The sequence below is a fragment of the Drosophila albomicans genome, chromosome 2R (assembly GCF_009650485.2).
Source record: "Drosophila albomicans strain 15112-1751.03 chromosome 2R, ASM965048v2, whole genome shotgun sequence".
NCBI classification, from domain to species: Eukaryota; Metazoa; Arthropoda; class Insecta; order Diptera; family Drosophilidae; genus Drosophila; species Drosophila albomicans.
This window is the reverse complement of record NC_047631.2, coordinates 14,530-84,387: the sequence shown is the minus strand read 5'-3', so window position 1 is coordinate 84,387 and position 69,858 is coordinate 14,530. Positions and strand designations below refer to the sequence as shown.

Genomic DNA, 69,858 nt, shown 5'->3' with positions numbered 1-69,858 from the left:
ACATGATGACGTCCCATTTAGCCCAACAGTTGCAATTAAAACGGACGCGATCAGATGCTATGGTTTCTGGCCTTGGGGACACCGACGTTTCTGTTGAAGGATGCACAGTCAATGTTTGTATGCGTTCTTGCAACTCCGACTATTCGGGCAGTCTTCAAGCTGTTGTGACGTCAACAATTACTAACAGCCATCCGAATTTTGACATTGACATCGACGGTTGGGCGATTCCATCTAACATTCCGTTAGCTGATCCAGCCTTCAATCGTCCGCAGCGCGTGGACCTGCTGATTGGTGCAAGTCTATTCTACGGCTTGTTATGTGACGGACAGATTGACCTTGGAGATGGATTGCCTATCCTTCAAAAGACCCGCCTTGGTTGGATCGTTGCTGGTGGTGGAGACAGTAGACAGCAGACAGCATTGATGGCAGCGGAAAAGGTTTCTGATGATAGTGACGAACAGCAGCAATGCCAACGGATGGGAGTCGCCAATGGTGTACAGTGCATGTCCAAGCAGATGGACAAGTTGAGCTGTCAGGAGAAGTCACAGACAACGCTTGCCGAGACAAATGCCGTGCTGCAGCAGATGCAGCGCAGTTACGAAGAGCTGCAACAGCAGTTGCACGACAGGGATGTGGAATGGACGCAGCGTCAGCAGGAGTTGGAGCATCATTTGCGTCACAAGCAGGATCAGCTGAATGCCGCCGAGCAGCAAGTGCTGCAGCTGCAGACACGCATTCGCGATCAGGAAGCGCAGGAGCGGATAAAGGAGCTAGGCAAGGAACTGCAAGCGCTGCGCAACAGCACCGAGATGAAGGAGCGTGACAGCTTCGCAGTCCCAGCAACCACAGCAATAGCAATGGCAACCACAGCAACCGTCTCAACGATAGCAGCGGTGAGCTGTACCGTCTGACCAACGATATGGAGAGTTTGCGCTGTGTGCTGAAGCTGAAACAGGCCGAGATCCCGACGCTGTCCAAGCAGAACGCAGAGCTGCAGCGTGAGAACGACGAGCAACGCAGTTTGAGCAATCGTGTCACTCTGTTGCACCATCTGTATCGCTCTGTTAATCGCTTCGTTCTCAATTACGATGAGCTTCGCCCGTTGATTTGCCAAATAGCGGCAATACTTAATAATCGTTCATTGCTATCAGTTTCAGAGAATCCTGACGATTTTGATGCGCTAACTTCCGCTCATCTACTGCTTGGTGGTCCTTCAACCGTAATTCTTGAGCCCGACCTAACTATGCTGGACTACAATCGGTTGGATGGTTGGCAGCGTGTCACTCAGCTGCAGCAGGTCTTTTGGACTAGATGGCGGGAGGAGTATCTGACTCTTCTCCAGAAAAGATCCAAGTGGCGCACTCCTGATCGTCGTCTCCAAGTCAACGACTTGGTCTTGGTGAAGGACGAAAATTTGCCTCCTCTTCGGTGGCCGCTAGCCCGTGTCATGGCGCTCATCCCTGGCAAGGACGACGAGTGTCAAGTTGCCGAGTTAAAGACGACGTGTGGCAGCACCCGGAGAACCATAAACAAACTCTGTCCACTGCCCCTGAAAGATGATGTTGAAAGATAGGCTTTCAACGGCGGGAGTATGTCGGGAGCAGCAGACAGCGCATGTTAATGCAATGCTGTGACAGCGTCTGCCAGCAGCGCTGCATCTGCTGGCAGCGCTGTATGCTCTCTGTTAGCGATCGCTTGCTGTTCGATCGGCTAATTGCTTAATCTTGGTTTGACTCTTCAATTGTAAATTGCTTGTAATCGTGTCGGTGGCGAAGCTTGAAAGTGTTCAAGTCACAGCCAAATAATCCAAAGTGGTGGTTACATATACGAACATATGTACCATTTAATAAACATTTAATTTGAATTCGCGTGTTTTATTTATAAACAATAGACGTGCGAATAAAAGCTACTAAAAAAGCTTAGTGGCTCAACAGGTATGGTATGTATATAATATTATATCAAAGCTGTTATATATTCTAATCCCTTTTGAAGTTCCACCCAGTTCATCAATCATCACAGGCCTGTCGATATTGATGCAGTAAGAAAAAACAGCGTATAAAGAGTATCTGTAAGTACGGCATAGCCGCACCGAAATCATTTGTAAATCGTATATGACAGCTATTATTATGGTTATTATTCTTATTAGTATTATATTCATATCCATCCTATTAGGAAATACTAGGCAAAAGTAATAAAGTAGGCAAACAATGCATAAAATGAAATTGTGTACATGCATTAAAGTATTTTTGAAGTCTTTTGGTCTTAACATCGTTGAATAATCATGAAGTCGAAATAAATTATAAAGTAATGGGCACCTGATATTACTTGTTGTTGCTTAATTTGGGTAAAGGCCAGAAGCTTTTACAGGTTGGGAGGGATATTTATATATTGAATGCATATACTTTTTAACCGGTCTAACGGTTGATAGCCTATCCTGTCTGTTCCCGTCTTAACTCTGTCTACCTTCTTTTATCTGTGTGGCACGGTAGCTTACTAGGTGGCAAAAGACCCACCCCACTTTCCCTGAGCTTTAGTGGACAATGTAGGCAGAGTATGCTTCCAGTTTACTGCCCACTTAACGGGTCGTCTTACAATAAGATGGCAAACGTGTTCGTTACATAAATAAAATGGCGCCCAGACGTGGAGCCGGAGATCGTAATACAACAAAATGCCGTTCTAAACGGAGTCGCCATTTAATAAAATGGTGCCCGAACGTTGAGCTAGAGTTGTGTTAGAATAAAATATCCCAGGCGTGGGGCATGAAAGCTATTACGCAACCAATTAGCGATCCAGAATCTAGGTATCGCATACGCGCTTCCGATTACCTTTTTCATATTCCCATTTCCTTCCTCAACCGCCATCCAAATCTTTATTAGTTCAGTGTGTCAGCTGTTTGATTATTCGGAAGTGTAGGTATTCTGCTAATTTTCGAGGCGCCTAACCAATAGTCAATCAAGTTGGCCAATACAATACTAACCATAGTTAGTAGTCTCTAAAGCTTATTCGAACTTGTCATCTCATCACTCTGGAATGTTAGAATTAACATCAGGTTGATCTAAACCAAGTGATAGATTTCAGTTTCAGTAAGTTTTGTTTTTCTGTTTGAATGAGTGAGAAAATTGAGATCGCTCTTGTTGGATTATTTCGACAAGTTCCTCTTTTCCTTCATCAAATAATCAAAGAAGTTTATAGATTCAGTTCATTTGCTAAGAAGTTTTTCAGGATATATATATTTGTTATTGTGCAACAAGTAATAAAAGGATAAGTCCCAATTAAAAGATTTTTGAGAGAAAATAAATAATATTGTTGAATATTATCTTCCGAATTTAAAAATTATTGTTGAATATTATAATATTGTTGTTGTTATGTAATATTGTTGAATATTATTTTCTGAATAAAAATTATATAGAGAAAACAAATTTCACTATGGCAGTAATGCGTAGTACAGAGGATTTAGTTTCGTTAAGCAACGTGGCCCAAGAATCTATTGTCTGCACTATTTGCAACGACGTCAATTCTGAAACAGCTTATACCGAAACACGGTGTAAGCATAAATTTCATAGATCTTGTTTGTCAGAGTGGTTAAATGGTAACACCACTTGTCCAAATTGTAGGCAGCCATGTACTCTTACACATAGTTCCGAGAATTTGTCACGTATGGTAGGTGCCAATCCACGAACCACATTGGGTAGACCTCGAGGTGCGAGTAATAATCCCGCCGGAGCTATTCCAAGAAATCGTCCAGTAACTAGGTCGATCAATAGAAACACCCAAAATACACGCCAATCAGTTGGTTCTGCAACTAGGCGAGACTCGGGTAGATTCGTTCCTATTAGCAATGTGAGTAATGAGGATCACATTCAACAAATGATCTCAAGTTCTTTAGAAGCTCATAGAACAAGTATTGCTGCAGCAGTGTCTGAGCAAATTAACACGGCTTTACGTAACTTGAATCTTTCTTCCTTTCGAAGAGGATCTCGAGACGAGTCACAGCTCGAATGGGATAACGAGATTCCCGACAATGTGCCAAGAGCAAATGATTCTAATTCGAGAAACAGAGCCTCAGATGGACGTACGAACATGAGTGACTACTCCACTGATAGGCCTGACCGAATTTCCAATATTATTTCTAATTGGAAAATTAAGTTTTCTGGTTCAGCCAATGATCTCCCTACCGAAGATTTTATATATCGTATTAATTGTCTTACGACACAATATTTCAATGGCAACTTCGACGTATTGTATCAATTGCCAATTTACTCTTTTCCGGTTCTGCTCTTTCCTTTTATTGGCGAGTTCACAAGACAGCAGGTCATATGAATTGGTTTGAGCTATGTAATAAGTTAAGAGAACGTTATCAAGATCAAAGATCGGATCGAGATATTGCAGGCTATGAGACACCGAAAGCAATTAACCAATGAGACTTTTGATGACTTTCTGGATGCGATGGTGGCTATCGCAGATTCTCTCAAAAACCCGTTCTCGGAGTTTAATATCATAACAGAAGTCAGACATAATCTGAGATCTGATCTGAAGCATGAGTTACTACATATAGATACACCTAGTCTAGCTATATTGCGAAGAGAATGCCATAGACACGAAGATTTCTTTAGAAACACGCGTTCGAGACAGCGTGAGAATATTTATAGGAGAGTTGTCAATGCCATTTCTCATGATGGAGATTCTGATAATCAATCTGTATCAAAACCTGAATCGAATGAAGAAATCTGTGCATTAGGTTTAGGTAGGACCGGCTGCCCCTGTACGGGGCAAAGCATAGTCCAGTGGAGGTCCGTAGCTGTACCGGTAGCTTATCTACGTCTCAGAAATCGCGCAGAATGGATGCATTTTTGGCAAAAGCCAGCAGCATCCTAGGAGGTAGCCGTGAAACGTCCCGAAGATTGTTGTGGCACGGCGAATTAAGGTATTTCAGCCGGAGTCGGGATAACGCTGGGCATCTACAGAGAAGATGCTCAAGTGTTTCCTTAACACCGGGTTCGTTGCATTTCCTGCACTGATCACTGTTCGTGATGCCCAGCTTTACAGCATGGACAGCTGACATACAGTGACCAGTTAAAATGCCTAGCATTAGCCTTCAGTCTTTCCTTGAAAGCTGCATGACGAATTTGGTTAAGTTTTTGTTAGTAGAGGCACACATCAGCCTTGCAGTTTTGCACGAGTTGGCATTACGCCAGCTCGCTTCCGCCTGGAAGATGCTGCAATGCTCCGGGAGTTTATAGGATTGTTTGGAGACCGGGTCTGGGCAGTATACGGCCGCTCCGACACCATCATCCATCTTCGACCCGTCGGTGAAGAGGTTGAGGGCTTCGGGAATGCATAACCCTTCCCGCCAGCACTCCGGTTCCAAGAATATTGTTTTAATATGGTCAGTACTGGTAAGGGGGATAGTATAGTCCAAGTCTCTACTAGTCTCCCTACCAATGGCGCTGTGACCATAGCCTAGCAGACCCAGATTGCCAGTTGCGGCAATCCTGAGAGCCGATTTAGATGCTATGGACTGCGCGTATAAGTTTAAAGGTTCGACACCAGCTATTACCTTGAGAGCTTTAGTAGGCGTCGACCTGATTTTGCCTGTAATGCACAGAAGCGCTTGACGCTGTGTCCTTTCCATGATGGATAGGTACGTCCTTTTTTCCGTGGCCTGCCACCATACTAGAACACCGTAGGTGAGGATAGGGCGAACAACTGAGATGTATATCAACAGCATTAGATTAGGAGAGAGGCCCCAAGTGCAACTAAGCATCTTTTTCGCCATGTACAAGCCTCCGGTGGCCTTCTTCACCCTTTCTAACACATTGAGCTTCCATGACAGTTTGCTGTCCAGGACCACACCTAGGTATTTTACTGCTAGGCTCGGCTATAGCATAGTGCAGCCTATTTTTGGGGGGGGACCACGCAGGTACCTTATACCTCTTCGTGAAAAGGAAAAGGTCCGTTTTGTCCGCGTTAATGCTGAGCCCGGCTGATTCGGCCCTTGCTTTAACTTCCCGCAAAGTAAGTTCCATTATGGAACTAAGGGTGGTTGGGCATTTCCCAGTTATTAAAATGCTTATGTCGTCAGCATAGGCAATTAACTTGGGGGCCCGTCTAGTAAATTTTAGAAGTAGGCTATTTACGACCAAATTCCAAAGGAGAGGCGAGAGAACCCCACCCTGGGGAGTGCCACCTCGCACTACCTTTGTAATGGCCGCATCGCCCCACGTAGCCACCATCCCCCTGTCGCAAAGAAGGCGGTTGACCCACCTGTGGATCGCTGGTGCCGGGTTAACTGAGGTAAGGCCCTTCATAATAGCGTCAGTGGTGACGTTATTGAAGACGCCCGAAATGTCACGAAATGCACCCAAGGCTTATTCTCTATAGTGGTCTGCTTTTTCGATGGAGGCTACTGGAGCATGGAGAGCAGTCTCAACGGACTTTCCCTTTGTGTACGCATGCTGATTTGGGGACAACAGATGCATTGAGTTGCTTCTGATGTGCAAATCAAGTAGCTTTTTCAATGTTTTTAGCAGGAAAGAGGTTAGGCTGATAGGCCGGAAGTCATTTGGGACCACATGACTGCATTTGCCCGCCTTGGGCAGGAAAATGACTTTCGAGGCCCTCCCAAAGAGTGGGGATATGACCCCATGCGAGGCACGCCGAATAGATACCCGATAGCCACGGAACAATTGTGGGCTTGCTGGCTTGCAGCATTGCTGGCGAAAGTCCATCGAGACCGAGCGACCTGACCTTCGCAAAGGAGTCGATAGCCCAAATTATTTTGTTATCTGTAATTAGACCGGCAGGGGGTCTCATAACTGAGAGACTAGGAAAGAGCTGCCAGTCACTGTTCTCTATTCCAATACATCCTGGGAAATGAGTTGAGAGCAGTGCTTCAAGAGTTTCAGCACTGCTCTCCGTCCACGCTCCATCGCCCGACTTGAGCAGACTAGGACTGGAAGCCTGCTTGGACAGCAGCTTCCTCAGTCTGGAGGTGTCTTTGATATTATCCAGGTCCGAGCAAAAGGTTCTCCATGAAGACCTTTTGGATGATCGGATCATCTTCTTGTACGACTTCAGGAGAGACCTATACTCGTCCCAGACATATTCGTTATCCGCCTTCTTAGCAAGTTGAAACATGCTAGTAAGCTCTTCACGAAGCGAAGAGAGATCTGGGTTCCACCAGGGTGGCTTCGATCTTCTCGTCGGTCTAGAGAGCCTACATGATTGGCGAAATGCGGAAAGTAGTCCTGCTGAGAGGACATTGACATTTGTTTCTAGGTCCTGTACCGAGTTGATGTTAGCCGGCGGACCAAGAGACTTAGAAACAAGGCTAGAGAATTTCGCCCAGTTAGTTTTTCGGGGATTTCTGAACGGCTGAGCCGCAGGTACCCTGTGAAAAGGAATGGTAAATTGAATGTGCTTATGATCCGAGGAGGGTCTTTCCCTCCACTCTTCTACATTGGTACACTCAGTTGCAATCGTTAAATTCAGCACATTACAAGAGGTGGGACCTACATAGCTAGATACCTCACCTCTGTTGGCTAGTCTAAGCTTATAGATAAGGATAAAATCAAGAACTGACTCACCCCTGTCGTTAATGTCGGGACTTCCCCAGACGCTATGGTGGGCGTTGGCATCAGTTCCGATTATTAGATGTTTGTTGGAGGAGCAGACCATGTCCACCAGCCTCCGCAGCTCGTCAGGTGGAGCCGGCATGTCGTGGGCAATGTAGCAGGATGCCAGCAGCAAACATCCCTTACGGCTCTCCAGCACCACCACGGTAAGATCGTCATTGCTGTAAGCCGTTTTGGATTTATGGAGGTTGAGTTGCAGCACACTCATTAGAGGTTAGCAAACTCGCGGGGGGCCCGTCTGCATGGACAGTTCCTCCCCCACCTCCTCCGTCTTGTCAGTCAAGCTGAGGTGCTGGGTGGCGTCGGTCACGCTCTCAAGACCGAGATCTGCCTCAACCTCCCCTGACCTCAGCGTGTGTGTGTCCTGGTCGTTGGGATGACGTTTTTTGAGGCGAAGGTACACGCTCCCTAAGCCCCACGCCATCTTCCCATTGCGCTTGTATAGCAGATCCTCGGCCTCCTTGTTGATCTGAATGATCACTTGCTGCCCACCACTGGGTAAAGGTTCATCAACCTTCAGCACGGACCAATCACTCGTCGGTATGGCCGGGTTCTGCTTTTTAAGCAGCTGAAGCGCCCGCTCTCCCTATTGGGAAAAGGACTTTCGCCTTCGGCATAGACGGAATATTATTCCTGTCCACCACGTCCAGCTTGGCCCCCTCCCACAGTCCGTCCAGTTTGGGTACGCTCGGTTGCAGCCATTGCAATGTTGGGTCGTCCTTGCATGTCAGGATCTTGACACCATTCATCCAGCCAGTGCCTTCGAATGTAGGCAATAGACTGTCTGGGACATTCTCCATCCTGACAAACAGTGCGTCGACCAGCTTACTATGGGTCAACCGCCAACCGCTCTGCAGACATTTTCCCGTTAGGGTCCCCTCTGTCTATGAGAGCAACGGTGAGATGCCGCCTAGCAGTTTCAGCAACCGTTGCTCTCTGTCTCGTCTTGTTCGAGTCCGTGTTGGTGGAGCCAGGTGCTCGCAGCTTCTTCCTCACTGGGGCCCCTTGCTTGGGACTCTCAGCGGACCGTTGGCGCTTGCTTGCCATGAACTCCACCTTGTTGTTGGCAGGGCCGGTAGAACCGGTCTGCACTTTAGTGTCTTTTGGAAGGGGGCTAAGATGGTTTTCCCGCATCCACGTGTTGGCCCAGGCAAGCCTCTCCTGGTCCTAGACGAACAGGTTAGCTACGCCACTAAGCCTTGCGTGAATACGGGTCGCCGCCTTATTTTTGGCCTTCTCCTTCAGCCCCCCCCGTGCCCCGCTGCGCAACCTTGGAGGTGCTGGCGATAGGCAGGGGTGACTCAAGAGGAAGACGTTCCCCCTCCACCGTAGAAGTTGGCGCAGCGCTCTTTTGGTCCGTGTCGGTTTAGACCACAGCACCCGCGCGCACCAACCTCGAATTTTTGGTGGCAGTGTTGTTACAACTGATACGGCCTGCTCCCGCCGCCTCAGAGGTGTGACCGCTGGCGACACGCAGAGAGGATCTCTCCCCCCCCGTGCCCGCCGGTGGTAGCAGTTACGCGTTCCACCGACGTTTGGGCTGACATCCCAGCCCGGGTTGAATTGTTTAATGAGTCCATTCTGAGACCATTTTTAGCTAATTTTGTTCTTGGGAGCCCCCCATAGCGTTTTCAGTCTAACCGCCAGACACCTCGTACCATGGATTCTGCTACTTATCTTCAGACAGATGCCCGAAAGATAAGGAACAGAGTCCTCAGCTAGGATCTGCAGTTTCTGAAATATCGACGTTTAGTAGAGATCTGCTACCCGTTGACAATGAGGTAATACAGATCCTACCCAGCCAGCGTCGAGCAGAAATTTTTAATGCCAACGCATTGTTCGTCAAAAGAAGCCGTTCTTCTCAACGACTGAAAGCATTTTGAGAAAATAGTCGAAGATTAAAATGCTCTACTATTTCCACTATAGTGCACAAGAAAAATGATACTCGTCCGTTTACACAGATTTGCATTTTCGACAAATCTTATTTAGCTCTCCTCGATAGTGGCGCTAATAAAAGTGTGATTGGACATGCTCTTGCAGAACACATTATCTCTATGAAACACAAATTTAAGAAAATTAAAGGTTTTGTTCATACTGCCGATGGTTTAAAGCAAACTGTTGCTGGTACAGTTAGCATTCCCATCACTTTTAATTCTAAGATTAAGGATTTCGAATTTTTGCTCGTACCGTCCATTAAACAAGATGTGATTTGTGGTATGGATTTCTGGAAGGCCTTTGACATCTCTATTACGCCTTCGTTCACTATTAATAAGATCAAAGCAGAGTCGTCATTTGATTCATCTGGCCTTGATCTTTCTGTGTCGCAGAGAGCTAAATTGAATTCCGTAATCGGATATTTTCCTTCATCAGAACGTGACGGCCTAGGTTAAACCTCACTCATAGAGCATAATATTGATACAGGCAATATCAAACCCATTAAGCAAAGATTCTACTCTTTGTCGCCAGCTAAAGAGAAGTTGCTGTGCGAAGAAGTAGATCGAATGATTAAGATAGGCGTAATCGAAGAAGCTCCCACTTCGCCGTGGTCTTCTCCTGTCACGTTAGTCGTTAAACCAGGAAAGGTTCGATTATGTTTAGATGCTCGCAAATTCAACGCGGCGACAGTAAAAGATGCCTATCCCATGCCTATGTTGGATGGTCTCTTAAGTCGACTTCCTTCGGTGCAATGCATATCGAAGATCGACTTAAAAGACGCATTTTGGCAAATACGTTTGGATTCGGATTCTCGTCCGAAAACTGCTTTTACAATACCCAACCGACCTCTATATCAATTTAAACGTATGCCTTTTGGTCTTACCAATGCTCCTCAGACTATGCGCAGATTGATGGATCAAGTTATACCGTATCAGTTAAGATCGCATATATTTGTATATCTTGATGATCTGCTAGTCATGTCAGCAAGTTTTAATGAGCACTTGGAGCATTTGTCTACAGTTGCTACACAATTGCATAAAGCGGGACTGACGATAAATTTCGGAAAAAGTCAGTTTGGTTTACGCCAAGTAGATTATCTTGGATATATTGTAGGAGAAGGTACTCTCCAAATAAACCCTAACAAAATACAAGCCGTGGATGACTTCCCAGCTCCAAAAACGCGGAACAACTAAGAAGATTTTTAGGTATGACTGGATGGTATCAGCGATTCATTTCTCAATATTCTACAGTCATATTTAGGGAACTGAATTATTAAAAGGAAAATCGTATGAATGGAATGACGTAGCTCAAGTGGCCTTTGATGAAATCAAACGCAAGCTGTGTACTGCTCCATTTCTATTTCATCCGAATTATTCAAAGCCATTCGTTGTACAATGCGACGCTTCGTCTTATGGAGTAGGCGCTGTATTAGCTCAAGTGGATGAAACAGGAAGCGAGAGACCCATCGCTTATATGTCCAAAAGAGATAGCTATCAAGAAGCTGCTTTACCTGATTTTCAAGTAATCGACCAATTCATTTATCATCGTTGCGTATTTAATCAGGATGGTAGGAAGTTATTCGTTCCAGGCGAATTACGACAATCAGTGATCAGAGCTGCTCATGATCAGCCAACTTCTAGTCACTGTGGCATAGCTAAATGCTTAGAACGACTGAAAAGGATATTCTTTTGGCCCAAGATGGTTGTCGATGTTCGCAACTATATTAAAAATTGCGATATATGTAGAATCACTAAATATCCAACGTGCAACTTAAAACCGCCGATGGGAAATAAAGTATCGAGTGACAGACCTTTTCAGAGGTTATATGTACATCGATTTTATTGGTCCTTTTCCGCGCACTAAACAAGGCAACGTAGGAATTTTCATCATCCTTGACCATTTTTCTAAGTTTAACTTTATAAAACCAGTAAAGAAATTTACATCGCAAGTTATTATCAATTATTTAAGAGATGATATCTTTGCATGTTTTGGAGTACCGGAAGTTATAGTTAGCGACAATGGCACTCAATTTAAAAGCCATGAGTTTACTAACTTTTTTTCCAAATACGGAGTTCAGCATATAAAAACAGGTGCGTATGCTCTGCAATCAAATGCAGCCGAAAGAGTTAATCGCTCTATTAACGCAGCCTTAAGAGCTTATATACGGAGTGATCAGCGAGTGTGGGACATTTATTTGCCAAGTATCAATGCGGCTTTAAGAAATTCCATACACCAGTCGATTGGTATATCTCCATATTTTGTAGTATTCGGACAACATATGACCACACATGGTCAAGATTTTAAATTGCTTAGAAATCTTGACTTGCTTAGCGATGGAACGGAAGGTTTAAACAGAATTGATCAATTTCAGAAGATTCGTGCAGACATTGAAAAACATCTCACAATGGCTTATCAGAAAAATCAACAGATGTATAATTTGCGTTGTAGACCACGTTCTTTTGAAGTTGGACAACAACTGGTCAAACGGAATTTTGCATTAAGCAATGCAGCAAAAAATTTTAATGCCAAGTTAGCTCCTGTTGGAATGAACGCTCGCATTAAAAAGAAAATTGGCAATTCTTTGTACTTATTGGAAGATCTAACAGGGAAAGAAATAGGTACGTTCTCGTTCACCCTTTTTCAAATTCAATCTTCGTCGTAAAGACTCACATTGAACATGTGGTGTAGGGGTGAGTATTGTCCATTAATTTGCAATTTGAATTTAAATTGTATGGCGGTATCAATATTTGCGACGCGACTGTTGTGCAAGCTAACAGCTGCTCGCGATAACATCTGCATTCGATGATTGATGCACTCGCCAACAGATGTTAGAATATTATTAATTATCAATCGAATATTTGCGGTGAGTTGGCAGGATCACTTTTGCCATTCACATTAGTATCGTATTAAATAATATCGATATCGAACTTAGATTAATCAAACAATATCGATATCCACGCTTAATCTAGGCTAGACCATCTCTTTTTAATTCAAAAGCTACAGAGATAAAGTGTGCCGCAGCAAAACAATTAAAATAAATCTGACGACATCCGTCACAATATTAAATATAATTATTATTGGTGTTGTTCGGGAGTGCGTACTATTCAAAGTGCACTGTTCTGAAATTATTTGGCCTTCTCGTTGGTTTAACAAGGTACGTTGCGAGAAAACCAAACTTCATAATTTTCATACCTTTTCTTACCTTTTTCCTGGTGTAGGATATTGTGTTTGTAATCACGTGACGACGACCACTGTACAGCACACACCAACTGATCTGCAACTGCAGAGGTCCCGCGCCAAAAAGGCGTGGCAACAACTTTGCAAAGGGAGTTGCCAATAAACGCCTAGAGTTTGCACTTGAGTCACCAGTTTAGTGACGCCCAAGACAGAAGGAGGCTGTAGAAGCGACGCCATGCGTTGCTAAAGCGGTTCCAGAAGGAACGCAAGCTTCGGATAAACCTTTTGAGTGAGAACGGATGGGCATAGTAGAGCTGATCGTTGCCACTTCTCGTTATCACTGTGGAAGTGCGCCATGCGCTGCTGAGGCTGCGCGTTTCTGACGCAGACTCGTTGCTACGACTCGCTGCTATGTGTTGCCGAGCCTGCACCACTCGTCGGCATTGAGATCTTTGCCGCCACTCGTCGTCGCATCTCTTATTGGATGTTGTATTGTCAGTGCGATTATCACTGGAGGCCACTGCCGATTTTCGTTGCTGCTTCTGACGCCGCCGATAGTGCTATTGCACTCGCTGCCGCCTTTGTTGCTGTTGTTTCTTTTCTCGTATATAATTCCGCTTTATTCGCGAACACAAAGAATAGACCTAATTGTTGTTGGTACAACGAAATGAAGCGAAAAGGTAGAGAGTGATGACGAGCTGATGAGTTCTTGATTTCAACTGTCTTTATAATTTTATGCTAAGTTACATTAAGCCTAACTTAACTAGAGCGGCGAAGCGAGGCGAATTCGCTCAGAGAGCAACAAACGAATGCTTTATTGCGCTCTCGCTTCGCCCTAATTCTAACAACTTCATTTGGTACTTCATGCTCTTAACTAATATTACTCAAATGCGCCAACACCGGCCCCGATGAACGGCTGTGCCTTCATACGATTGGCAGAGGCGCCAATTTGTGAATTGGCCGTTTGTATAGCCCTCCTGCGCTAGTTTGCACGTCTGCGACGCGCACCGCCCCGTCCGCTTCTGGGTACACCGCCTCGACTCGACCCACCAACCACTGCATCGGCGGCTGTTTGTCCTCTGCGACGACGACGAGCTCTCCGATTCGCAGATTTGGCTGCAACCGGTCCCACTTGGCCCGTGCCTGCAGGCCCAGTACATACTCCCGGAACCATCGCTGCCAGAACGCTCGCTTGAGCGACGAGACAGCTCGCCATCGCCTTAAGCAACTCAGACCCTCCTGGTCCGGGGTCCGCGATGCTGCCGGTGCCACCAGTGGACCGCCCACCAGTAGATGCCCTGGGGTTAGCGCCTCGCCGTCGTTGGGGCCGTTGCTTACGGCTCCTAGCGGGCGGGAGTTGAGCACCGCCTCGACCGCCACGACCACTGTCTGCAGCTCCTCGGCCGTGAGCAGGGCGTTGCCCACCGTCCGTAGGAGTAGGTGCTTTGCAGACTTCACACCTGCCTCCCATAGTCCTCCGAAGTGAGGAGCCCTCGGCGGTATGAACGCAAATTCGTATCCGCTTCTTGATGCGAAGTCGCGAACTGCGTTCTCCTCGGCCTCGACTCGCCTCCTTAGCTCCTCCAGATGGCGACTTGCTCCGACGAAGTTCGTCGCATTGTCGCAATGGACTCGGCTCGGGCATCCTCTTCGACCAAGCCATTAGAAATGCATTAGTTGACAGATCGGATACAATTTCTAAGTGAACCGCTTTTGACGCAAAACAGACGAACAAAGCTATGTACGACTTGTACGGCGGCTTTCCTATAGGTAGGCTCAACTGGGCCACAAAAAATCTACGCCACATTTTGAAAATGGGCGGAGCGCTCGGAGTCGATCAGCAGGCAAATTTCCCATTATTTGCGTAAGCAGCCGAAGTTTGCATTTAAAGCAACGGTTGCATGATCGTACTGTCTGACGACAAAGCTCTTGAGCATTGACTAACCAAAGTCGTTCTCTGAGAATGCTCGCGAGCGCTCTTGGGCCAGCGTGACAGTTGGTCAAGTGAAGGTACCTCTTTATAGATGCGAGCAAATTGTGAGCGCTTCGACAAGAGGAGTGTAAACTTAGCATCATACGAAATAAGAGCATTTACCAGTCGTCCCCCGACTCGCAACAACGAGAACGAACACCAAGATCCTTCATAATCATGTATGAAAGGATTGAGTCGTTGTAGACTCGAGCTCACACGTGTACTCTTACGAAACCTTTCTATATCGTCTCTGAATTCGAAATCCTGCATTACTTCTACTATTTTACTGAATGCTTCTTTCAGTTCTGATGCCGTTGGAACCAGTTCAAATTGAACTGTTTTGTCTTTGCATCTTCGAATGAAGCGGAACACATAAGCGAACACTCTCAACAGACTTGTGTGCGACGAAAAACTTTCGATCCATCAAGAATGACGGACCACTAAACCTCATTGACGCGCACAGTTCAGTCACATCGCAGCCTCTCGATACAATGTCTGCGGGGTTCTGCTTAGTTGGAACATGACGCCATTCCACGCTCTCTGACCACTCTTGAATCTCGGCCACTCGATTCGACACGAATGTCGCGAGAGAGTGGAGGGATGTGACCGGATCCAATGAATAGTGACTTCCGAATCTGACCAAAGAACCGTTCGTTCAATTGGTGATCGGATCAGCCTTCGTATGCGGTGGCAGAGTTCTGCAAGAAGGTGAGTTGCACAAAACTCAAGTCTAGGAAGAGTCTTAGTCTTGAGGGGAGCTACTTTTGATTTTGAGGTTAGTAATGATACTTTACAACCTTCTGCAGTATGCGTACGAACGTAAATACACGCCCCATACGCTCTTATTGAGGCGTCGGCGAAGCCATGTATCTCTATCGGTGACGTAGGCTCTGTGAACAAATATCGTGGCACTTTTATGTTTTGCAATTGTGTCAAATTTGACTTCAATTGCTACCACGATATATCCAAACTCAATGGTATGGATTCGTCCCACTCCAACTTTTGAAGCCAGAGCTCTTGAAGCAGTATCTTTGCTTTTATAATTAAGGGACTCAATAGGCCAAGCGGATCGAATAACCGCGATGTCACCGAGAGAATGTTCCGTTTTGTCGCTTTAAGACCCATGAATGAATCGTCGATCCGGAATTGGAACACGTCAGTCTCGGAGATCGTTATCGGCTTTGGTGTACTGTCTGATGCGGAGAACCCAGGAGCATTCGAGAACCACTTCGCAAGTTCAAAACCTGCTTCTAGCAGTATCTGCGACACTTCAGACTTAATTGTCTTCAGGTCCTCGACGCATGCGGCACCAGTCAACATATCGTCAACGTAGAAGTCTTGCCTGATAACCTCAGCTGCCATGGGGTGCGAGGATTTCGCAATCTCGCTCAGCTGGATCAAACACCGTATGGCCAAGAATGGCGCTGGCGCAGTGCCATATGTTACAGTATTTAATCTGAATAATCTCAACAAGTCTGATGGATATTTTCTCCACACTATGAGCTGATAGTTTCGATCTGCCTCGTGCACCATAACTTGGCGGTACATCTTTTTGATGTCGGCCGTTAATGCATATTTATGCAATCGAAAACGAAGCAGAGTCGAAAACAGCTCTTCTTGAATGGTCGGCCCGACCATCAGAATGTCATTCAACGCCTTATGTGTCGAAGTGCGACACGAAGCATCAAATACGACCCTCAGCTTTGTCGAAGTGCTTTGGGGCCGTAATACACATTGGTGCGGAATAACATAGTGTGGTGTACTTGGAAGGATGTGACTCACTTCGGACATGTGGCCCATCTCTACATATTCTTCCATAAATTCCAAGTACATTCGCTTTAACTCGGGATCTCGAGTTAAGCGTTTTTCAAGCGACATAAACCGCCGTTTAGCAACTTCAAATGAGCACCCAAGCTGGTGCGAATCTGATTTGAACGGCAGTCTTACTTCGAAACGACCAGACGGCAATCTTCTCACATTATTTGTGAAATGATCTTCACAACTTTGTTGTTCAGCGGAAAGGACTTTGGAGGGAGAGCGCACATCTTCGACAGTCCAAAACTTCAGCAAGGTCTTGTCAATCGAGCTCAAGCTTTCTTCCTGATAGCTCAGAGTGACAGTCATCTTCTGGTGAGATTTTTCACCAGGAGTGTACCGCCCCGAAACAATCCACCCAAGGTTTGTCTTTTGGAGGATTGGACACTCTGGACCTTGCTTGATTTGGCCAACGGACAATAGGTCAAAGAATGTTTCAGCGCCGATAAGAAGATCAATTTTCTGCGGTTTGAAGAAATAGGGATCCGCTAGCTGAATATTGTCAGGTATCTTCCAGCCACTGACATTTACAGTGTGATCTGGCTGATAACCTGAGATCGATTTGAGGATCCATAAATCGATCGCGTATTCATTGCAGCCAACTCGCGACTTCACCACAGTGTGTATCTTTTTCTTAACTTGAGAATTGGATTCACCAATGCCAAGCAAGCTGATGCACGAGTCTTCTCTACGCAAATGCAGCCGCTGAGCTAGTTCCTCAGTCACAAAATTAATTTGTGACCCAGAGTCCAGCAAAGCTCGTGCTAAGACGAAATCGCCTGAATTCGTCGTTATTTTGATGACTGCTGTGGCCAGGATCACTTTATCCGACACGGTCGCATGCATCGCATGCGAAGTGGATGGACGATCAGGCTCAACAGCGGAGAGACTCGGGGGTGGTAACGCTCTACTATTTGTAGTCGCAGAATATATGTGCAGCAGCGTATGATGTGAACGGCTGCACACACGACACTTTTTTGCCTTACATTTGGCGAGAGTGTGACCCTTCCGAAGACAATTTATGCATAATGCAGTTGTTTTTGCGTAGTCGAATCTCTGTTTAACTGCCAAGGCAGCAAACATCGAGCAACTCACGATGGAATGATCTTCGGAATTGCAATATACGCATATTTGGGTCTTTTGATCAATCTTATTTTTGAGCGTCGTACACGAAAACGAGCTTTTATTAAGCTGTTTAGCGGAAACGGCTTGAATTTCGGACTTTGTCGAATTCTCAGCTGACAAGTGCTGATATCGACGATTAAGCACAGTTTCACACTCACTCCATAATGGAATTTTCGTGTAATCTAGCTGCTCATCCCACTTCTTCTTTGTCATTGCATCAACTTTGTGCATGACCAGGTGAATAAGGATTGCATTTGCAATCTTCTTATCATCACCTATCGACAACAAAGATCCGTATATCGCAGAGACAGTGTCAATCAAGTTTCGCAACGCTGAAGCGGAGGGCTGCGAAATCTTTGGAAAATTGAAAAGAGCAGTGATATTTTCATTAAATATCAGACAATCATTGTCATATTCTATTTTCAAACTCGCCATTGCTTTCTCATAGTTGTCTTCGGTGACTTGAAACGCTCACACCGTTCCAAGAGCCTCACCAGAGAGACAAGAAATGACATGATTGAATTTCTCAATGCGCGGAATTGAATGGTCATTGTCAACAAGAGTCTCAAACAAACTTATGAAATTTTTAAATTCGGAATACTTTCCGCTGAACTTTGGCAATGAGAGTTTAGGCAGACGGGTACGAGGAGCGGCAATCGGCTGAATCGATATATTGCCGGATGAAGTATCGGTCAACGATTTCACCATCGCCTTCAGCCTTGCCTTTGCAGTAATGCAAATCTCTTCTAACTCGCACCGGTATTCGTCATATTCGTCAAATGTCTCAATTCTGCTTTGATATTTGAGAGCATTTTCAATATGCGACGACACCATCTAAAGCCTGCACTCTAGCTCTGTCAAATCTCGAGAATTGTCATCGAGAATTTGATCATTAATTCTGCTAATGCTCTTCACGCAAATAGTAAGTTTTTTTTTAGAGCCTTCAAGAGTTTCTTTCGAATTCATTTTTTATTTAGGTTATTAAAAGAGACGAAAAAAAATAAAATATAAAAATAAAATACAAAATAAATCTTGTTGCTTCCAACAACAACAACAAAAAAGAAAATTTAAAAAAAAATTTATTATTTTTTTTTTTTTTTAATTATTTTTTTTTTTATATATATATTATTATTATTTTTGAATTGTCCTAGCAACCACTAAGCTATCTCGGACAATAATAGGGGAGTACACAATTCGAGGGAGCAAACGAGATATCGCACTGATATGCTCAACCACCGAATGTAGGGGAGCGAGTTCTGAGCGCTGCAAAGCGCGCGACAACGAAAAGTGCAAGCAACAACACAGACTGCAGAGCGCAATGCACTGTGCAGATGCTGGCTTGCTAACGTATGTATGTGTGTATGTGCGCTGTTTCTAAGCGCGCGAAACGAAAACGAAAATGCAAGCAACAACAACACGGAGCCGAAATGCACCGGTGCAGTGTTGGCTTGCTGGTATATATGTATGTATATATGTACGTATGTATGTGCGCTTAGCAACAGCACACAACTTACAGCGGCTACGAATCTGGTGACAAGGGGGCGACGAAAGCGAAAATTGCAACGAACTAAGAGAAGAAGTTCGATGCAATGGAAATAAAAATTTTCCCTAGTCACTTTCACGTAGAAAACAAAAACAAAGTTCTGCCTAAGCGGTTCACTTTTTAATTTAAAAATATAAAATTTAAAAGCAAATGCTCTACTATTACGTATGTGCCAAGAATTGAAATCGTCACTGGAATTTTGCAACTTGGCAACCAATTCAGTTTCAATTTTTCGCACAGTACCTGGAATTGGCGATCTTTAATGATCCCAGCCACTTTCCTCTGTGTGATTTCTGCAGTTGCAGGGTATCCTCCAGCGATGATGCAAAGAGTCCAGCGATGACACCAACACAAGTAGAATCACAGCACTGGCACAGTTAATAGTTTGTTTATATTTTTATTATATTTTATAACCGACCGGCGCGAATTTGTTTTGTTTTTGTTTTCTATTTTTCAATCAATCACTCGCGTTCAACAACAATTAGAGTCCACCCCGGGGGCGCCATGAAAAATCAAGAGTTTTTATGATTATAAATTCCGCTTTATTCGCGAACACAAAGAATAGACCTAATTGTTGTTGGTACAACGAAATGAAGCGAAAAGGTAGAGAGTGATGACGCGCTGATGAGTTCTTGATTTCAACTGTCTTTATAATTTTATGCTAAGTTACATTAAGCCTAACTTAACTAGAGCGGCGAAGCGAGGCGAATTCGTTCAGAGAACAACAAACGAAAGCTTTATTGCGCTCTCGCTTCGCCCTAATTCTAACAACTTCATTTGGTACTTCATGCTCTTAACTAATATTACTCAAATGCGCCAACACATTGCCTCATAAATTGTTCGACAATATAACGTAAATTCAATTAAAAATCGTATTGAAATGTAATTCATATTTAAATTTAAATTTGAGTTTTATAGTTAGTATTATATTTTAAGTTAGATATAATCGAATAGTAAGTCCTCATATGGGTATGGTATGTATATAATATTATATCAAAGTTGTTATATATTCTAATCCCTTTTTGAAGTTCCACCCAGCTCATCAATCATCACAGGCCTGTCGATATCGATGCAGTAAGAAACAAGTAAGAAAGTTACAGTCGAGTGTGCTCGACTGTGAGATACCCGCTACCCATTTTTAATAAAGGCAAAATATTGCGGTATCATTTTCAAAAGATACCGAAAATACTAAAAAAAAAACACTAAAAATACTAAATGGTATGTTTGGTATATCGATACAGTACACCATTCAAAATATACCATAAACGGCACAATGTTCCAGATTGTCGGCCAAAGCAACTCAGACCCCTAGTAAGTAGGCGTTTTTGCCCATACAAAAGTATTTCTTTAATAACTTCCACAATTTTTATCTGATCGCAACCAAATTTTGAAGAATCATAAATACTACAGTAATTGTTGTATATCGTAGCTCTAGCTTTAAAATTACACTTGTTATTCGATTTTTTTGATTTGCGGGGGCGGAAGTGGCGTGGTAAAAATTTGAAACAAACTTGATCTGCGTGCAAACAACAAATGCTGTTGAAAAAAAATTACAGCTCTATCTCTTATAGTCTCTGAGATCTAGGTGTTCATACGGACAGACGGACATGGCTATATCGTCTCGGCTGTTGACGCTGATCAAGAATATATATACTTTATGGGGTCGGAGATGCCTCCTTCTACCTGTTACATACATTTTCTGCCGGCACAAAGTTATAATACCCTTCTACCCTATGGGTAGCGGGTATAAAAACAGCGTATAAAGAGTATCTGTAAGTACGGCATAGCCGCACCGAAATCATTTGTAAATCGTATATGACAGCTATTATTATGGTTATTATTATTCTTATTAGTATTAAAGTATTTTTGAAGTCTTTTGGTCTTAACATCGATAAATAATCATGAAGTCGAAATAAATTATAAAGTAATGGGAACCTGATATTACTTTTTGTTGCTTAATTTGGGTAAAGGCATAGAGCCAGAAGCTTTTACAGGTTGGGAGGGTATAGAAGAAGAACATAACCATCTTGGTTCTTCATATTTATATATTTAATGCATATACTTCTTAACCGGTCTATCGGTTGATAGCCTATAATGTGTGTTCCCGTCTTAAGTCTGTCTACCTTCTTTTATCTGTGTGGCACGGTAGCTTACTAGACCCAAAAGACCCACTGTAGGCAGAGTATGCTTCCAGTTTGCTGCCCACTTAACGGGTCGTCTCATAATAAGATGGCACCCTAAACGTGTTCGTTACAAGTATTAATCTAAATAAAATGCAGTCATAATCTATCAAAACGCCGAAATAACTTATATAAACCCAAAATTTTGAACTTGATTTCGCCTAAAAATTCACCACTGTAATGAGTGATTAACGGCCAACAACAAAAGCTTCACGGCGCAACTGTGCTGGCCACATCAGCTGTCGGTACACCACAAACAGATGGTCTACATAAACGACGGTAGCCAGAGATAGTTGCAGACTCGCACTGCGAAACGGAGAACTGCTTCCAAGCAGGTTGGCTTCGTCTGCTGTCGAAGAACAACTTACGGCTGGTAGCCTCGCCGCAATCTCTAGCTACGGATTGCGTCGTTCCTTATTGTGACATCGAGTCTGAAGGCGATTAGCTGAATGTCAGCCTATGTTTGTTTAGTTCAAATGTGCATTTTTAAGTGAATGTTTATAAGTGTTGTAAGTGTATTATGATGTGGCGAGAAAATTGAAAACAACAACTTTTCTTGGGCCCGCATAGTACAAGTACCACTGGTTAATTGTACAAGATCACAATGGCAAACATTTAAGAATGCATATGAGGCACCATATATAGGCGAAATATCATTCAAAAATTGTATTTAATTATTAAATTTAATGTTTCTGTATTGCCTGCAAAGTAGATACACTCATACCTACATACCTTTGTATGTACATATGTATGTTTGTGTGGAATTGCACTAGCCGATCATAGCAGCCAGCTTTTACGCATGCGCAAAAGCTTTCTTGTTACTCTTTATCCACAGTGTTGATGCCAGATGACTGCAGGTGTGACCACTCAGGCCAGCTGACAGTGTGGTCGCGACCGTGGCATACGCACAGACACACTGTTCTTGGTTTTCCTCTGAAGATGGTCACCCTGCCCCTTTAGTGCTTTTCTGCTATTCCGCCTTCTATCATATGTTCAAATTTCTACGCACAAACCACATGTACTTTTTTTCAAGTGAAAATAAAATACCACAAAGTTCAAGTTTCTAATAATTAGAAAAAGTGAAAGTGTTATTATTTATTCCAACGACGCCCCCCTACACATTTTGGTCCTTCGAGCCGAATAGGATATCGCTCGACCCCAGCAAGCAATTGGTTGACAAGATAAGTAATACACTTTTTTTTCCCCATACATTTGTGCAAGTGTCGTGTTCGCGCCATATTTTTTTCCTTGTAAATTATTTATATGTGACACAGCATATATATAAGTACATAACCGTTCGACCGGCATTTTCTCAGCCATCTTTTCTACTTTGTGTATACTTGGCACAGTTTATATATATATATATCCTTATATGTATATGTATGTGTAAGTATCTATACAGTTTAAAAGAGTTCGCTAATATTTTCCGTTTTTGGCCGCGGTTGTGTGCACTTTGCTAATTCTTTATCTGTCGTATCGCGTTTGTCTGTTTTCTTTTAACACACTCCTGTGTAGGCAAGCTCTCTTCTATTGGTTATATTCAAATAACAAGAGAGTTGCTCCTCTCATAGCAAACGCGCGTAGATCCACTACACTCCATATATATATATATATATATATATATATATATATATATATATATATATATATATATATATATATATATATATATATACACATATACATACGATATATATACATCCACACACAACACACATACACACACGTATTTTTTCCATACACGACACTTACACACATATACACTCCGTAAATGTTCCGCAAATATTGAAACTATACAGTATTTACAAATCCATTGCTGCATATAATATATATATATATTATCCATTATTACACATATATATATACACATATATACACACATATATACACATATATTATCCATTTCCGTATACGTATATAAACAGCAGCAATCACACCGAGAAATAAAGATTCACGCTGCTGTTTGTGTTTTACTTAAACATTTTTGTTTTTTTCCAACAGCGATTTTGTTCCTCGTCTGTTTTCTTGTGTCGGCTTTGCTCACTATCCTGTGACAGCCGAAGTTCTTTTCCATTTGTGCTTGCTTTCGGCTGTCCGCTTTACCGTGAGTCTTTTGTTGAGAAAAGACTCTAAAGTGACTGCCGAAGCATAGTATGTCCAAGAGCCAAAAGAGCGAAAAGGACTCAAAACACTCGTTAAAGCTTCCGACCACATCTCGTCGCCTGTCGTCCGCTTCGCCCGCTCCTTCGGGGTCCAAATCCGCCACACACTGCCGCTCAACTCCGAGTAAAGGTCGATCGTCCGTCGCCGTCTGCTTCTGCAAAGACTCCGCTGTTGCGTACATCTTCGACTGCTCTACGTAGTCAGGCAACTACCCGTTCCGTCCAAGCTAAATTTAGCAAAACCCGTGCAATGGCTCTCAGCAACTTCGTCGCCGTCTCTGACAGACTGGTGCACTTCGAGAGTCGGGTCAGAGGGCCTGCAGCCGAAGATGACAATGTACACACGTACGAAATCCGTCGTGACCGGCTGCAAGTCCTCTGGGACAATGTCGAAGCCGCACATGCCACATGCGCTGATGCACTGCATCAAGACGGCGACAGTGAAGGCACACAGGCGATGGAGGCAAAATACGATCACTGCTATGCAGTGTACGAGCGGTGTCTCGCCCGTGTTAAGAGGCAAATTACCCAGGTTTCCGGGTCCAGCAGGAGTGAAGCATCCGTTCCTCCTGTATACTCCAGTGGCTGCCGGCTCCCTCCAGTCGACACCGAAGTGTTCCGTGGGGATTACTTGCGGTGGCCGACTTTCCGTGACCTTTTCACGGCCATCTATGTCAACAATCCAAGGTTGACTCCGGTCGAGAAACTTTTCCATCTGAATTCGAAGACCGCAGATGAGGCCAATGAAATAGTAGCCAAATTTCCGCTGACGAACGATGGTTTCGCGTCGGCTTGGGGTGCTCTCTGCGAACGTTTTGAGAACAAGCGCTTGTTAATAACAAGCCAGTTGAAGATCCTGTTTAACCTGTCCACGGTTACCCAAGAGTCGGGAGCAGCTATCAAGGAGCTGCAGAGCACGATTCAGCGTTGTTTGACCGCTCTAGAACATTCAGACATTTCCGTCTGTAGCCCGTTCGCAGATTGCATCCTCGTTTTCCTCTGCTCGTCCAAACTCCCCAAGCTCACACTCTCGTTGTGGGAGCAATCGTTGGTGGACAAAGCGAAAATTCCCGCATGGCAGGATATGAGCACGTTCCTCAATGAGCGCTACCGTACGCTCGAAGCGATTGAGGACGTGAAACAGACTGCCAACTCATAGATCGCGACTGCAGGACCATCCCGTCCGCAGAATTCGAAGCGAGTCAACTCCTTTGAGGCCCGAGTCACTCCGAAAGGCAAATCGTGTGATTTGTGCTCAAAGGAGAATCACCCTGTCCGGGTGTGTCCGCGTTTTTTGCAAATGTCGGTCAACGAGAGAATGACATACATCAAACAGAAAAGTCTCTGTTTAAACTGTTTCGCAAGAGGTCACCAACTCCGAGAGTGTACGAGTGCGCACAATTGCTTTACATGCAAAGGGCGGCACAACACTCTTCTCCATCGGGGTGACAGTGCCCACAATGGTGCCTCTTCATCGTCCAATATACAGTCCACTCCAAATCCAACGGCAACAAATGTGCAGAATTTCTTTGCCAATAATGCTCAGAATGTCCTTCTCGGCACGGCGGTCATCAATGTTTGCCACTTGGGCACTACATATATATACCGCACGTGCGCTAATTGATTCCGGGTCCGAAGCGACCTTCATTTCTGAGCGTTTGTTCCAACGCATTAAGTTGCCTTTCCAGTCCGTGCGAGCCCAGGTATCCGGGCTAAATCACGCAGTTGCGGCCCAATCGCAGAAGTTATGTCACTTCAGCATAGGTTCTCCGACGAAGCCGAGGCTCCATATCGAGACTTCGGCATTCGTAATCCCACAGTTGGCAGGCAAACTGCCCTCCTTCGATATGCCGCGAACTTTCCTAAAGGATCTACCAGCGATAGAACTGGCAGATCCACACTTCTACAAGAGCGCTCAGATCGTCGTCCTTCCGTCGGTCATCTTGAGCGGCTCCCGGCCAAACATTTGTGGCTCACTCCTTGGGCAGGAAACCGTGTTTGGCTGGATTCTTACCAGCCCCGTCTCCCAGAGTATGTCGACAACTGTTTCTGCGTTTTCGACAAGAGTCGCCCTCCAAGCAGACGAACAGCTCGACAGCCTACTTTCCAAATTTTGGAGGGTGGAGGATATTCCAGCGAAGCTGATAAAGGAGTCAGACTTCGTTTGCGAAGAAAAAACTTCGTTAAGACTACTTCTCGTAGCAAATGTGGCAGATATCGGGTGACTCTCTTCCATTCCGGAAGCCCGATGGCATTGAACTGGGTCATTCCAGATCTATAGCGCTGGCTCAATTCCTCAAGAACGAGAATCGGTTGTCAAGAAACGATTCTCTAAAGGAACAGTACAATGCCGTTCTCCAGGAGTACGTGGACTTGGGTCATATGACACCCATATCGCCTCAGGCGATTGGCACGACTCTTAATTTCTACCTGCCTCACCACGCCGTGTTCAAACCAGATAGCACCACAACGAAGGTGCGGGTCGTTTTCAACGCATCTTGTCCATCCTCAAATGGCAAGAGTCTGAATGATATCCTTCATTCAGGGCCCATTCTCCAATCGGATCTCACATGGCGATACTATCGATATGTGTTCAATGCGGACATAACGAAGATGTATCGCCAAATCCTCATGGACTCAAAGCACACACCGTTCCAACGAATTCTGTTCCGCACGTCGGACGGTGTGATCCGTGACTTTGAGTTGAACACGGTGACATTCGGTGTCAACTGTGCGCCTTTCCTGGCTCTACGAGTCCTTCAGCAACTTGCTGATGACATACGCTTGGAGTATCCTCTCGCAAGCCGTGTCATTTCCAACAACATGTACGTGGACGACGTCCTAGCGGGGACACACACAAGAGAAGAGGCCATCCGGACCATTACGGAAGTGTGTGCATGGACAGTGCTGGCTTCCCGCTGAGGAAGTGGACGTCGAACCATAAGAGCGTGCTGAAGGACATTCCAAAGGACCATCTACTTCGAGAAGATTTCCTCGAACTCGAAGACTCTAGTACGGCGAAAACTCTGGGCATCAGGTGGCAAGCTCACGATGACGAGTTCTTCTTCATGCCACCAGAAGTTGCCCATCAAGACTCCTACACGAAGAGGGAAGTGCTCTCGCAAATCGCTAAGCTTTTCGACCCAGCCGGGTGGCTGGCCCTTTTCGTTATCCGAGCCAAGATCTTCATGCAGGAGATCTGGCTGAGAACGCTCGAATGGGACGAGCACCTACCCACGGATCTTTCACTCCAATGGAAGGAGTACCTCCAGAGCTATCCTGCTCTGGGAAAGATCCGGATTCCAAGATGGGTCCAATTCCAGACGCGGGTGAAGCTCCAGTACCACGGATTCTGTGATGCATCAGAAAGGGCGTACGGAGCAGCGATCTATGTCCGTGTGGAGACGGCGAACAAGGTTTCCACACATCTCCTTACTGCGAAGACAAAGGTGGCTCCTGTCAAGTCTCTCTCAGTGCCACGTCTGGAGCTTTGCGGCGCAGTCCTGTTGGCTGAGTTATCTGCAGCCCTCCTCCTGAATCTGCCAGCAGAAAGTTTCCAGACTTTCTTTTGTCCTGATTCAACAATTGTTCTCGCCTGGTTGAACAAGCCACCCTGCAGATGGACAACCTTTGTGGCCAATCGCGTGGCCAAGATCGTCCAAGCCAGCGACGCCAAGAACTGGTCGCATGTGCGATCCGAGCACAATCCGGCAGATCTCGCAAGCCGAGGTGTCCTGCCACAAGAATTGATGCGTAATCCTTTGTGGTGGCATGGACCAGAGTGGCTTCATCTCCCGTCGGATCAATGGCCAACATCTCCAAGTCCCATTCCGGAGACTCTGCTGGAGCAACGGGTGAAGTGCAACGTCGCTAAGTTACCTCCTACTCCTGACTTCCTAAATAAGTTCTCTGAGTTTGGCAAGGCATTGCGCACGTCCGCCTATGTCCTCAGATTCATCGATAGGAGTCGGAAGTTGGCAGTTCCAAGCTCTACCGTGGTCCAAGCGGATGAGCTGTCACGGATCCAAGAGCGGCTAATCGTCATGACTCAACGACAAACTTTCCAACAGGAATACCAATGTCTGCAGTCCAAGCAGCAGGTTCCTTCCTCAAGTTCAATCCGAAACTTGAACCCTTTCCTCGATGGCAAGGGGATTCTACGGGCCTGAGGGCGTCCCACTCGCTGCGTTACGATGAGAGTCATCCAATCATCCTCTCGTATTCCTCGTCCTTTGCACGACTACTGGTTCGTTTCACCCATCGTATATCCTTACATGGGGGTAACCAAGTTGTCATGCTGGATTCCAAAGTTGAAGGTCCTCGTTAAATCCACCATCAACTCCTGCAAGGTTTGCGTCATCTACAAGAAGAGATTGCAGACCCAAATGATGGGGGACTTGCCCAAGGAAAGGGCGTCCTACTCGAGACCTTTCACGGACACTGGAGTCGACTTCGCCGGCCCATTCGAAATAAAGAATTACACTGGCCGAGCCTGCCTCATCACCAAAGGGTACGTCTGCGTCTTCGTGTGCTTCAGCACGAAGGCGATCCACTTGGAGGCAACATCGGATCTCACGACGGAGAAATTCCTGGCCGCATTCTCCCGTTTCATCGCACGGCGCGGGTGTCCACACCAAATGTACTCGGACAACGGAAAAACCTTCGTTGGAGCTGACAAGGTGATCTCCAACGACTTCTTGGAAGCGACGAGGGAGTGCATCATCGCACAACATGCCCACAAGAGCCTATCCTGGCACTTCAACCCCGCCGCCGGGCGCCCCGCATATGGGTGGTTTATGGGAAGCCGGCGTAAAGAGTTTTAAGGCACTCTTTTACAAGGCGACCTCCACCTCGAAATATACGTTCGAAGAGTTGTCCACTCTTCTCGCTAAGATCAAAGCCTGCCTGAACTCGAGGCCGATTTCCCCTATGTCCGAGGATCCTGCGGACTTACTAGCGCTCACTCCTGGCCATTTCCTCATAGGTGGCCCTCTTATTTCGGTGTTGGAACCACCAATTAACCAACCGGCCACCTCCATCCTCAATCGATGGCAGCGACTAAAGGCTCTTCACCAACAATTTTGTTTCCGTTGGAAAGATGAGTACCTGAAGGAGCTGCACAAACGGACGAAATGGCAATCCCCTACCCGGAACCTTCGGATCGGTGACATGGTCGTCATAAAGGAAGACAACCTCCCCTCTAACGAGTGGCGCCTAGGACGGGTGCTGACGACGTGTCCAGGCACCGACGCCAAGGTCCGAGTGGTAGATGTGCTCACGGCGCGGGGTACCATCCGAAGACCCGTTGCCAAACTTATTCTACTCCCGATGGACAGCAAGACTGACCCCTCCACGTCAGAAGGACTGAAGGACGAATAACATCCTATCCTGTACTCTTATTCGTCGTCCTGTGTTGTCCTATGCTGTCCTGTTCCGTGTGTCATTGACACTGCAAAGAGGCTATTACAATAATCGTTTGTTTCTTTTTTGTTTTCGTTTCATGTAGTATACCGTCACACACATCCACCCACCAGAACCGCCCCGCTGGCACCAACTCGTTCCGGTGTCGCGTGTGCCGTGGGATCCACCCACTCCGGAAGTGTCAGCGATTCCTGAGGCTGACAGCGGAGAAACGGTTGAGAGCAGTACTCATAAACAAGTACTGCTCTAACTGTCTGGCCCACCAGCACTCCGGGCAATCCTGCCGCAGCACGGGAAGGTACAGGGTGTGTCGGGGGGATCACCACACACTGCTGCACTTCAAGGAGGCACGCAGCGCTCACCCCAACCGTCAGCGACGAGGCGAAGACCAACCGGTCTCCACCCGGTCCCGAACCCCAACAAGGCCACGCTCGCCAAGGCCGCGCTCGCCAAGGCCGCGCTCGCCAAGGCCGCGCTCGCCAAGGCCGCGCTCGCCAAGGCCGCGCTCGCCAAGGCCGCGCTCGCCAAGGCCGCGCTCGCCAAGGCCGCGCTCGCCAAGGCCGCGCTCGCCACGGCCACGCTCGCCAAAGTCACGCTCCCGCTCGCCGTCACCCCATCGACCGGCCTCGCCGACGTCCGAGGAGGCCTTTCCGACGTCGCTCGCATCCTTGCTGCAGGACAAGGCTGTGAGCATACTTCCGACGGCCAACATCCTGATCGACACCGGATGCAAGACATTTGAGATGCGAGCGCTGATCGACCCGTGCGCGGCGACCAGCCGTATCAGCGCATCTTTGGCAACAGCCTACCGGCTATCCGTCACCCGCGTTGGTACGGAAGGCGATCATCCGCTCACGGACATCCGAGTTCCGTCGAAAGGTGCTGCTGCAGGTGGACTCGCAACTCTGCAGCCGCACCCCCCTCCGACCCGTCGATGGCGAGAACTTGGAGCAATTCCGCAGCATCACGCTCGCCAACGAACGCTGGTTCCAGCCATCGACGGTGTCCCTGGTGCTCGGCACTGATGTGTATCCTCACATCATCCTACCTGGCCTCCTGCCGAGCACCAACGGTTTGCCAATGGCCCAGAATTCCACCTTGGGTTGGATTCTGTCCGGTCCATTTGGACAATGATACCGTTTTGCAACTCATTGCAAGGGGGGGAGGATGTTGATGCCAGATGACTGCAGGTGTGACCACTCAGGCCAGCTGACAGTGTGGTCGCGACCGTGGCATACGCACAGACACACTGTTCTTGGTTTTCCTCTGAAGATGGTCACCCTGCCCTTTTAGTGCTTTTCTGCTATTCCGCCTTCTATCATATGTGTTCAAATTTCTACGCACAAACCACATGTACTTTTTTTCAAGTGAAAATAAAATACCACAAAGTTCAAGTTTCTAATAATTAGAAAAAGTGAAAGTGTTATTATTTATTCCAACGACGCCCCCCTACACACACACAGCTTCACCACAGACAGTCACTAACACAAGGAAAGATCTTTCTGCGTGGGAGTCGCCGAATGTATGTAAGTCTGTTTCCCTCCGACTAATTGATTATATACATATGAGTTAGAGCTTTTGGTGCATCTCACCATAGCGCTGCTAAAGCTGCTACTGCAGTTCCAGCGGTCAATGACCTTATAAGGCTAGCCATATACAGGCCTGCATTGAGTGACAGTCATCAGCTGATCCTCCTAAAATTGCTTGCGCAGCTTTTCTCGTTAAAAGATAGATCATGTTTGCCTATATTCATTGTGCTTTCCATCATTCTCAATGAAGTCATTTTAATTGCAAAATTCTTAAATTATTAGTAATTTTCAAAACCAAAAATAATTATTTATATAATATTTATGCTAGAACATATTTTATATTTATAGGTTAATTATTTTTAGTCTTTATTTATTTATTTTTTTTCTTTTTTGCTTTATCTGTTCACTTTCTGCCTCATGTTAGTTCGTTAAATTATTTATTTCTTTATTTTTCTTGTCATTTCATAATGTTGTTAATATTGAAGTTACTGTTATCATATGTTAATAATAAATTGTTTAATTTTTTGTATGAGGATAGTTAAGAGGGATCCTGTCGATGGCGCACCGTGCAAATGAGAGTAAAGTGCTCCAAGTCGAAGGTAGATCCCTAACTTATCTTTTCTCCAGTTTTTCTTTCAACTCTTTTGTTTACTGTCCTTGTATGTCCATATTCCTTTTTTCCCCCTCCAACTTAAGTACGCGAATTTTTTTTAATAATATAGTTAATCCATGGAAGCACGTAGCGGAAAGGATAATTTTTTTTTCCACACCCATCCGACCAGACAACAGCCGTAACGATCGCGTACGCCTTTCATGGCGCTACATTTACACCAGCTTCCTTCAGCGAACTAGCTTCGTTGTACGCTACAGTTTAATTATATTAATTGGCGCCCAAACGTGAGGACAGGTTAGCTTTATTGTTTTATTGTATTGTTGTATGTTAGCTAGCGTGTTTCGATTGATTATAGCACATGTGCATCAAAAGCGCAATCCCTAAATAAATTGAATTTCAAAACAAAATCTAAACATGTTTTTTTATTTTTTTTTTTATTTTTAAACTGACTGTTTAATTTCTGTGTAACAAGTATGTTTTAACGCCGGAAATTTCTACCGCTTTCACACTATTTTCGATGTGAACAGGGTCACTTCCAGTCATCGCATATACAAGGGTTGTTTCCTTCGGCTGCTGCTGAGCATCATTGCTATTATTTGTTAGCAGGAGTGTTACCAACGTATTCAATTTATCATCTATTTGTTCCATGAGTGAATCGCTTGCACTCCCTAAGTTTTGAACCAACCAATCAAGCGTTCGGTTAACGCGCGCTTGAATAATTATACGTTTCAACTCTTTTAAAATATTTGACGTTGCTCCAGTGCATCCGTTGGCTGCTGCGACACTGTCTCATTATTGTCTGCGATGTAAAATTAAGTAATAATATAATTAATAATAAGTAATAATAATAATAATAATAAATAATAATAATAATAATAATAATAATAATAATAATAATAATAATAATAATAATAATAATAATAATAATAATAATAATAATAATAATAATAATAATAATAATAATAATAATAATAATAATAATATAATAATAATAATAATTATAAATAATAATATAATAATAAAATAATAATAGAAATTAATAGAACATCAAAGCCTGCCTGAACTTAACCTCACATTTCATACTATTTCTGCAGTGTCGCCATTTTGCATGCACACATGGGCTACATATTGTATTTAAGTATGTATGTATATATGTAATACATATATATGTAATACATATATACATATTATGTATTTACATATGTACGTGTATTAATGTGCATACACACACATATAATTCGTACCCTCAATTCGAGTTTTTTGTTGGGATCGTTAATGGCAAATCAAAACTTTGAACGCGTTTTATTCGAAACACAGTTTTTGTTTCACACTTTACGCATACAATAAGCACTTTACGTGACGGCCATTTTGTTTTCTTAATTTTTTTTTTTACAAGTCATTTCTACAGCATGAAAATGCATTAAAAATTAATCACACACAACACACTCATACTGCTCACTCACGCGCACACAGCTCACACACTCAGCGGACCTATTCTTTTTTCTTGCGCATGCAAATATCTATGTAAGTGTGCTCGCGGTACACTTGCGCAGCTTGCACAAAATTTTTTTATTTTATTACACAACTTTTATTATAATATTCACACAGTTAGCAAAACTCACCTGACATGTTGATGCGTCGATTCTCCAACAACCAATGACGTTTACATATATCCTCGAAATGACCAAATTCAGTGTTGCCTTACTCTGTGAGTGCCTTTGTCGTTACTTTACCGATTGACATGTACTAGTTTCTGATCTGACATTTGTCTGCCAATCGACAAATTCCGATGCTTTTCCCATCAATAGGAAATCAAATTTTTTGTTTGTGGCCACAACTAAAAGTAAACAAAAAAAAAAACTTTGAAAAACTGGCGAACTAAATTCACCAGACGCAATGGAAGCAGTTACATACTTTGAATGGTTTTGGTCGGCGATCGGGTCAGCGCACGAGTGCAGCCGAAGGCGCAAAGCCGAAGCACCAAAAATTGTCATCAGCAGCAGCGTTAAGCGCAAATACAAAAACAAAAGCTTCAGCAAAATCAAATCAAAATGGCGGTCAAGCAGAATGTAAACAAAGGGAAAAGCAGAACAACTGCTGCGCAAGCGTCAACATCGACGTCGACGTCGACATCGACCTCGCATTCGCCATTGGAATTACTTGTGGTGGGCCATCAACTACACATACACCCCTTGCAAGTGACTTCCCCGTCAGTACGCTGTAATTTGAATACGCATGTGCAGCATTTTGGTAATGCAGCTGAAAATTTGCACTTTTTGCAAGATGGCGAATTTGTATACATCTATGAAAATTGTATGACGGCAGCGCCGTGGCCAACGCAAGGCAAGTCCAACTCCCAGATGCCGTTATTGACCTTGGCCCAGCAAGTGGTTGACCGCCGATTCCTGGCCGAACTTATGGATGAGTTATTCATACGCGACACCTAAGCTATCTTTTGACAAACACACACACATGCAAAGCATTGTACATTCTAAGCTAACTAAGTAGTATCTCTAAAAAAAACTTTGGTTTCACTGTCAACAGCGTTATAAATTGTGTATTTCGCCAAAGTCACGCTCCCGCTCGCCGTCACCCCATCGACCGGCCTCGCCGACGTCCGAGGAGGCCTTTCCGACGTCGCTCGCATCCTTGCTGCAGGACAAGGCTGTGAGCATACTTCCGACGGCCAACATCCTGATCGACACCGGATGCAAGACATTTGAGATGCGAGCGCTGATCGACCCGTGCGCGGCGACCAGCCGTATCAGCGCATCTTTGGCAACAGCCTACCGGCTATCCGTCACCCGCGTTGGTACGGAAGGCGTCTGCACGGCGATCATCCGCTCACGGACATCCGAGTTCCGTCGAAAGGTGCTGCTGCAGGTGGACTCGCAACTCTGCAGCCGCACCCCCCTCCGACCCGTCGATGGCGAGAACTTGGAGCAATTCCGCAGCATCACGCTCGCCAACGAACGCTGGTTCCAGCCATCGACGGTGTCCCTGGTGCTCGGCACTGATGTGTATCCTCACATCATCCTACCTGGCCTCCTGCCGAGCACCAACGGTTTGCCAATGGCCCAGAATTCCACCTTGGTTGGATTCTGTCCGGTCCATTTGGACAATGATATCGTTTTGCAACTCATTGCAAGGGGGGAGGATGTTGATGCCAGATGACTGCAGGTGTGACCACTCAGGCCAGCTGACAGTGTGGTCGCGACCGTGGCATACGCACAGACACACTGTTCTTGGTTTTCCTCTGAAGATGGTCACCCTGCCCCTTTTAGTGCTTTTCTGCTATTCCGCCTTCTATCATATGTTCAAATTTCTACGCACAAACCACATGTACTTTTTTTCAAGTGAAAATAAAATACCACAAAGTTCAAGTTTCTAATAATTAGAAAAAGTGAAAGTGTTATTATTTATTCCAACGACGCCCCCCCTACACACACAGCTTCACCACAGACAGTCACTAACACAAGGAAAGATCTTTCTGCGTGGGAGTCGCCGAATGTATGTAAGTCTGTTTCCCTCCGACTAATTGATTATATACATATGAGTTAGAGCTTTTGGTGCATCTCACCATAGCGCTGCTAAAGCTGCTACTGCAGTTCCAGCGGTCAATGACCTTCTAAGGCTAGCCATATACAGGCCTGCATTGAGTGACAGTCATCAGCTGATCCTCCTACAATTGCTTGCGCAGCTTTTCTCGTTAAAAGATAGATCATGTTTGCCTATATTCATTGTGCTTTCCATCATTCTCAATGAAGTCATTTTAATTGCAAAATTCTTAAATTATTAGTAATTTTCAAAACCAAAAATAATTATTTATATAATATTTATGCTAGAACATATTTTATATTTATAGGTTAATTATTTTTAGTCTTTATTTATTTATTTTTTTTTCTTTTTTGCCTTATCTGTTCACTTTCTGCCTCATGTTAGTTCGTTAAATTATTTATTTCTTTATTTTTCTTGTCATTTCATAATGTTGTTAATATTGAAGTTACTGTTGTCATATGTTAATAAATTAAGTATGTCCGCTTAATTGTTTAATTTTTTGTATGAGGATAGTTGAGTGACGAGGAGCTTCTCTGAGGGATCCTGTTATTTAAATTGATTTTTACGATGGCATTGCAGGATCATGGTAGGGTGGGCGTCTGCACCAATGAGTGCACCGTAAAGGAGAAGTGCTCCAAGTCGAAGGTAGATCCCTAACTTATCTTTTCTCCAGTTTTTCTTTCAACTCTTTTGTTTACTGTCCTTGTATGTCCATATTCCTTTTTTCCCCCTCCAACTTAAGTACGCGAATTTTTTTTAATAATATAGTTAATCCATGGAAGCACGTAGCGGAAAGGATAATTTTTTTTTCCACACCCATCCGACCAGACAACAGCCGTAGCGATCGCGTACGCCTTTCATGGCGCTACATTTACACCAGCTTCCTTCAGCGAACTAGCTTCGTTGTACGCTACAGTTTAATTATATTAATTGGCGCCCAAACGTGAGGACAGGTTAGCTTTATTGTTTTATTGTATTGTTGTATGTTAGCTAGCGTGTTTCGATTGATTATAGCACATGTGCATCAAAAGCGCAATCCCTAAATAAATTGAATTTCAAAACAAAATCTAAACATGTTTTTTTATTTTTTTTTATTTTTAAACTGACTGTTTAATTTCTGTGTAACAAGTATGTTTTAACGCCGGAAATTTCTACCGCTTTCACACTATTTTCGATGTGAACAGGGTCACTTCCAGTCATCGCATATACAAGGGTTGTTTCCTTCGGCTGCTGCTGAGCATCATTGCTATTATTTGTTAGCAGGAGTGTTACCAACGTATTCAATTTATCATCTATTTGTTCCATGAGTGAATCGCTTGCACTCCCTAAGTTTTGAACCAACCAATCAAGCGTTCGGTTAACGCGCGCTTGAATAATTATACGTTTCAACTCTTTTAAAAAATATTTGACGTTGCTCCAGTGCATCCGGTGGCTGCTGCGACACTGTCTCATTATTGTCTGCGATGTAAAATTAAGATAATAATAATAATAATAATAATAATAATAATAATAATAATAATAATAATAATAATAATAATAATAATAATAATAATAATAATAATAATAATATAATAATAATAATAATAATAATAATAATAATAATAATAATAATAATAATAATATAATAATAATAATAATAATAATAATAATAATAATAATAATATAATAATAATAATAATAATAATAAAATAATTTATAAATTAAATTGAAATTAATAGAACATCAAAGCCTGCCTGAACTTAACCTCACATTTCATACTATTTCTGCAGTGTCGCCATTTTGCATGCACACATGGGCTACATATTGTATTTAAGTATGTATGTATATATGTAATACATATATATGTAATACATATATACATATTATGTATTTACATATGTACGTGTATTAATGTGCATACACACACATATAATTCGTACCCTCAATTCGAGTTTTTTGTTGGGATCGTTAATGGCAAATCAAAACTTTGAACGCGTTTTATTCGAAACACAGTTTTTGTTTCACACTTTACGCATACAATAAGCACTTTACGTGACGGCCATTTTGTTTTCTTAATTTTTTTTTACAAGTCATTTCTACAGCATGAAAATGCATTAAAAATTAATCACACACACACACACTCATACTGCTCACTCACGCACACAGCTCACACACTCAGCGGACCTATTCTTTTTTCTTGCGCATGCAAATATCTATGTAAGTGTGCTCGCGGTACACTTGCGCAGCTTGCACAAAAATTTTTTATTTTATTACACAACTTTTATTATAATATTCACACAGTTAGCAAAACTCACCTGACATGTTGATGCGTCGATTCTCCAACAACCAATGACGTTTACATATATCCTCGAAATGACCAAATTCAGTGTTGCCTTACTCTGTGAGTGCCTTTGTCGTTACTTTACCGATTGACATGTACTAGTTTCTGATCTGACATTTGTCTGCCAATCGACAAATTCCGATGCTTTTCCCATCAATAGGAAATCAAATTTTTTTGTTTGTGGCCACAACTAAAAGTAAACAAAAAAAAAACTTTGAAAAACTGGCGAACTAAATTCACCAGACGCAATGGAAGCAGTTACATACTTTGAATGGTTTTGGTCGGCGATCGGGTCAGCGCACGAGTGCAGCCGAAGGCGCAAAGCCGAAGCACCAAAAATTGTCATCAGCAGCAGCGTTAAGCGCAAATACAAAAACAAAAGCTTCAGCAAAATCAAATCAAAATGGCGGTCAAGCAGAATGTAAACAAAGGGAAAAGCAGAACAACTGCTGCGCAAGCGTCAACATCGACGTCGACGTCGACATCGACATCGCATTCGCCATTGGAATTACTTGTGGTGGGCCATCAACTACACATACACCCCTTGCAAGTGACTTCCCCGTCAGTACGCTGTAATTTGAATACGCATGTGCAGCATTTTGGTAATGCAGCTGAAAACTTGCACTTTTTGCAAGATGGCGAATTTGTATACATCTATGAAAATTGTATGACGGCAGCGCCGTGGCCAACGCAAGGCAAGTCCAACTCCCAGATGCCGTTATTGACCTTGGCCCAGCAAGTGGTTGACCGCCGATTCCTGGCCGAACTTATGGATGAGTTATTCATACGCGACACCTAAGCTATCTTTTGACAAACACACACACATGCAAAGCATTGTACATTCTAAGCTAACTAAGTAGTATCTCTAAAAAAAAACTTTGGTTTCACTGTCAACAGCGTTATAAATTGTGTATTTCGCCAAAGTCACGCTCCCGCTCGCCGTCACCCCATCGACCGGCTTCGCCGACGTCCGAGGAGGCCTTTCCGACGTCGCTCGCATCCTTGCTGCAGGACAAGGCTGTGAGCATACTTCCGACGGCCAACATCCTGATCGACACCGGATGCAAGACATTTGAGATGCGAGCGCTGATCGACCCGTGCGCGGCGACCAGCCGTATCAGCGCATCTTTGGCAACAGCCTACCGGCTATCCGTCACCCGCGTTGGTACGGAAGGCGTCTGCACGGCGATCATCCGCTCACGGACATCCGAGTTCCGTCGAAAGGTGCTGCTGCAGGTGGACTCGCAACTCTGCAGCCGCACCCCCCTCCGACCCGTCGATGGCGAGAACTTGGAGCAATTCCGCAGCATCACGCTCGCCAACGAACGCTGGTTCCAGCCATCGACGGTGTCCCTGGTGCTCGGCACTGATGTGTATCCTCACATCATCCTACCTGGCCTCCTGCCGAGCACCAACGGTTTGCCAATGGCCCAGAATTCCACCTTGGGTTGGATTCTGTCCGGTCCATTTGGACAATGATATCGTTTTGCAACTCATTGCAAGGGGGGGAGGATGTTGATGCCAGATGACTGCAGGTGTGACCACTCAGGCCAGCTGACAGTGTGGTCGCGACCGTGGCATACGCACAGACACACTGTTCTTGGTTTTCCTCTGAAGATGGTCACCCTGCCCCTTTTAGTGCTTTTCTGCTATTCCGCCTTCTATCATATGTTCAAATTTCTACGCACAAACCACATGTACTTTTTTTCAAGTGAAAATAAAATACCACAAAGTTCAAGTTTCTAATAATTAGAAAAAGTGAAAGTGTTATTATTTATTCCAACGACGCCCCCCTACACACACAGCTTCACCACAGACAGTCACTAACACAAGGAAAGATCTTTCTGCGTGGGAGTCGCCGAATGTATGTAAGTCTGTTTCCCTCCGACTAATTGATTATATACATATGAGTTAGAGCTTTTGGTGCATCTCACCATAGCGCTGCTAAAGCTGCTACTGCAGTTCCAGCGGTCAATGACCTTCTAAGGCTAGCCATATACAGGCCTGCATTGAGTGACAGTCATCAGCTGATCCTCCTACAATTGCTTGCGCAGCTTTTCTCGTTAAAAGATAGATCATGTTTGCCTATATTCATTGTGCTTTCCATCATTCTCAATGAAGTCATTTTAATTGCAAAATTCTTAAATTATTAGTAATTTTCAAAACCAAAAAATAATTATTTATATAATATTTATGCTAGAACATATTTTATATTTATAGGTTAATTATTTTTAGTCTTTATTTATTTTTTTTTTTTTTTTTTTGCCTTATCTGTTCACTTTCTGCCTCATGTTAGTTCGTTAAATTATTTATTTCTTTATTTTTCTTGTCATTTCATAATGTTGTTAATATTGAAGTTACTGTTGTCATATGTTAATAAATTAAGTATGTCCGCTTAATTGTTTAATTTTTTTGTATGAGGATAGTTGAGTGACGAGGAGCTTCTCTGAGGGATCCTGTTATTTAAATTGATTTTTACGATGGCATTGCAGGATCATGGTAGGGTGGGCGTCTGCACCAATGAGTGCACCGTAAAGGAGAAGTGCTCCAAGTCGAAGGTAGATCCCTAACTTATCTTTTCTCCAGTTTTTCTTTCAACTCTTTTGTTTACTGTCCTTGTATGTCCATATTCCTTTTTTCCCCCTCCAACTTAAGTACGCGAATTTTTTTTAATAATATAGTTAATCCATGGAAGCACGTAGCGGAAAGGATAATTTTTTTTCCACACCCATCCGACCAGACAACAGCCGTAGCGATCGCGTACGCCTTTCATGGCGCTACATTTACACCAGCTTCCTTCAGCGAACTAGCTTCGTTGTACGCTACAGTTTAATTATATTAATTGGCGCCCAAACGTGAGGACAGGTTAGCTTTATTGTTTTATTGTATTGTTGTATGTTAGCTAGCGTGTTTCGATTGATTATAGCACATGTGCATCAAAAGCGCAATCCCTAAATAAATTGAATTTCAAAACAAAATCTAAACATGTTTTTTTATTTTTTTTTTATTTTTAAACTGACTGTTTAATTTCTGTGTGTAACAAGTATGTTTTAACGCCGGAAATTTCTACCGCTTTCACACTATTTTCGATGTGAACAGGGTCACTTCCAGTCATCGCATATACAAGGGTTGTTTCCTTCGGCTGCTGCTGAGCATCATTGCTATTATTTGTTAGCAGGAGTGTTACCAACGTATTCAATTTATCATCTATTTATTCCATGAGTGAATCGCTTGCACTCCCTAAGTTTTGAACCAACCAATCAAGCGTTCGGTTAACGCGCGCTTGAATAATTATACGTTTCAACTCTTTTAAAAATATTTGACGTTGCTCCAGTGCATCCGGTGGCTGCTGCGACACTGTCTCATTATTGTCTGCGATGTAAAATTAAGAATAATAATAATTAATAATAATAATAATAATAATAATAATAATAATAATAATAATAATAATAATAATAATAATAATAATAATAATAATAATAATAATAATAATAATAATAATAATAATAATAATAATAATAATAATAAATAATCTTATAAATTAAATTGAAATTAATAGAACATCAAAGCCTGCCTGAACTTAACCTCACATTTCATACTATTTCTGCAGTGTCGCCATTTTGCATGCACACATGGGCTACATATTGTATTTAAGTATGTATGTATATATGTAATACATATATATGTAATACATATATACATATTATGTATTTACATATGTACGTGTATTAATGTGCATACACACACATATAATTCGTACCCTCAATTCGAGTTTTTTGTTGGGATCGTTAATGGCAAATCAAAACTTTGAACGCGTTTTATTCGAAACACAGTTTTTGTTTCACACTTTACGCATACAATAAGCACTTTACGTGACGGCCATTTTGTTTTCTTAATTTTTTTTTACAAGTCATTTCTACAGCATGAAAATGCATTAAAAATTAATCACACACACACACTCATACTGCTCACTCACGCACACAGCTCACACACTCAGCGGACCTATTCTTTTTTCTTGCGCATGCAAATATCTATGTAAGTGTGCTCGCGGTACACTTGCGCAGCTTGCACAAAATTTTTTATTTTATTACACAACTTTTATTATAATATTCACACAGTTAGCAAAACTCACCTGACATGTTGATGCGTCGATTCTCCAACAACCAATGACGTTTACATATATCCTCGAAATGACCAAATTCAGTGTTGCCTTACTCTGTGAGTGCCTTTGTCGTTACTTTACCGATTGACATGTACTAGTTTCTGATCTGACATTTGTCTGCCAATCGACAAATTCCGATGCTTTTCCCATCAATAGGAAATCAAATTTTTTGTTTGTGGCCACAACTAAAAGTAAACAAAAAAAAAACTTTGAAAAACTGGCGAACTAAATTCACCAGACGCAATGGAAGCAGTTACATACTTTGAATGGTTTTGGTCGGCGATCGGGTCAGCGCACGAGTGCAGCCGAAGGCGCAAAGCCGAAGCACCAAAAATTGTCATCAGCAGCAGCGTTAAGCGCAAATACAAAAACAAAAGCTTCAGCAAAATCAAATCAAAATGGCGGTCAAGCAGAATGTAAACAAAGGGAAAAGCAGAACAACTGCTGCGCAAGCGTCAACATCGACGTCGACGTCGACATCGACATCGCATTCGCCATTGGAATTACTTGTGGTGGGCCATCAACTACACATACACCCCTTGCAAGTGACTTCCCCGTCAGTACGCTGTAATTTGAATACGCATGTGCAGCATTTTGGTAATGCAGCTGAAAACTTGCACTTTTTGCAAGATGGCGAATTTGTATACATCTATGAAAATTGTATGACGGCAGCGCCGTGGCCAACGCAAGGCAAGTCCAACTCCCAGATGCCGTTATTGACCTTGGCCCAGCAAGTGGTTGACCGCCGATTCCTGGCCGAACTTATGGATGAGTTATTCATACGCGACACCTAAGCTATCTTTTGACAAACACACACACATGCAAAGCATTGTACATTCTAAGCTAACTAAGTAGTATCTCTAAAAAAAACTTTGGTTTCACTGTCAACAGCGTTATAAATTGTGTATTTCGCCAAAGTCACGCTCCCGCTCGCCGTCACCCCATCGACCGGCCTCGCCGACGTCCGAGGAGGCCTTTCCGACGTCGCTCGCATCCTTGCTGCAGGACAAGGCTGTGAGCATACTTCCGACGGCCAACATCCTGATCGACACCGGATGCAAGACATTTGAGATGCGAGCGCTGATCGACCCGTGCGCGGCGACCAGCCGTATCAGCGCATCTTTGGCAACAGCCTACCGGCTATCCGTCACCCGCGTTGGTACGGAAGGCGTCTGCACGGCGATCATCCGCTCACGGACATCCGAGTTCCGTCGAAAGGTGCTGCTGCAGGTGGACTCGCAACTCTGCAGCCGCACCCCCCTCCGACCCGTCGATGGCGAGAACTTGGAGCAATTCCGCAGCATCACGCTCGCCAACGAACGCTGGTTCCAGCCATCGACGGTGTCCCTGGTGCTCGGCACTGATGTGTATCCTCACATCATCCTACCTGGCCTCCTGCCGAGCACCAACGGTTTGCCAATGGCCCAGAATTCCACCTTGGGTTGGATTCTGTCCGGTCCATTTGGACAATGATATCGTTTTGCAACTCATTGCAAGGGGGGGAGGATGTTGATGCCAGATGACTGCAGGTGTGACCACTCAGGCCAGCTGACAGTGTGGTCGCGACCGTGGCATACGCACAGACACACTGTTCTTGGTTTTCCTCTGAAGATGGTCACCCTGCCCCTTTTAGTGCTTTTCTGCTATTCCGCCTTCTATCATATGTTCAAATTTCTACGCACAAACCACATGTACTTTTTTTCAAGTGAAAATAAAATACCACAACGTTCAAGTTTCTAATAATTAGAAAAAGTGAAAGTGTTATTATTTATTCCAACGACGCCCCCCTACACACACAGCTTCACCACAGACAGTCACTAACACAAGGAAAGATCTTTCTGCGTGGGCCGCCGAATATATGTAAGTCTGTTTCCCTCCGACTAATTGATTATATACATATGAGTTAGAGCTTTTGGTGCATCTCACCATAGCGCTGCTAAAGCTGCTACTGCAGTTCCAGCGGTCAATGACCTTATAAGGCTAGCCATATACAGGCCTGCATTGAGTGACAGTCATCAGCTGATCCTCCTAAAATTGCTTGCGCAGCTTTTCTCGTTAAAAGATAGATCATGTTTGCCTATATTCATTGTGCTTTCCATCATTCTCAATGAAGTCATTTTAATTGCAAAATTCTTAAATTATTAGTAATTTTCAAAACCAAAAATAATTATTTATATAATATTTATGCTAGAACATATTTTATATTTATAGGTTAATTATTTTTAGTCTTTATTTATTTATTTTTTTTCTTTTTTGCCTTATCTGTTCACTTTCTGCCTCATGTTAGTTCGTTAAATTATTTATTTCTTTATTTTTCTTGTCATTTCATAATGTTGTTAATATTGAAGTTACTGTTGTCATATGTTAATAAATTAAGTATGTCCGCTTAATTGTTTAATTTTTTTGTATGAGGATAGTTGAGTGACGAGGAGCTTCTCTGAGGGATCCTGTTATTTAAATTAATTTTTACGATGGCATTGCAGGATCATGGTAGGGTGGGCGTCTGCACCAATGAGTGCACCGTAAAGGAGAAGTGCTCCAAGTCGAAGGTAGATCCCTAACTTATCTTTTCTCCAGTTTTTCTTTCAACTCTTTTGTTTACTGTCCTTGTATGTCCATATTCCTTTTTTCCCCCTCCAACTTAAGTACGCGAATTTTTTTTAATAATATAGTTAATCCATGGAAGCACGTAGCGGAAAGGATAATTTTTTTTTTCAACCCCTTCCGACCAGACAACAGCCGTAGCGATCGCGTACGCCTTTCATGGCGCTACATTTACACCAGCTTCCTTCAGCGAACTAGCTTCGTTGTACGCTACAGTTTAATTATATTAATTGGCGCCCAAACGTGAGGACAGGTTAGCTTTATTGTTTTATTGTATTGTTGTATGTTAGCTAGCGTGTTTCGATTGATTATAGCACATGTGCATCAAAAGCGCAATCCCTAAATAAATTGAATTTCAAAACAAAATCTAAACATGTTTTTTTATTTTTTTTTATTTTTAAACTGACTGTTTAATTTCTGTGTAACAAGTATGTTTTAACGCCGGAAATTTCTACCGCTTTCACACTATTTTCGATGTGAACAGGGTCACTTCCAGTCATCGCATATACAAGGGTTGTTTCCTTCGGCTGCTGCTGAGCATCATTGCTATTATTTGTTAGCAGGAGTGTTACCAACGTATTCAATTTATCATCTATTTGTTCCATGAGTGAATCGCTTGCACTCCCTAAGTTTTGAACCAACCAATCAAGCGTTCGGTTAACGCGCGCTTGAATAATTATACGTTTTAACTCTTTTAAAAATATTTGACGTTGCTCCAGTGCATCCGGTGGCTGCTGCGACACTGTCTCATTATTGTCTGCGATGTAAAATTAAGAATAATAATAATTAATAATAATAATAATAATAATAATAATAATAATAATAATAATAATAATAATAATAATAATAATAATAATAATAATAATATAATAATAATAATAATAATAATAATAATATAATAATAATAATAATAATAATAATAATAATAATAATAATAATAATAATAATAATAATAATAATATAATAATAATAATAATAATAATAATAATAATAATAATAATAATAATAATAATAATAATAATAATAATAATAATAATAATAATAATAATAATAATAATAATAATAATAATAATAATAATAATAATAATAATAATAATAATAATAATAATTTTTTTTTTTTTTTTTGAGGTAGGGAAGAAAATGTCTACACACCACCATAGCGACGTCTCAAACTATGGCTGTGCGGGGATCGCATATGCATGCTGACCCGCTAAAAACTCCCCTTTCGCTGTTTCAGGGCGGAATTTCCCAGCCCGGAACCGCATTGAATGCGCATAACTTCAGGCTGGGCGCTCTGGTGTTTTTTAGCTCATCGTTTCGCCTGCGTCCAGGCGCCTCTTTTTGCGTCGGAGGATTCTCTCGACGTGTCTCGTTATTAATTTCCAGTTTTGCTCGTTACTTACGAGCAGATTGGCAACGTTTTGAGGTCTCCAGATTCCATCGATCTGCGATTCAAGTAGCTCTCTTTCTGTTTGCCACTGAGTGCATGAGAAAAAAGTATGCTCTGCGTCATCTATATCGGCATCGCCATACACGCAGCTTGGCTGTTGGCGTAGTCCTCTTTGGTGCAGGTACTTTCCGAAGTATCCGTGCCCAGAAAGCAGCTGTGTCAAATAGTAGTTTACTTCACCGAAATCTCGGTTGCTCCATATTTTTACGTCAGGTTTTTGTTTGGCAGTCCACCTACCGGTTTCGTCGTTTGTCCAGCGATCTTGCCACTGTTGCATAGTTTCCTCTCTGGGGTCGGTGTCAGATTCTTGGTTATTTTGGCGCTTTAGCCAGGTGCGCCGTCGCTCTCTGGCCTTCAGATCTATGGGGATTTCGCTGCTAATCACCAAGACTGCTGCTGTTGACACTGTCCGGTATGCGGACGTTACTCTAAGTGCCGCCGTCCTCTGAACGGCCAACAGTGTTTTGCATTTTTGTGTTATGGTCAGGGTGTCTGCCCATGCTTCAGAGCCGTAAAGCAGTATTGAGTTTACTGTTGACATTAACAGTTTACGCTTGCCCTCAGTTGGGCCACCAACGTTTGCCATCAGCTTACTGAGTGATGCCACTGCCCTTGACGCTTTTTCCACTGTATGGTGTATTTGGGTCCAGAAAGTCATTCTGGGGTCGATACGGATGCCTAAGTAGTTTAGTGATAGTTTCGTTTTTATTATGTCGTCGCTCACGTGCATGTTCACTTCGAGAGGGATGTGCCGTTTTGTTAAAATTATTAGTTCAGTCTTCTCTGTGGCGAGCTTTAGACCATGGGTTTCAAACCAAGCCATTGCTCGCATCATGACTTGGTTTAGCTTCTGCTGCGCTTCCGACATGTCACGTGCCTTAATGATGGCGGCGATGTCGTCAGCGAACCCGACCAGGTTGCAGTCGTCTGGCATTTCTATTGAGAAGATGCTGTCATAGCTAGCGTTCCACAGGTCCGGGCCGAGGATAGAGCCCTGTGCTGCACCCGAAGTGACGGTCTTTCGCCTGGTCCCACTTTGCGTCTGGTATATCAGCTCTCGGTTGCTTAGGTAGCTGCGGACCATGCGCATCAGGTAGGCTGGTGTTCCGAAGCGATTTTCTAGCGCGTCGATGACGTCAGTGCATCGCAGACTGTTGAAGGCGTTTCTAACGTCAAGGGCGGCCAGGAGCACTATTTTTTTGGAGTAGGCATTTCCTCTCTGTGCATCGCTTACCGCTTCTATGACGTACTGCAGTGCTCCAGCTGTCGATCTACCTGGTCGAAAGCCATGCTGTCTATTTGATAGGCCACCTGCCATTTCTATGGCTGTAGATAGCCGAGGTTTTAATAACCTTTCTAGCAGTTTCCCCGCTGTGTCGAGCATGCATAGCGGTCGATATGCACTTGGGGTAGCTGGGTCTCCTTTCCCTTTATCTATTAGCATTAGGTGCTGTCGCTTCCACACCTCTGGAAAAATTCCTTCCATCAAGCAAGCATTATACATGTTTAGCAGGATTTTCGGGCGTGCGTCTGCTATGGCTTTTAGTGCTTCGGATGGAATCCCATCGGGTCCGGGTGCCTTGTTGTTTTTTAAAGATGTTGCTGCCGATCTGAGTTCATCCTCTGTAAAGAAAGGAGGCTCTTCGAGGGCGGGCATCTCTGGGTCGGTGCGTCGTTCGTGCTGTGGGAAGAGCGTGTTGACTATATTGGCCATGACGTTTTCGTTGAGCTCCGGAGTCGGCCTTTGCGCTCCTAGCTTGCGCGTTACGATTTTGTAGCCGAGACCCCACGGGTTGGTATTTATGTCGTTTCGCAGCTCTTCCCATTTGCTCTTTTTGCTGTGGACAATGTCAAGTTTAAGGCGCTTTCTAGCTTCTTTGTGCTCCTCGATTTCCGCCGCAGCACTGCTTCGAGATCTGGCTCTAGTCATTTTCCTTCTCGCGCGTAGGCAGGCTCTTCGGAGCTCCGCAATCTGCTCGTTCCACCAGTAGGCAGCTTTCCTTTTAAGGAAGCTCGTCGTTTTGGGCATCGCTGCGGCGCAAGAATGCTCTATGGCGCGCATGGTGTGGCGTACTATGCTTCTTGCGTCTCTAGGGTCTACGACTGTTTCCATACTTGCGTCTAGTACTTCGATGAGTTTCTCGGTGACCAGTTTTTTCGCGATCCACCTTCGGGTGATTTTCTTATTTTGATCGGGCCGACGTCTATGGTTTGAGTTTATGGAGAAGCAGATATACTGGTGGTCACTGCCCGTGTAGTCCTCCAGTACACCCCACTCCTGTACTTTGCTCGCTGCTCTTTCTGTCACCAGAGTGATGTCTGGGATTGTACCCTCGCATCCTGGTCTGCAAAAAGTGGGTGTGGACCCTTCATTTGCGACCACTAGCCCGAGCCTGGCAGCCATGTCAAGTACCCGTCTGCCCCGGGGGTTTGTTGTCGTCATGCCCCACTCGATGGCTCTAGAGTTGAAATCACCCGCGATGATCAAGTCTTCGCCAAGCTGCTGTGCTTGGTCTTCTATTGCATCTAGCTTCGTCTTAAATTCATTTATACTGTCACTAGGCGTCAGGTAGCAGCTCATGATTGTACAGATTTTAGTTTGTGCCCATACAAAGCCTTGTCCGGCACCGCTTCTTGTGACGGTGAAGTTGTTTATGTTTGGCAGCCAGATGGCTGCCGTCCCGGTGTTGTCAGTTAGGAAAGTACCATTGTTGGGAGTCTTGTACTGCTCACTGATGATGACAACATCAACCGCCTTCTCTAGCACGAGCTGAGAGAGAAGCGAGTCGGCTGTCTTGCTCCGGTGCATGTTTGCTTGGAGGATCTTCATGTTTTGGCTCTTACCGATGCACATTTGCTGGAGGCAGGGATGTGGTCAACTGGTTTCAATCCGGCCGTGACGCACACGCAGCATTTTGGAGGATTTTTGCATTCCTTGTGCTTGTGTCCAATTTCGCCGCACCGGATGCAAAGGTTTCTTCTGTCTGGGCCTTTGCACTCTCTTTGGGTGTGACCCGACTCGAAACATCTAAAGCAGCGCGTAGAGATTGTTTGCATGCGCATTCTGGCGCGAATCCAGCCAACAGTTATTCTTTCTGCTTTGAGAAGCGTCTCTGCAGCTTCGGTTTGGAGTGTGACATATGCTCTCACTTGTTCCCGACTATTTGGTTTTGTCACCACTACTTTTAGTCGGTCTCCTATGTCCGGGAGGATCTTTTGTATGGCTACCTCGACTTCGTTGGCTGTAGTGAGTGCGTCTAGATCCCGGATTTCCAGCGTGCTCGTCGGTTTGAGTTCCTTTACTTCCGCAGTTTTTTGTAGGGCACCTTTGATTTTGTTAATGAAATCGGTGTTCACTTGAGTGCCTTTTTTCATTTCTATTAGTAGTGCTCCAGACATTGTTTTTCGAACTGCATGAATTTTAATGTCAGCGTCGTTTGGGTCCACAGTTTCCTTAAGGCTTTTAAGTATGTCTGCATAAGTGTGTCCTTCGTTTGGTTTCACAAGAAGGGCTTCATTTTTTGGCCGTCTTTTTTGAGTGCTGCCTTTCTCTGAGTTTGGCTTGACTCCTGAGGGTTTATTTTGTTCGCCGCCAGTTGTTTGTTTGGGAGCGCTGGATTTTTGCTTCTGTGCTTTATCAGCCTTTGACTGCACAACCTGCCAGTTTGCGCCTGTGCTCGTGGCGCATGGTTTCTTTAAGTTTGGTGTGTCGACGTCCACTGGGCTTGGGAGGGGCCGTTTTGACTGCGGAGCGGCAGAGGTTTTCGGCGTAGTCGATTCATCCACGTTGTTTTTTTTAATATCGCTTATGCGTTTACCTTCAGCCTCCTGGCTTAGCCAGTTTCGTCGGTATGTTTCCACTTGGTCGAGGATTTCATCGAGTTCGCCGACTCCTTGCTTAACATCTCTAGAAATGTTTTTTTGGATCTTCATTGCGGCTTTCATGTTCCGCAAAACCCGCCGGCACTCTTGCAGTGCATTTTCTTCTTCCCGTCGCATCTTCTGTATGAATTCTTGCCGTGGGGAAGAGTTGATCCTTGTTTGTTGCGCTGGATTTGTGTTTGTTTTTTGCGCTGTGAGTGGTGCTACATCGTGTGGAATCCTTGGTGTTCCTATGTCACCTAGCCTCGAGAGTTGAACATTTCTAGGTGTGCTATCATCGTTTTGTTGTAGCTTGGGCTTGCTCGTGCTCAATGAGTCAGCTTTGTTTTCTTCCATGGCGTCAGCTTGCTTTGGTGGTGTTCTCATTGTTTTCGAGTTTTTGTTGAAGATATTTTCTTCCATCTCTTTCTCTCTTGTTTGTGTGGTTTTTGTTGTTTGTATGTTCATTCTATATGGGTCCAAACTTTAGGCCGCTATCTCCTCGCGTATGTACAGTTACCTTGTTTCGTCCCCATGGGTCCCTTTGCAAGCAGTGAGGTCCATGCGATGGGTTGATGCGAGCTCTTATGGAACTCGTATTCAGAGCCAGGACGGCGTTAAGCAGGAGTGAAACTCAACTGCACCTGTACCATCAAATCAACGATGATCACGAGTCGAACGTACCTAAAGACTCGCTACGTTTTAATAGGGCGGAGGTAACCTTGGCATTTGCCCATCAGCCATTTCGCCAGGGGTTCAAGCTGGGTACTGAAGTGAAGGATTGCCTTGGTTATCAGCGAGCGAATCTTCTTTTGTGTCTCCCGATCCGGAGAAAGACATGTTTGATAGCCGTCCAATGTGGAGCAGACGCTAACCAGCGTGCCGCCCGACTCGGGAACAGACGCGCGCTGGATTTTTTACGCCTCACCTTAGCTAAGAAGCTATCGGATGATAGCTGCTTATTTGCCAGGGTCGCCGCGAGGAGGCGGTGAGATGCTTGAGACACGTTAGTATGGATCACGCTGGACTTTGCCAAGTTAAAGCCGATCAGACGCTTTGCCATAAAAACAATGGCTCCGACCCCACAATAATAATAATAATAATAATAATAATAATAATAATAATAATAATAATAATAATAATAATAATAATAATAATAATAATAATAATAATAATAATAATAATAATAATAATAATAATAATAATAATAATAATAATAATCTTATAAATTAAATTGAAATTAATAGAACATCAAAGCCTGCCTGAACTTAACCTCACATTTCATACTATTTCTGCAGTGTCGCCATTTTGCATGCACACATGGGCTACATATTGTATTTAAGTATGTATGTATATATGTAATACATATATATGTAATACATATATACATATTATGTATTTACATATGTACGTGTATTAATGTGCATACACACACATATAATTCGTACCCTCAATTCGAGTTTTTTGTTGGGATCGTTAATGGCAAATCAAAACTTTGAACGCGTTTTATTCGAAACACAGTTTTTGTTTCACACTTTACGCATACAATAAGCACTTTACGTGACGGCCATTTTGTTTTCTTAATTTTTTTTTACAAGTCATTTCTACAGCATGAAAATGCATTAAAAATTAATCACACACACACACTCATACTGCTCACTCACGCACACAGCTCACACACTCAGCGGACCTATTCTTTTTTCTTGCGCATGCAAATATCTATGTAAGTGTGCTCGCGGTACACTTGCGCAGTTTGCACAAAATTTTTTATTTTATTACACAACTTTTATTATAATATTCACACAGTTAGCAAAACTCACCTGACATGTTGATGCGTCGATTCTCCAACAACCAATGACGTTTACATATATCCTCGAAATGACCAAATTCAGTGTTGCCTTACTCTGTGAGTGCCTTTGTCGTTACTTTACCGATTGACATGTACTAGTTTCTGATCTGACATTTGTCTGCCAATCGACAAATTCCGATGCTTTTCCCATCAATAGGAAATCAAATTTTTTGTTTGTGGCCACAACTAAAAGTAAACAAAAAAAAAACTTTGAAAAACTGGCGAACTAAATTCACCAGACGCAATGGAAGCAGTTACATACTTTGAATGGTTTTGGTCGGCGATCGGGTCAGCGCACGAGTGCAGCCGAAGGCGCAAAGCCGAAGCACCAAAAATTGTCATCAGCAGCAGCGTTAAGCGCAAATACAAAAACAAAAGCTTCAGCAAAATCAAATCAAAATGGCGGTCAAGCAGAATGTAAACAAAGGGAAAAGCAGAACAACTGCTGCGCAAGCGTCAACATCGACGTTGACGTCGACATCGACATCGACATCGCATTCGCCATTGGAATTACTTGTGGTGGGCCATCAACTACACATACACCCCTTGCAAGTGACTTCCCCGCCAGTACGCTGTAATTTGAATACGCATGTGCAGCATTTTGGTAATGCAGCTGAAAACTTGCACTTTTTGCAAGATGGCGAATTTGTATACATCTATGAAAATTGTATGACGGCAGCGCCGTGGCCAACGCAAGGCAAGTCCAACTCCCAGATGCCGTTATTGACCTTGGCCCAGCAAGTGGTTGACCGCCGATTCCTGGCCGAACTTATGGATGAGTTATTCATACGCGACACCTAAGCTATCTTTTGACAAACACACACACATGCAAAGCATTGTACATTCTAAGCTAACTAAGTAGTATCTCTAAAAAAAACTTTGGTTTCACTGTCAACAGCGTTATAAATTGTGTATTTCTTTTGTTTTGTTCCAATTTCATGCCATCCTGTGGAAAAGAAAAACAAATTGAAAGGGAGCACTTCGACATGCCAAAAGTAAGCAGAGCGAAGTAAGAGCAAGGAGTTTATTCAAGCAGTTTTTTTTAGGCGCCATCTATGTTCGTAGTTTTAAATACGATTAAATTAGCGCGGCCTAAAGTTATGTACATCAAACGGCAACGGTAGTGTTGTGTTATCGATAGCAAGCATAGTACGAAGTACATTGATTTTCACAAGCATATGTAATACAATTGGTAAATATAATATTTAAAATAAACTTATTTTGATTTTTAGCATTTTGAGCTAATTCGATTTTTATACCACACATTTCGAACTGCAGTCAGCTATCGATTGCAATCCCGTCGAATTATCGATAGCGTGCACTTTGCCGGCCAAAGCCAATGCACTTTGCGTTGTCAGTTTATCAGTGTTACAAATTTGTGTCAACAAATACAGTGCGAGAGATAACATAAAAGAGCGCTTACAAACACCAACAATGCAGTCAGAGCAACGTGCGTCAAATTATTGCCTTACATCGTGTCTGACACATCGCGCAACGCTCATCTCTAATAGAATACCGGCAAAAAAAAAAAGAGAAAAAGAGAAAGAAACGTACGTTTCTAGTCGCAATTGTTTTGCTCACTTGCAAATTACAAAAGCGTAGGCAAATGTTGCCGAAATCAAAGAAGCACAAGAACTGTCTGTGGCAACATTTCCGACTAACAGCATTCAAGCCACTGCAATGGCAAATAATAAGCAACATAATCGAACCACGAGGCGAAGGCGAACGCAATGATGTGTGCGCGGTTATTGCGACCGGGTATGGTAAATCGTTGAGCTATCAATACCCGGCATTCTATCTGAATAAAGTGGTGTTGGTCATCTCGCCCCTTATTGCACTGATGGAGGATCAGGTGGCGGCGCTGAATGAGCGATCGCAGCCCAACGATTGCGCCTGCTTGTTGGGCACAGCGCAAGAGGATCGTGGCATCAAGCAGCGCATCCTGCGATGCCAGTACAAACTGGTGTATGCCACACCCGAGTACATAACACACGTCTTCGAAAAAAAAGCAATATTTGAAATATCTTTACACCTATCCTTTTCCATTCATTCCTTTTCCTTGTTGTGAATATTTTGTATTGGTGCTTATGTGGAGTCTTAGCTGGAGCCAAGTTTTCTTGCGGATAAAACTGCAACTTGCCGCTAGGCAGTCAGTACAAAGTAAACAATGGAGTTCGGCCGCTTTTTGATTCTGTGTTGATCACTACACGCGAACATGGTCGTTATCTTTTGCGTGGATACGAGTATAAGTGGTGGTGATGCAACCAAAATCTATCGGTGGTTGGACATTGTTTCTAGATATTCGCTTGGAACAAGTAAGTGGTTTCGAACTACTTAACTTGCCGCTATATTTGGAACAATGTTTCGAATTTCCTATCTTTATTGTTTCCAATATCTACTTTTTGATTCTGTGTTGATCACTATACACGAGCATGGTCGTTATCTTTTGCGTGGATACGAGTGTAAGTGGTACTGATGCAACCAAAATCTATCTGTGTTTGGAACAATGTTTCGAATTTCCTTTTTTTTTCAATATCTACCTTTTTATTCAGTTTTGATCACTACAAACGAGCATGGTCTTTATCTTTTGCGTGGATACGAGTGTAAGTGGTAGTGATGCAACCAAAGCCTATCTATGTTTTCGAATTTCCTATTTTCATTGTTTTCAATATCTATTTTTTTATTCTGTGTTAATCAATACACACGAACATGGTCGTTATCTTTTGCGTGGATACGAGTGTAAGTGGTAGCGATGCAACAAACCCTATCTGTATTTGGACTTTGTTTCTAGATATTCGCTTGGAACGAGTAAGTGGTTTCGAACTACTTAACTTGCCGCTATATCTAGAGCAACTCTTCCTTCGATAAGCGTTGCATGGTTCCAAATTTATTCATGTTATATTGGTTTATATTTTTTGAGTTTGATTTGTATGCCCGAACTAGTTCAGCCGAATTTAGATCCAGCCCCAGGTGTGCAACCAATGGTTAGTTTGCAGCAAAGTATTGCTGATGCGGTAGCAGCCACGCTAACCCAACATACGCAGGTCTTGTCGAAAGCGAGCGAAGATGGCTTCCACAGGTTGTTAGTTAATTCAGTGGCTCAAGTTGGAAGCTATAGAGTTAACTCTGCTCCTAGGCAATTGTCTTCAGCCAGGCAACGGCAGCATCAATCTATTGAGCAGCTTATGTGTGCGTTACGGTCCAGCAAGCAGTCAGCAGAAAATGTCAGTCCATATTGTGTTGCATTTGGACAACCCATGATTCTTAATGGTAATTCCTATCCGCTTTTAAGAAATGTAGAGCTTCTAGAAAACCGTACAGCTAGTTTTCATCGAGCAGATTCCGTTGATAGAATAAGGCAAACGGCTCAACAGAGTATACAACGGCAGCACGAAGAAAAAGAAGAACAGTACAGTCTTAGAAGTCGGGAAGTAGATTTTAGAATTGGTCCAGAAGTTGATAGACGAAGGGTTCAACAAGATAAATTTGAAAAAGGCTTTAATGCGAACCTAGCTCCAACACTTGTGAAATCTCACATTAAGCAATAGCAATAGCTATTATGAGTTAGGAGATACCCAAAGGTGATTCATTTTAAAATATCATGCTGAAGATTTAAAAGCAATAAAAGTAGGCAGTTTTTTTCCAAGTGGAAAAAAACAAAACTCCAGCACCACGGCACTATGTGTAGAAAAAGAATTCAATTTTTTTTCTCTTCATACATATTTATACCTATTATTTATTATATCATTTATTTATATGTTTATTGTCCTAGTTAATTTAGATTATTTAATTTGTTTAGTTGTAGAAAATTATTTTTTTAGTCTGAGAAAATGGTACTAAATGTATTGTCATGTTTTGGATTGAGAAGTGGAGCTTAGTATCCATGAGTCTGAAAGCTCCAACAATAACGCCATCTATTGGTGGACTACAATACTTGCAAGCATGAATTACTAGATCAGCTGATCGTGTTAAGTCCAGACCAAAATAGACAAGCGATTACCTGTTTGAGTAGGATTATTTGTCAAAATTCCGAAAAAAGGTTTTTGTTGTTGGTTTTGTTTTTTTGCAAGAAAATTGTTGGCAGGTTAATAATGTTGGCTTTAATAAAAATGTACATCAGTGAAGTGGTTGGTGTAGTCAGATGCATATAACGTACTTGTGAGTATACAAAGATACATACTTCAATGTATAATTGTTAAACTGAGTCGTTAATTTTGTCATATTTTTTTACAAAAGTGCACCTTGACGTCCACTTGTAGCTGGTTGTCCACTACAGGAATTTTCCAACTGGCGCAAATAAACCAAGTGCCGTTTTCCAGAATAGGGTAAATATTTGTGATATGTATATTTAGTTTTTTTTTGTTGTTCTAAGTTTAGTGTTGTGTTTTTATTTTTAGATTCAGCACCCAGTGTGTAAATTGTAATGACGCAGTATTAATCTAAATAAAACGCTGTCATAATCTATCAAAACACCGAAATAACTTATATAAACCCAAAATTTTGAACTTGATATCGCCTGAAAATTCACCACGCTGTAATGATTAACGGCCAACAACAAAAGCTTCACGGCACAGCTGTGCTGGCCACATCAGCTGTCGGTACACCACAAACAGATGGTCTACATAAACGACGGTAGCCAAAGATAGTTACAGACTCGCACTGCGATACGGAGAACTGCTTCCAAGCAGGTTGGCTTCGTCTGCTGTCGAAGAACAACTTACGGCTGGTAGCCTCGCCGCTATCTCTAGCTACGGATTGCGTCGTTCCTTATTGTGACATCGAGTCCGAAAGCGAATAGCTGAATGTCAGCCTATGTTTTTGTTTGTTTTTGTTGAATTATTGTTAGTTTAGATGGTTTAGTTCAAATGTGCATTTTTAAGTGAATGTTTATAAGTATTGTAAGTGTATTATGAAGTGGCGAGAAAATTGAAAACAACAACTTTTCTTGGACCCGCATAGTACAAGTACCACTGGTTAATTATACAAGATCACAATGGCAAACATTTAAGAATGCATATGAGGCACTATATATAGGCGAAATATCATTCAAAAATTGTATTTAATTATTAAATTTAATGTTTCTGTATTGCCTGCAAAGTAGGTACACTCATACCTACATACCTTTGTATGTACATATGTATGTTTGTGTGGAATTGCACTAGCAGATCATAGCAGCCAGCTTTTACGCATGCGCAAAAGCTTTCTTGTTACTCTTTATCCACAGCTTCACCACAGACAGTCACTAACACAAGGAAAGATCTTTCTGCGTGGGAGTCGCCGAATGCATGTAAGTCTGTTTCACTCTTACTAATTGATTATATACATATGAGTTAGAGCTTTTGGTACATCTCACCATAGCGCTGCTACAGCTGCTACTGCAGTTCCAGCGGTCAATGACCTTGTAAGGCTAGCCATATACAGGCCTGCATTGAGTGACAGTCATCAGCTGATCCTCCTACAATTGCTTGCGCAGAGCTTTTCTCGTTAAAAGGTAGATCATGTTTGCCTATATTCATTGTGCTTTCCATCATTCTCAATGAAGTCATTTTAATTGCAAAATTCTTAAATTATTAGTAATTTTCAAAACCAAAAATAATTATTTATATTATATTTATGCTAGAACATATTTTATATTTATAGGTTAATTATTTTTAGTCTTTATTTATTTATTTTTTTTTTTTTTCTTTTTTGCCTTATCTGTTCACTTTCTGCCTCATAAACACTTACCATGTTAGTCCGTTAAATTATTTATTTCTTTATTTTTCTTGTCATTTTTTCTTGTCATTTCATAATGTTGTTAATATTGAAGTTACTGTTGTCATATGTTAATAAATTAAGTATGTCCGCTTAATTGTTTAATTTTATTTGGAACCATGCAGCGTTTGTATGAGGATAGTTGAGTGACGAGAAGCTTCTCTGAGGGATCCTGTTGTTTAAATTGATTTTTACGATGGCTTTGCAGGATCATGGTAGGGTGGGCGTCTGCACCAATGAGTGCACCGTAAAGGAGAAGTGCTCCAAGTCGAAGGTAGATCCCTAACTTGTCTTTTCTCCAGTTTTTCTTTCAACTCTTTTATTTACTGTCCTTGTATGTCCATATTCCTTTTTCCCCCCTCCAACTTAAGTACGCGAATTTTTTTTAATAATATAGTTAATCTATGGAAGCACGTAGCGGAAAGGATAATTTTTTTACCCACACTCAGCCGACCAGACAACAGCCGTAGCGATCGCGTACGCCTTTCATGGCGCTACATTTACACCAGCTTCCTTCAGCGAACTAGCTTCGTTGTACGCTACAACCAATCGTAACAAACATAAAGGTCCTATTGCATTCAAATAAAGATCGGCGACTAACGTCAAACAAAAAGATCCATTTCACACCACTTAAAATTTTCCAGTGCAATTTGCATTAAAACACTAACACATACATAAAACATTACACATATGTTAGCTCTAAGTCGCAATAAGAAGTTTCTTGTTCAAACGAGTAAAGTCAGTTTTTAAAGACAGACGCGTAGCCCGCTAATCTTACAATACCAATAAAGTTCGTCTACAAGTTATTTAAAAATTAAATCGTTGTTTTATTTTTTTTTTTAACCTTCGCGTTAGGCTTCGGCCACGCATTGAGCGATGAGCGACTGAGCGACGTTAATGAGCGATCGCTTTGAGTGAGGTGGCCACGCACTGAGCGACATCATTTGAGTTGATTAGTTGTAAAAATGCCTTATTCTAGAGAGGTTCTACGAAATCTGTTTGAAAGCCGTTATGGTAAATATAGGCAATTAAAAGAATACAAAGGCGTAGGTTTGGCGTTCATCCCATAAATCGATTGAGAAATGAGTATGGCGAGTTTCATCACTTATACAGAAATCTACGAAACCATCCAGATCGATTTTGGCAATACTTACGCATGTCAATCGATTCATTTGACTTGCTGTTAAGTACAATTGGAAATGAAATAAGTAAACCGAGATCAACAATTTCTGCTGAAGAACGATTGGTTTTATTATTAAGGTAAGTGTATGTAAGTGTTTTTAAGTAAATAATTATATTATAATACTGATGATAACATAAGTTGTAGTTTAATGTAATATTTATTCCTTATTTTTAATCTTAACAATTAATATATTTTGTATTTCATTTCTAATCTCCAACTTTTCGATGTCAGTAAATTTTTGAAAAAAAAGGCAAAAGTGATTTAAAAAAATAATAAATCTTCGTTTTTGTTTTCTTCATCTGTTTCTTTTTCTTTTCCGATTTGATTTCTCAACATTTCCAGTCGCTCTTTTTCTATCTCCAAGAATTCGGTTTCCATATTAATTTTTCTTTTTCTGGGCGTAGATTTTGCGACCATACTTGTAGATGTTGTTGACATCATAGACATATTGCTTTCATCTTCATGAAGCATATCTGAAAGCATGTTTCATGCCATTTGCCCTTCGGATGCTGCAGCTCCCTAAAAATTAGATTTCCTGATGGTATAAATATGCATATTGTTCATAAAAAATTAGTTTTATTAATATTTATATTTTATTTATTATATTAGTTTATTTTATATTTGTTAAGCACATATTTTTATTTTAGGTACCTTGCTACAGGTCATTCATTTCGTGACTTGGCATTTGCTTTTCGATTGGGAAGAAGCACTGTTAGCAACATTATATTCGAAACAAGCATTATAATTTGGAAATCACTCGTAAAGGAATATATGCCAACACCAACAACTGATACACTTCAAAAAGTTACGCAAGATTATTATAGGCGTTGGAAGTTTCCAAACTGTCTGGGTAGCATTGACGGAAAACATTGCCAAATTAAGTGCCCAGCTCATACTGGATCACATTATTTCAATTATTTGCATTATTTTTCAATTGTTTTGCAAGGAGTAGCAGATGCTGACAAAAAATTTATAACAATTGAAGTGGGTGGCAGAGGAAAGCAAAGCGATGGTGGCACATTTTGTGGATCCACTTTGTTTAGATTGCTGGAAGCAGGCAAATTCAATGTTCCACCACCACAAGCACTACCAGGCTCAAATATCATTTTGCCAAACTTTTTAATTGGAGATTTTGATGAAGCCTACCCACTGAAAAATTATTTAATGAGACCATATCCTCGAAAAAAGTTAAATGCCAAAACTGAAAACTACAATGAAAGATTATCAATCGCCAGGAAGTGCATTGAATGTGCTTTTGGTATTTTAACTAAGAAATGGCGAATTTTACAAAAAGATATTGAGACGAAACCTAGCACAGCAGTTCACATTATAAAATGTGCTTGCATTTTACATAATTATGTAAGAGAACGTGATGGGGACAGTGATCTGGTCTACATAAATACGACAGCAGAAATTAATAACGGAATAGTTGCTTCAAGAAATGTGGATATTCTTGAAGAACATTCACATTGCAATAGAAGCAGTCAGTCAGCAATGAATGTTAGAAATTCTTTAACAGATTTTTTTTGGGATTTCCGATATTAAGTCATTTGATTAAATAATGACACTTTAAATAAATATATATATTCATATACACATATTAAATATAACTTTACTTACGTTGTTATTGTATATTATACATAACGTTAAATAAAAGCTTACCTGTACAGTTACAAATAACTCCTACTTCATTCCATTCCTTATCAGTAGTATTTCTATTTTTGTACTCTTTATGAATGTCGTTCCATAAAACGGTTCGGCTGTGAACAGCCGAAATTAAACTTTCCGCGCATATTTTTTGCATTGTTTGCATTTTGTCGCTGAGCGATGCACTAAAAATTAAAACCAATTCTAGCGCTGAGCGACGTCGCTCTGACGCTCAAGAACTTCGCTCGTCGCTCAGCGGCTACGTGGCCACTCCAATGCTCTCTCATAAGCTTTAATATTTTACGTCGCTCGAGAGAGCGTCGCTCAGTCGCTCAGTCGCTCATCGCTCAATGCGTGGCCGAAGCCTTACGCGAAAACATAATTGGCGCAGCCGGTAGGATATGTCATAAAAGAACGTTGTATCTTTTTGAATACATATCCGCCAAAAATATCTACGTGCGTGAAGTGCAGTGAAAAAAATCGGAAAAACCAAGACATTTGTATATACGAATGACAAACCGCAATAACCCGTACTAAAAACCCACGTGTGAAAACAAAACAAACAAAACAACAATCATGGCAGTTGAACTCTCTGTAGCACATTTAAGTCAATGCCTTAATCAACTCAATCATGACAACGGAGCTGAAAATTTATCGGCGTTCATCAGAAGGATAGATTTTATCCTTTCACTATACCAAACAAGATGTGTCAGATTGGCATTAATCGCAGAATTTAAGACGCAAACACCCTACGAGGAACTCTTAAGACGATTGTACAACACCAACTGGAACGGAAGTCTACGTAAATTTGATGAAGAACTTGAGCGCAAGTCCTACATTGTTACTAATAAGTTAACATTAGAAAATGACCCAAATAATATAGCATTATACACAGTCGATCTAAAAACAACAGCCAAAAACGTCATAACAAAGAAATTACCTGATAGAATATTGGTGACCTTAGATAGACATGATATTTCTACAATAATTAAATAAAAAGCAACTGCACACCAGGAAGGCATTTATGAAACTTACGAGAATCAAAACAATTCTTAAAATGAAACTAATAGTAAAAGAAATAATAACAAATCTTCTGCAAAATTATGCACTTAACAATTCCTATTCAAATGACCAGTCCAATTCAAAACCCCAAAATAATTATTCGAATCAAAACTCAAGCTCAAATCAAAATCTTCATCAAGAATTTAGACAAAAGTTACAAGAAGCTCAGAGCCAGAATCCTAATAATTATCAAGGAAATATTTCAAATAGTCGTGGGCCTAACCCGCCTGTAAAAAGACAAAGAGAAAGTCAAAGTGGTCAATTCAAGATGGAGAGAGGTGAAAATTTTCATTAAAATGCCTCGGACCCAAATGCAGAGTAAAGACCCCTTTTATAAAAATTAAAATGAACGAAGAAGATCTAAAATGTATCATTGATACAGGCTCTTCTATAATTCTTATCAAAGAAAATATTTTTAATTTAAAAATAAATAAAAATCCAATAAAAGTCCAAACCATAAACGGTATCACTGAACTATCGGATAATATTTTTTTCGGTCCTAGTAGACTTTGTCAGATCAAAAATTTTATATTCAAAATTTTTCCGAAAAATATGATTTACTATTAGGACGTGAATATTTAAAAGCCAGTAAATCGCAAATCAATTTACCAAGATGAAACAGTTACCTAGTTTGCCTAACTAAAAGAGAGTAATGAGTTCAGGTTAGAACATCTCAACACAGAAGTGAAAAAATTAAAAAAGATTTTATACGAATTTCGCGACATTCAGTACAGGGAAAGTGACAATTTGACTTTCACTAGTACGATCAAGCATTCAGTTCAAATTGTTCACCAATCTGAATTGTTCCAAAAAAAATTGACGCTTCAGGTAAACAAAAACTCCAGTTAGTCATTGACTACAGGAATCTCAATAAAATAACCATTGATGCAAAATTTCCCATACCCAATATGGACGAGATCATAGATAAATTAGGCAAATACCAATACTTTACTACGATCGATCTTGCAAAGGGCTTCCATCAAATTCAAATGGATCCCTACTCAATTGCAAAAACCGCCTTTTCAACCAAGCATGGTCATTATTAATTCACTCGTATGCCCTTTGGGCTTAAAAATCCAGCGACTTTCCAGAGCTGCATGAATAACTTACTTGAAGACTTGATCTTCAAAGATTGTCTTGTATATATAGATGATATCATTATTTACTCCACTTCATTGGAGTAAGCCAATTTAAAATTACAACTGGACTAATGTGGGTTTATGAAAAAGGAAACTGAATTCCTTGGGCATATAATCAAAACAAACCCAAATAAAATCAAGGCTATTGTTGATTTTCCAATACCTAAAACACCAAAAGAAATCAAGTTATTTCAAGGTTTAAGCGGATTTTACCGCAAATGCATTCCCAACTTTGCAAACATTGCAAAGCCAATGACACTTAAAGTGCAGAAAAACGCAACTATAAATATAAAAGACCCAACATATGTGTCTTGTAGTGGTCGCTTGGACCGCCAACATTTATTGGTTGGGCCTAAAAGTAGGCAAAGGTTTTTTTTGCCAAGTAGAAAAAAACATGCCAGCGCACTATGTTGAATTTGACACGTTTTCGTGGCCAAAACTCATTTTTCGCAAGTATTCAATTTTCCGTTTTTTTAATGTTACCATGTTGAGAAATGATCAAATCGCGATATTGCATACCTAAAATGTTAACTTAACAGTTTAATGTTAAAATAACAGCTGTTAAAGTAAGCTATTGCAAGCAGACACCACGTGCAGTGTTAAATGTTAAATTTGCGGTGCAATTTCAAATTGGCATATCTTCCACAAAAAATCATTAAATAATAAAATTCAAAAGGAATATTACTTCTTTAAGTTATTACTATGTGTTGATACTAATATGTTGCGTGTTTTGTTCGTATTTTTCTAACAATTTGTATATTTAGCAAGTGTTGTCCCCTTGTCACTTTTCGAAAGAAAGTTGAACTTTCCAAAAGGTTTTAACTAAAATGTTCAAATTTGTTCAGTGAGTGTCCATATACATGTTGTAGATCTGTCAATTCTGAATTCATAATATGTAAGCTCATTATGCGTTTTTTGCGGTTTTTTGCGTAATTTGAATTATTAGGGAGCAACATTTTGATCAGAATTCCAGAACTGCTAGAAGTGTGGCGTAAGCAAGGAGCTTTTGCGAGAAACAAAATGCCATATACACTTTCACAACTTGTTGATCTCGCTTCCTATTAAGATTACTTGCGTTAAACCCTGAAAAAACCGTCACTTTTCGCAAAATGATAAACAAGCCCTTGGTCAAGCCTTTGCGATTTTTTTTTCTTGAATAACTTCCATATTTTTTACCCGATCTGGACCAAATTTGCAGGACGCATTTGAAATAGGACATTCATCGTGTGTTCCAAAATTGGGGTCTCTAACTTGAAAATTGCTTTAGATATTCGCTTTTTTCGATTTCTGTGGGCGTTGACACGCCCACTTTTTTAAAATACCTTTCTATAGTAATAACCTTCATTATACAAGAAACCTGCATTCAAAAATCTTGCTAATTTCAAAATTTTTAATTTTGGCCACAAAAACGGGTCAAATTCAACATAGTGCAGCGCCACGGCACTAGTTGTAGAAACTAGTAGTTAATGTAATATATTTATTAAAGTTATGTTTATATATGTTAATAATCCAATTTTTGTTAGTTAAATGTTAGATGTATAATAATTGTTTAGTGTTAGTATAAACTTGTAGGATATATGTATTTTGTTAGGAAATATTAATTAGCGCCCTCTGTGTGTGGGGCTTAGCAACATGGCAGAAAGATTTTCGCGATAGATGCATCTTAAGGCAGCGAATGGCAAAGAATGGGAAGATAAGAATGCATCAAAGTTTAATGTCCGTTTGACAAGGCTTAGATGATTCATTCGTGCTAGTCATTCTCTCGCAAGTCACCTGTTTATTTTTTTTTATGGCAGTTCTCAGAAACTAGAGAACAAATATATTATATACATATATCGCCAAAAAAATAAGACAAAAGTGACATACATAAATAAATAGTGAACAGTGCGGGAAAAAGGAAAAAACAAAAAAAACATAATATATACATATTTGAGTGAAATCACCCCCCCCATTTCGGCCAGCAGCCAACAGGCGACAGGCGGATAGAATTTTTGGAGTTTTATATGGTGCCGTCCAATAAGGCAGGGTAAATATTACTGACGGCAAATGTAACATTTACAAATATCATATTAACGCTCTGATTTTTCTCTTAAAATCAGACGGCACGCAGTGTAAAAATTTTCTTTTGGATGTTGTTGGTGTAGGCGTTAATTTAAGCCACCCAAACAATTTACATCCACGCCACATCGTCACCCGGCAGCCAAAAGTTTGCGCGAAAGCTTTGAAAGCTTTCGCACGATCGCTTCGAAAGCTACAGCGGATTAGCTGATAGCTACCAGCGAAAGGCAAGCTCTGCGTCTGGCAGGAATTAGGAGGAGCGTTTTGCAGCGATACTGCGCAGCCGCCACCTGAAATTCCGTTGAGATTTGTCCCTGAGAGGACTAGCAAGGAGGACGCCAGCATCACCACGGATGTTGGATTGGTGCTAGTGACCGTGCGACCACCTGCGAAAGTGTCGTAGCACAACCCAGAGAGAGTTGGCGCAGCTGATGTCCGCGCCTATAGATGTTTTGCTTTGTTAGTTAATGTATATCGACGTTATATCTTTTGGGCCTTCTGCCATTTAATTAGTGCGTTTTTGTATTATATTTTGCTCATTTAATGTATTGGTTGCGTACATGTATATATGTTGAATAACAAACTGTGTTGTAAATTTACTTATGATTACGTGGTATAACATACTATGTATCAAAGTTAAATAAACTTCATGAGTTACAATAAGTTATCCTACATATAACTTGTCCGTCAATATTTATGTTTTCTGTCAAGATTTGCAATTTTAAAAATTAAGTCATATTTGTTTACCAAAACAATGGAACATCTGGCATAAAAGCTCAGATTACCATGCTAGCGTAAAGCTTTTGTCAGGGCTTTAAACTTTTGCTCCACAGCTGAAACAACAACAACAATAACAACGCACACACACATATCACAGGCTGTGAAAGATCTTTCGTCGCTGGAGAATGATGTAGGTGAGCTTTTCTTATGCATAACTTTTTATTTAAATAATATACGCATTAGAGCTTTTTGCATTGAATCTGTTGAATGCAAAGTTTATAGTCTGAAAGAAGTTTGTTTTTTTTTTGTTTTGCTGGCAGCTCCTGAGAAACCTTAAGTTTCTTAGCGATGAGCCTTTGCCGTTGGTCCATTGCCCTACTATGATATGGGTCATTAATTAAATAGTTTTTTTTTATATCGATTAAAAAAACTATGAATAAATTAGCGCTCCATATTTAAAGAAAATTGCAAAATGAAATATAAACTATTTATTCCTATTATTCATATTTATTCTATTTATCTATTTATTTAGTTTTTAAGTATTTATGAAATAGATCTAAATTAGCTTTAATATTTCAACGTTCTTATTCCGTCCATGTTTTCTTTTGTTACCTTATTTGCCTTCTCTTTATGTTTCTTAATTTAAATAAATTTGTTATAATGTTTAGTATGTGCGAGTAAGTTTTCAAATTTGGAACCATGCAGCGTTTGTATGGGGAGGGTCGAGTAACGAGGAGCTTCTCCAAGGGATCCTGTCATTTAAATTGATTTTTACATTGGCTTTGCAGGATCATGGTAGGGTGGGCGTCTGCACCATTGAGTGCACCGCAAAGGAGAAGTGTTCCAAGTCGAAGGTAGATCCCTAACTTGTCTTTCTTCTAGTTTACTTTCAACTCTTTTGTTTACTGTCCTTGTATGTCTCTTCCCCATTTTCCCCCTTCCTTAAGTACGCGAATTTTCTAATAGTATAATTAATCTACGGAAGCACGTAGCGGAAAGGATTTTTTCTCTTTAGCCCACTCCCATCCGACCAGACAACAGCCGTAGCGATCGCGTACACCTTTCGTATCGTTACAAGTACACCAGCTTCTAAACGAACAAGCTTCGTTACACGTTACAGTTTAATTATATTATTTGGCGCCCAAACGTGAGGCCAGGTTAGCGTAATTGTTTTATTGTACTGTTGTATGTTAGCTAGCCTGTCTTCGAAAAAAAAGTAATATTTGAAATACCCTCCCATCTATCCTTTTTCACTCATTCCTATTCCTTTTCCTTGTTGTGAATATCTTGAGCTTGAATGCCTGATGGTTGCAATCAAATTAGGCAAAGTGTGCAGAATGTTCATGACGAAAGCTGCAGTGTAACTTGTCTTTCGAGAGAAATACTAGCTTCAAACGAGCTGTATGGCGAAAACAAGAGAGAAAACATTGTCAGCGAACCAAAGTGTATTGGTGCTTATGTGGAGTCTTAGCTGGAGCCAAGTCTTCTTGCGGATAAAACTGCAACTTGCCGCTAGACAGAAACATAGCAATCAATGCAAAGTAATCAATGGAGTTCTTCCGCTTTTCGATTTTGTGTTGATCACAACACATAATCTTTCTGTATTTGGATATTGTTCCTAGATATTCGCTTGAACAAGTAAGTGGTTTCGAACTATTTAACTTGCCGCTATATCTGGAGCAATTTTTCAGATTCCCTATTTTCTTTGTTTTCAGTATCTACTTTCGACTATTAGTTAGCAACTCTTCCTTCGATAAGTGTTGCATGGTTCCAAATTTATTCATGTTATATTGGTATATTTTTTGTTCGAGTTTGAATTCAAGTACTGTTTATTTATTTAATATTGTTTTGTGTTTCATAAGTTATTTTTTTTTTGTAAGCAATTTATAAATATTCAAGATGGCCAGACCCGTTAGTGAAAAGTCTAACCCGCTATATCAAAGAATGGCGGGAGAAACTTTTTGTTGTGTATGCTCAAAAGAAGTAGAGTATCCAGCTCAACTGCTAGCAACCGGATTTAATCACTATTTCCATCATGTGTGCTTCAGTACTGCGACTGGAAATAGTAAAGTGTGTCCAATTTGTAAGACTGCTTTAAGCAAATCAACTTTGAGTCTGGCAGAAGAACTAAGTGCAGCTCAGAGTTCAGGCATACAAACACGATCAAAGTCCAAGAGCAGGACAGTAGCGCAAGATCTGTTAGTCGCAGGTTCTAGCAATAGTATACAGATAGGTATACCAGAACCAGTACAGCAGAGTTGTAATGATAATCCAGCATTGGTTGCCGGGCCAGCACCAGTTGTGCAACCAATGTTTAGCTTGCAGCAAAGTATTGCTGAGGCGGTAGCAGCCGCTCTGACGCAGCAGACGCATGTGTTGTCGAAAGCGATCGAAGATGGCTTCCACAGGATGTCATTTAATTCAGTGGCTCAAGGTGGAAATGATCAAGTTCACTCTGCTCCTAGGCAATCGTCTCCAGCCAGGCAACAGCAGCATCAATCATTTGAGCAGCTGTTTGGAATCTCTAACAGAGATGGGGTGGATAGACGAAATCCAGTGCCCGGGATGGTGGCGCCGCAGGCAGAGTTTCGAGAGATGCACAACTTACGGCCTGATAGAATTAGTCAGACCATTTATAACTGGAAGGTACGCTTTTCTGGTCATTCGTCCATGACTGTAGAGGATTTTCTTTATCGCGTCGAAGCGCTAACAAATCAGACACTAGGTGGTGATTTTGAAATGCTAGCTCGGTATGCAAGCAATCTTTTTGAAGGTAGTGCAAGCGAGTGGTTTTGGAGGTATCACCGTAGTGTAACGCGTGTGCGGTGGATTGATTTGAGTATAGCGCTCAGAACGCAGTTTTCAGACGGACGAACGGACCTGGAAATTAGAACTGCTATCTCACATCGCAAACAAAAGCCGAATGAAACATTTGACAATTTTTATGAGGCGATTGTTAATCTGGCTGATAGGCTCGAACAGCCCATGTCTGAACAGTCATTGTTAGAGGTGCTGCGAGCCAATCTTTTAATCGAAGTCCAGCACGAGTTATTGTATGTCCCAATCAATAATGTAGTGCAATTGCGGCAATTCGTACGGAAGCGAGAGAGATTTTTGCTAAGTACGACTAGATCAATACCAGCTACACGACGTTTTGGTCCACGCCCGCAGATTAATGAAGTCTCAGTGCAAGCGGAATTGGCTACTGGCTCTGACAGGGAAGAGGATGAATCATTTGCTGTTGAGGCGGTGATTATATCCTGCTGGAATTGTCGAAAGCCAGGTCACCACTACCAAGACTGCAAAGCCGAGCGCACTGTGTTTTGCTATGGGTGTGGTGATGCTGATACGTACAGGCCATCTTGCAGAAAATGTATAAGTTCTGCGTCAAAAAAACGGGTGGTCTCGTGCACCATTGACAGGTGCACGCAAACTAATATCGAAAGCGACCAATACGGAGTAGTTGATCGTGTAACGACTCCTGAAAATATCCCGGACTTTCTCCACATCCCAGCGATTCCCTTACACAAACGTGAGCAGCAGACTTTGTCGAAAGTTCACGAACATGTAAAAGCACGGCCACGCGACCAAAAACGTAAAAAAGACCTTCATTAAGTTAAATAAAGATACTCGCAGAGCACTATTGGCATCTGTGGTAAATAGTTGTAAGGATTTGCGGCCATATGCTGATGTCATCATATTTGACAGAACCATGAGTGGTTTGATGGACACTGGTGCCTCCATAAGCTGCATTGGTGGCAAATTTGCGCAAGAATTGGCAGAAACGCACATTGGTTTTAAACCGATACGTGCAGCTGTACGAACTGCAGATGGCCAAAGCCAAAATATAGTAGGTCGAATTAACACGTCTATCTGTTTTCGTGGTGAATCCAAGAGAATATGGGTGTATATCGTACCGTCATTAACTCAAGAGTTATATTTAGGCATCGATTTTTGGCGAAGTTTTAATCTCTTGCCATTGTTTTTAAATGAATAAAGCAAGTGCACACAGGTTAGCAGCGTTAAATTTCGATGACCCATTACAAATACCTTTGACTGATTTGCAGCAAAAGGAATTAGTATCCACTATTAAGGTATTTCCGTCATTTGCTGAAAAAGGTTTAGGCAAGACGAACTGGCTTATGCACGACATAGAAGTGACCGAGTCGAAACCAATTAAACAACGCCATTATGCAGTGTCACCGGCCATCGAAAAACTAATGTATGATGAGCTTGACAGAATGTTAGCACTTGGTGTGATTGAGGAATCCGAAAGTCCTTGGTCCTCTCCAGTTGTTATTGTACGCAAGCCAGGCAAGGTTCGCCTTTGTTTAGATAGTCGCAAGGTGAATGACATAACAGTCAAAAATGCGTATCCCATGCCTCTCATTGACGGCATCTTGAGTAGGTTGCCAAAGGCGAAATTTATCTCAAGTATCGACTTGAAGGATGCGTATTGGCAGATTCCGCTAACTCCAAGAGCGCGCGAGAAAACCGCATTTACAGTGCCGGGAAGACCACTGTATCATTTTACGGTTATGCCGTTTGGGCTATCCAATGCTCCACAGACGATGTCGAAATTGATGGACAAAGTTATTCCACCAGATCTGAGAAATGAAATATTCATTTATCTAGACGATTTGCTGGTAATTTCGGAGTCATTTGACAAACACGTCTCAGTGTTGAGAGCTTTAGCCGATAGATTAACTCAAGCCGGACTCACCATAAATGTGGAGAAAAGCAAATTCTGTCTGAAAGAGGTTAAATATTTAGGACATATTATTGGTCATGGTACAATCCAAACGGATCCCGATAAAGTGGCAGCCATTCGTGAGTTTCCTGTTCCGCGATCGTGCAAGCAAGTGCGAAGGTTTTTAGGAACCACTGGGTGGTACCACAAGTTCATAAAAAATTATGCAGAAATTGCTGCTCCAATTTCAGATACCCTTAAGCAGCGAAAATCATTTACTTGGTCCGACGAAGCGCAAAAGGCTTTTGAGAATTTGAAAGAGCAACTTTGTATGGCCCCTGTACTCCATAGTCCTGATTTTGATGCAGAAAGATAAGGATGGTAAATACGTTCTAATCGCATTTATGTCTCGTAAATTGAATCGATGTCAGAGAAATTATTCAGTCACTGAGAAGGAGTGTTTGGCAGCGATCATGTGCGTAAAAAATTTCGAGCATATGTTGAAGGGCATGAATTTGCCATTCATACCGATCATGCTTCATTGAAGTGGCTCATGTCTCAAACAGACTTTAAGCTCCAGATTGGCTCGCTGGGCACTCAAGCTGCAAGGTTTTGCTTTTAAGATCGTTCATCGCAAAGGCAGCCAGAACATTGTTCCCGACGCTTTATCACGTGTGCACACTGAAGATTTGTCA

The 69,858-nt window shown here is 42.1% G+C and overlaps 3 protein-coding genes and 1 pseudogene across 4 annotated transcripts; 3 read left to right on the top strand and 1 right to left on the bottom strand.

Annotated features, from left to right (window-relative positions):
- Positions 1 to 919: 919 nt before the first annotated feature.
- On the top strand, positions 920 to 1,573 carry LOC127566214 (uncharacterized). Its single transcript, XM_052008162.1, has one exon. It carries the CDS (start codon positions 920 to 922, stop codon positions 1,571 to 1,573), a length of 654 nt encoding a protein of 217 aa, XP_051864122.1.
- A 14,096-nt stretch (positions 1,574 to 15,669) lies between these two features.
- On the bottom strand, positions 15,670 to 17,379 carry LOC127566213 (uncharacterized). The gene has a single exon (XM_052008155.1). It carries the CDS (start codon positions 17,377 to 17,379, stop codon positions 15,670 to 15,672), a length of 1,710 nt encoding a protein of 569 aa, XP_051864115.1.
- Positions 17,380 to 23,793: 6,414 nt separating this feature from the next.
- On the top strand, positions 23,794 to 28,366 carry LOC127566212 (uncharacterized; annotated as a pseudogene).
- A 4,222-nt stretch (positions 28,367 to 32,588) lies between these two features.
- LOC127565882 (uncharacterized) lies at positions 32,589 to 42,863 on the top strand. 2 transcript variants are annotated; one of them, XM_052006709.1, is made up of 3 exons: positions 32,589 to 32,630; positions 32,715 to 32,814; positions 41,303 to 42,863. In XM_052006709.1, the coding sequence occupies exon 3, from the start codon at positions 42,218 to 42,220 to the stop codon at positions 42,617 to 42,619; it is 402 nt and encodes a 133-aa protein (XP_051862669.1). In that variant the 5' UTR covers positions 32,589 to 32,630; positions 32,715 to 32,814; positions 41,303 to 42,217; the 3' UTR covers positions 42,620 to 42,863. The 2 variants fall into 2 exon arrangements, with proteins under 2 accessions (XP_051862669.1, XP_051862668.1); XM_052006708.1 differs by lacking the exons at positions 32,589 to 32,630; positions 32,715 to 32,814 and adding an exon at positions 36,960 to 37,044.
- The last annotated feature ends 26,995 nt before the right edge of the window (positions 42,864 to 69,858 follow it).

Excerpts from the sequence above, each read along its gene's own strand:
- LOC127565882 (XM_052006709.1), top strand. The coding sequence starts at position 42,218 with ATGCGAGCGCTGATCGACCCGTGCGCGGCGACCAGCCGTATCAGCGCA.
- LOC127566214 (XM_052008162.1), top strand. The coding sequence starts at position 920 with ATGGAGAGTTTGCGCTGTGTGCTGAAGCTGAAACAGGCCGAGATCCCG.
- LOC127566213 (XM_052008155.1), bottom strand. The coding sequence starts at position 17,379 with ATGCATGCGACCGTGTCGGATAAAGTGATCCTGGCCACAGCAGTCATC.